General features: G+C 52.0%; 5 protein-coding genes across 7 annotated transcripts in view; 3 read left to right on the top strand and 2 right to left on the bottom strand.

Annotated features, from left to right (window-relative positions):
* The first annotated feature begins 4,478 nt into the window (after nt 1-4,478).
* LOC121346861 (C-C motif chemokine 5-like) lies at nt 4,479-6,217 on the top strand. The gene is made up of 3 exons (XM_041425000.1): nt 4,479-4,592; nt 5,069-5,180; nt 5,685-6,217. Exons 1-3 carry the CDS (start codon nt 4,520-4,522, stop codon nt 5,770-5,772), a joined length of 273 nt encoding a protein of 90 aa, XP_041280934.1. The 5' UTR covers nt 4,479-4,519; the 3' UTR covers nt 5,773-6,217.
* Nucleotides 6,218-10,543: 4,326 nt separating this feature from the next.
* Nucleotides 10,544-11,766, bottom strand: LOC121346862 (C-C motif chemokine 4 homolog). The gene is made up of 3 exons (XM_041425001.1): nt 11,657-11,766; nt 11,052-11,163; nt 10,544-10,699 (listed from the first exon to the last, which is right to left on the bottom strand). Exons 1-3 carry the CDS (start codon nt 11,727-11,729, stop codon nt 10,612-10,614), a joined length of 273 nt encoding a protein of 90 aa, XP_041280935.1. The 5' UTR covers nt 11,730-11,766; the 3' UTR covers nt 10,544-10,611.
* A 9,190-nt stretch (nt 11,767-20,956) lies between these two features.
* Nucleotides 20,957-22,576, top strand: LOC121346860 (C-C motif chemokine 4 homolog). Of its 2 annotated transcripts, none has more exons than XM_041424999.1 (3): nt 20,957-21,069; nt 21,566-21,680; nt 22,501-22,576. In XM_041424999.1, exons 1-3 carry the CDS (start codon nt 21,000-21,002, stop codon nt 22,574-22,576), a joined length of 261 nt encoding a protein of 86 aa, XP_041280933.1. In that variant the 5' UTR covers nt 20,957-20,999. The 2 variants fall into 2 exon arrangements, with proteins under 2 accessions (XP_041280933.1, XP_041280932.1); XM_041424998.1 differs by having other exon boundaries at nt 22,489-22,576.
* A 6,633-nt stretch (nt 22,577-29,209) lies between these two features.
* Nucleotides 29,210-34,839, bottom strand: LOC121346894 (E3 ubiquitin-protein ligase TRIM39-like). Its single transcript, XM_041425051.1, has 6 exons — nt 34,198-34,839; nt 33,478-33,573; nt 31,439-31,669; nt 31,312-31,334; nt 30,637-30,749; nt 29,210-30,136 (listed from the first exon to the last, which is right to left on the bottom strand). The coding sequence occupies exons 1-6, from the start codon at nt 34,633-34,635 to the stop codon at nt 29,565-29,567; spliced, it is 1,473 nt and encodes a 490-aa protein (XP_041280985.1). The 5' UTR covers nt 34,636-34,839; the 3' UTR covers nt 29,210-29,564.
* An 11,895-nt stretch (nt 34,840-46,734) lies between these two features.
* HIP1 (huntingtin interacting protein 1) overlaps nt 46,735-64,204 on the top strand; it is a 43,923-nt gene continuing 26,453 nt past the window's right edge. For both annotated transcript variants that reach the window (XM_041424971.1, XM_041424968.1), the window contains exon 1: nt 46,735-46,924. In XM_041424971.1, coding sequence (XP_041280905.1) covers nt 46,808-46,924 — 117 coding nt within the window. In that variant the 5' untranslated portion in view covers nt 46,735-46,807. The remainder of the gene's footprint in view (nt 46,925-64,204) is intronic.

The raw sequence follows: 64,204 nt of genomic DNA, 5'->3' as shown, positions 1-64,204 counted from the left end.
CTTCTGAACCCTGAACTGAACCCCAGGAGCTGCTCCAGGACAGCACAGCCACACAGGAAAAGACTGGGACCTGTGGTGGCTGCAGGAACCCCTTCCCTGGCTGGGAATTGAGCCCAGGCCACAGCAGTGAGAGTGCCAAAACCTGACCTCTAGAGCACCAGGGATGAGTAGTGACCACCACAGATGAGTAGTGACCACCAGCGAGGAGTGGTGAGCACCAGTGTAGAGTGGCCAACACCAGAATGAGCTGCTGCTGGCATCAACCAAGCCCTGAAGGGACAGGGATGCTTGCTCCCCGCAGTTCAAGGAGAGGACCAGAGAGGATGGATGCCACAGCCTTTCTGGGGGAATTGGCAGGGATGCCTGTGGCACTGGGAAATCCCTCTGTGCACGGACACCCCACCTCTGTAGGTCAGGGAAGCAGGAGATGGTAGTGCCATGACTCTGACCACCACTGAAGGCTGGTTTGGGGAAGGCAGTGAAAGCAAATGGTTCAGGAAAAGGTGTAGTATCCTCTGGAGGTTCACCAGGGAAGTTTTCCTGCTGCTGCTGGATCATGCTCCCTTTGGGGCTGCTGTGCACTGCCAGGCTCGTGTGACACACACCACACTGGGCACAGTGTCATGGACACAACACTGACCCCAGCGCACAGCCCGAGCTGCCCCAGAGTCACCTGGGGAGAACAACAGAAGTGCAGGTACAGGCTGACTGTCAGCAGAGCCTTTCCTGGGCAAGAGAAATTGAACTCAGCCCTGGTGCTGGGCAGGAAGTGTGTCTGGAACCCCATTCCTGCTAGTTTTATAGTAACCTGGTCATCTTGTTTGTCTATGAGAAAACAGCTGGCTGGGGCCAGCTTTTGGAACCTAATCTGGAGCTGTGAAGAGCAGGTAACCAGTAGGTGATTCTCTTTTACAGAGAGTCCCTAGGGGGAGTAGACACTTCTGTCTCCCTTTGCCTCACAGAAGAGGAACAAAAAGTGGCTTCCTGATGAACAGGGAGATGGAGAGGGGATGGAAATGGTCCCCCCACTCCCCAAGGATTTGCTACCAGCATGGGCAGCAAGACAGGGCAATGCAGAGCTGCAGACCCCTGCCCAGGACAGAAAGCACATGGTCTCAAGGGGTCAGTACAAGTGTCACCTATGCCTGCAGCTCCCAGCACAGGGAGCTTCTGATTCAAGGAGAAGGAGCACTGACACAGAGGATGGAGCTCCTGTGCAGGGAGGAGACCCCAAGAGGGGAGCACGGGGCTGTCTCCAGGGCTCCTCAGCAGATGGATGACCCGTGGCTGAGGTGGAGGTGGGTGGAAGGGCTCCAGGAACACTTCCCGTAGAGAACGGCAGAGGGGCCAGTGCTCCTTGGATGATTGCATGTGGTTGGAAGGAGAAGTAAATGGACAGAGAGAAAACCTCCCTGGTTTCAGGGATTGAGGCACACAGATGGCAGAAACCTCTCTGTGCTTTGTCTTGTCCCATGCAGCTTCTAAAAGCGGTCAGAGCAGCTCCCGTCTCCATTTGGCGATTGCCCATAGAGCCAAACCCCACCACGGTCCCCCTCTGCAGCCCCTCCATGACCTGGTCGGGTCCCAGTGGGACTTTGGGCATCCCCCACCCCCCGGGTCCCTGTGGTGCCACCATCTCTTCCCAGGTTCCTCTGCAGTGGAATCCTGGTGGATCCCAGCTGCTGCCTTTGCCAACACCTTTCCTTGGGGAGCTGCCGGAGAAGGCAAAGGAAGGCAGGTTTGGGGAATGTGGCCTGGAGAAAGGATGGAGCTACAACAAATGATCTGGCATCTTTCCAAACCTCTGGCATCTCTGCTGTGAGGGCCAGGGCTGCAGAATGCACCTTCAAAAACCCTGAAAAGGGCAAAGCCCCCAAGCGAGGGGCAAGGCTGGGCCGTGTGATGATCCTACAGGATTGTGCCAGTCCTTGGGCATGTCTGGGACAGGGAAGGGGGAGGCTATGCAGGGCTGAGAAGTCACCCTGTGCTGTGAGAGCAATAATCAGATGTCATGGTTTCGGTTGCCTTTACCAGCCATGACAGAGCGTGAGCTCTGGCTGCCTTGCGGTTGGGGGAGCATCAGAATCTTTCTGTGGTTTCTGAGATCTTAATCTGGCCCTGTCACATATTATGTCACAGGCAGTAACAGTTCCTTCATCTGCCAGCAGATCTGGGAACACCAAACAGGTTCATTTGTATGTCCCAAGGCAGGACAGTCTCCATCTCTGCCACTCACCACAGGCGACTGGGAGGTGACACAGCACGGCAGCCGCTTTTTGGAGCTCTTTGTAGGGCCAGTGACAAGGCAGGTGGGGGACATAAAAATAGACTTTTTCTACAGGCACTGCTCCTTGGAAAGAGAAATCCCAGTGCCAGGATCAGCCTTGGGGCAGTGGGGATGAGGCTCAGCACAAAACGCCATTGTTGCTGTTGTGCTGAGAAGATGAGGGTGAGTCCCACTGCCTTACTTTACACCCTGCATGGATCTGGGGCATAACCAATGCTCACATCAATTAGCCACACCAACAGACTAATCACAATTCTGGAGTACAATATGGCAATAGCAGTAAATAATCCGTCTCCCCATCTCTGACAGGGAGTGTCCCTTGGCAAATTCCAGCTGAGGTTTTGTCCTTTGCAAAGCCTGAATACCTGCAGCACATTGCTGTGCTGCTCCAAAATGCCACCACTATGTGTCTGTGACAACCCCATTCTATCAGCCACTTGGTTCAGCTCCAGCTCCTGCTCATGAAGAGTCCTCAGGGTCCTCAGGACACCACCTGGATGCCTCCTGGGAGGATGATTTGGAAAAACCATGGGCTCCTGCCCACCCCAGCAATGTCCCTGGCACAGCCCTGGAGACCCTCCTGCAGCCTTGGTCCCCACGGATGGGGACATCGTAGTGGAGGGTACACTGGGAAGGTTCTGAGTGCCCCCACAAACCCATGAGGCCAGTGGGGGAGAAGGAGAGTGGCAGCAGAGCAGCTCTTCTCTGTAGCAGCCCTGCCACAGCACTGGGCCGAGGGTCAGTGAGGAAATCTGGGAAACACGAACTCGTGGTACCTTGTGAGCAGCAGCTGGGCTGGAAAACACCCAGAGGAACCACAGGGTGTGAGCTGGCAAAACAGGGGCCGGTCACTGAAGAATCGTGTTTCCTGGGCTGTCGGGGTCCATTCCTGCTAGAACAGACCTTTGCCCACACGATACTTCATAGACAAAGGTAAAAGATTGGGAAGCGCTCTCCTCCACGTGGGAAATGTTGTCCTTTATTCCAGGACACACATCAGGAGGACAAACCCATGGGAGAAAGAGAGCGTTCCCTGGCAGCAGGGGGCTTTTATACCCCCGGGATGGGGACAGAGGGAGAGGTCCACAGCCAGTGGGACACCATGGAGGAGTGGCTGGGGGAGGGGGGACCCAGGGGAGAGACCACCAGGGGAGAGACCACCAGGGGTACCTGGACAGGTGAGGGACAGACCATGTGATGGGGAATGGGGTAACAAACCACATGATGCAACATAAGCTATACAGTGCAATACAAAACTATTCTGTGCAAATTCCCAATCACCCAGTGCAAGATAACAACTAAACTGGTGCACCATAACAGGTCACAAAGTAGAGAGGTGGAAAAAGGGGAAATGCTCCCTGGCACCGTGACTGTCTGTGACTGCAGAGGGGCACCAGGGATTGGAGTCTCTTGGCCCCTCTCAGCTCCCTGGGCTGGGGAGGCTCCTGCTCTGCCCACTGCATCCCACCTTGAACCAAACCCACTTGCACTTGGAGAAGATGCTCTTTGTAGAGTTAGCCCATCCAGGCAGGATTCCCAGTCAAGCCCAGCCCCTACTGGGATTGTTGGGAGGGGTTTTGAGGGCACAACCCCACACTGGAAGCACAGCACTGAGAATTTTTTGCTTGATGGTGCCAAGGCTGCCAGCCTGGATCTACAGCCAGTCTCCAGACTGAGTGTTCCTGCTGCCCGTGCTGCCCTCACTGAGCCCCTGTATCCACCCTGGACATTTCCCAGACCCACCACTGGAGAAGGGACCCCTTAGCAGGACCTGCACCTTCCATTTGAGGTTCTGAGCACCGCTGACCCCCAGAACTGGTTCCTTGAAGACGAGACTGAGCTGGGTCCTCCTGGTGCTTTGGTGGGGATGCTGAGGTGACTCTGATAAGCAGAATTGTTTTGGATGATGCAAATGTGAACCTGCTGCTCAAGGATGGTTTCATATCCTCTCTTGGTCACTGGAGGCTGATTTGCTCATGCTACCTCCCTTCACACAAAGGCTATTCTGCTACTTCCTCAACCAGCTGTTTCTTTTTTTTTTTTTTATTTTTCAGTATTTCTGAGGCAAAGGTGCCATGACATCAGCTCAATTGTGTTTTGGAAATTCCAGATTTGCTTTCAAATCTGACTGACTGGCCACTGTCCCTATAAAAAGCAAGGACTGAGCCAGCACCTCACAAAAGGCACAGGAGAAACCTGCTCTGATCCTGCCTCTGCTTATCCCTGTCCAGGATGAACATCTCCACACTCTGCCTCTCCATCATCCTGGTTGCTGACCTTTTTTCTCAGGCCCTTCCTGCTCCATGTGAGTACAGCATCCCTCTGTTCTCCTAGGTTGGACTTTTGTTCTGACTGCCTGTAATTTGGAGCAGAACTCACAAAAGTTATCTGCCAATGCCGGAAATCTGTTTGAATAACTCCTTCTGATTTATTTGGACTGGTCTTCTTTTCTAATATCCTTTTATCTTAGGGATAAATTTTACTGGTATCAAAGTTTTCAGGTTTCCTCTCCCCTCATTTTCTTGCTGGCCCTTAGGAGTGGACATAGGGTAACAATAGAGATTTTTACCCCAGACGTTAGTGTAAAACATTTAACAAACAATCCTAGCAATATTTTTAATCAAGCTTCTGTGTTCACAGCAATTTCTTGCCAATTTTTAGTGAAAACAGGAGGAGAAGGGATGGTTCAGCTGATTAAGGAGGTGGTTGCCTGTGCTCTCAGACAGGAATGTACAATTTATTGAGTAATGGTCTCAGGCTGGGTTTTCTGATCTCTTCCAGTGGGGTCTGACATGGCTTTATGCTGCTTCAGCTACATCTCACGAAAGCTGCCTCAGAGTCATGTGCAGGAGTATTTCTACACCAGCAGCAAGTGCTCCCAGCCAGCAGTTGTGTAAGTACCAGCTCTGGGCCCTGAGGGAACACTCTGCCAGCCTTTGGGCTCCTGGCTTCACATCTAACAGAGCCAGGAGCAGGATGCTGTGAGGCATCATACCTGGGGGAAGGGAGCAGCCACGCAGGTTCCATGTGCAGTGTGTAAGCCCTTACCCTCCTCAGGTGAGAAATAAGTGGTCCCTTGGTCTCCTTGGACTGTCCTGATGCCGGGAATAAGGCATGGGAAGGAGGTCAGGAGGCAGCAGGGCCTTCCAGAGCTTGATGAACTTAATCCGCACAACATTCCACACTGCACCCAGGCTCACCTCTGCCATAGGACAAGGAGACAAACATCTGAGCATGGCAGGCTCTCCCAAGGAACCCTAATCTCCCCCTGGGCTTTAGCACACTCTGCAGCTCCAGGGTGCTTGAGGGTTTGTGGGAGGTGACCCAATAACATGACCCCAGTCCCTCATGCCCCTTTTCCCCCTGGGAACTGTAACCCTGAACTCAAACTTGCCAGGTTTGTGACCAGGAAGAAGCGGGAGGTCTGTGCTAACCCTGCTGCCAGGTGGGTGAAGGAATATGTGAACAGCCTGGAGCTGCAGTGAACACTGGAAGCTGAGAAGTTCTGCCAGACCACCTGTGAGAGCTTGGCACAGACCTAGAAATGCTACTGCCAAGCACCAGGACCTGCTGAGCCACCTTGGGACCCTGGAAGTTTGTTTTGCCTTGCAAAGGTGTCATTTATCCACAATAATTCAGCTACACTTAGGGCAGCTGTGATGCTGAAGACCTCCTGGCCTTGCAGACCCATCTTGGGGTACCCTGCTATGTGATGTGGCTAAATTGAGCCCCACCTTGTGCCTCCACTGCTAGAATGGGAGGGGGATTTCAGCCCAGAGCTATCTGTGGGTTGGAATTAGGTCTGAGTGCTGTTTTATAAGCCCAGGATGAGTTTTCCCCCTGAATTTTGTAACGGTGCAGTAGATGCTGTGAGTAAGATCTGTCCCTAGAGAAGAAGTGGTACCCTAGTTACTTACAGGATGCTTGTTGGAGAGCCACAGTGTTCAGCCTTATTCTCAAACTGCTGTTTTGTGCTGGTGCCAATGAATAAAGCTGTTTTCTCTCTGTGTCATCACTGGTTGTTCCCTTCCTGTTTGGAAAATGGGGATCCCACTACAACTATTTTCAGAGATGTAGGGGAAAACCCCAACTTCTCAGCTGGAAATGCCCCAGCCTTCTTAGGTCTAAAAGCCTTCCCTTCTGCTTGGCCTCCCTGATCTCAGCACCACAGCAGCCCCAGCACCTCCCAGTCCCTGTGCTGATGGGGAGCCAGGACTTTTTCCTAGCCCTTTCTCCCATCATATCATAGCCAAGGCTGGGAGCTAGTGGGGCTTTGCCACTGCAGATTTGGCAAAGGAATGCCTGGAAATCTCAGGGTGGGGATTCAGGGGTGTCCCTGTGGTGAGAGAAAAGGGGGATGGCCAGGACTACATCCCTGGCGCAGGCTCCTCTGGAATGCAGCCTGAGCCAGGCTTAGCTCTTGGGATGCTCTGTTAGTGTTTATTGCAAGACAAGCACCAATTCACTGTTGTTCTGCAGCTTCCTGGGGCAGGAAACAAGACTTCTGTTTAAAAAAGCACAAAGTAAAACCAACAAAGCACTTTATCACCCTGTGGTTGACATTTAAAACTGGCTGATAACTTTGTGGGTAGAAAACGAGACTGCTGGTCCCACCTCCCTGCTGTAGCTCTACAGGGGATGCGAACAATTCAGGCTGTGTCTGTCAGAGCTGGTTATTAGGGCCAAGAAAACCAGTGTGAGACAAACTGCCCCAAGGCCCATTGGTGCCACAGAGGTCTGCAGAGGCTCAGGTTGTCTCCTGACCTCCCCTTGCTCATCATCACCTCTTCCCAGGGCAGGGGTGGAGTGTCCCTCCCTAGAGACATTTAACAGATGCTTGGATGTGGCACTTGGGGACATGGGTTAGGGGTGGTCTTGGCAGTGCTGGGGGAATGGTTGGAGCCACCATCCCAGAGGTCTTTTCCACCTCAGTGATTCTATGGTTCTGGGCGGGTGGACTCACCTGGAGGAGAGCAGGATTGGGAAAGAAAAGCAGAAACAAGGAAAGAAACAAGGCTCAAGCAGAGAGACCTTCAAGTTGCCATCAGGGCTTAGGCAGATATACAGACCATGTTTGTGCTTAGCCTGATCCATCCAGCCTCCACTTTCCACAGGGTAGCACCAGTGATGGGATGTATAAATGGGTGGATTTAGGAGAAAGGATTCTTGGATGAAGTGGCCAGTGCAAGTTGAAAAGAGAGAAATTGAAGAGGCTGAGGTGTGAGGCCAAGATCAAACCTTCAGTTCTCCAGGAGTGGCAGCCAGAGGCCATGCCAGGATGTTCATTATGGGGTTAGGAGCAGTGACCAGCAGGGAGAAAATGTGGACACTGGGACTGAGGGTCTCCATGGCGCCTCTCTCCTCCCAGGGCTTCTTCAAGTGAAGCTGGGAGAGAGGGAACAGCCACAGAGTTCATATTCTCAAAATGACCAGAGAAAACCAGGCTATCCAGTGTTTTGCCCACGGAACCATAAAGGTCTTCTGATCTCCTGACACCTTCTGCCACTGCAGGCAGGGAAGGAAACGTTCCTTATGTCCAGCAACTGGAAACTGAAACCAGAAAGGCTTGAGAGGGAAATTCCCACAAGTGCCTGGGCACACAGCCAGGGACTGTCCTGAGGGGAGGCAGCTGCAGCACTGGATGATCCAGTTTCACCAGACTGTCCCTGCATCCTGGGCATGGGATAAACCACAGTATTCCCCTCACTTCCTTTCCCCCGAAACATCCAACCTCCATCACCTCTCAGCTCGGAGTCCCAGAGCAGGGAAAATGTGGGGCTCCCGTAGTTCCTCTGCAGTGCCAAACTTAGGGTTGGGATGTCCTCGGGGTAGAGGAGACATCCAGCACCCCATTCTTGGGATCTTCACCTGCTCCTGCACATCCACCGACCACTCTGCTTCACGGTTTCACAGCACAGTGAGGTGGCCACACTCAGGATACACCCCCTGCAGATTTTCATCTCTCCATGTATGGCCCCAGCACCATCTCCTGGGACACAGAATGGTGCTGGGCTGGGCTGCTCTTGGCTGGGATGCTGCTCCTTGGTGTTTATGACCTTTTTGACTACAGTCAGCTTTCCTGCCCAGAAAACACAAGACTAGAGAGAAATCACAAAACAGTACAGAAATTCTTTCCCAGCCTCAGAGTTGCCAAATCTGACCTATAGCTGCCGGAGGAAAAAAAAATAAACACTAAGAGAAAGCTTTTTTTTTTTTTGCTTTAGGAAGAACAGGACATGGACAAGGCTAGGCCAGCTCTGGACTGTGGTGAGGGGGCACTTGAAGGGGGTATGTAAGTGTCTTGGTTTGGAAAGACAGGTGTCTGCTAAGGAAGGCAGGAGCCCCCCCTAAAATGGAAAATGCAAACCCCCTCCCTCTGAATTGGTATAAATTTGAAATTAAGGGGTCTCTCAGGCAAAAAAAAAAAAAAAAAAAAAAAAAAAAAAAAAAGAAAAAAAAAAAGGAACAGGAATAACAGTTCTTTACTAGGGAAGAAAATAAAAAGATAAAGTAAACAATGCAGTAAATCAAAACAACACTGACAGAGTCAGAACACAACCTGACAACCTGTTGGTCAGGATGCTGGCAGCATCCAATTGGAATGGTGGCTGCAGCCCTCCTGCAGTATCAGGGGTGGTTCTGCTGGAGCAGGGGTCCTGGAGAAAGGGTGGAGTCTTCCTCTGAAGATCCAGTGGAAGAAGCAGCTGCTGTTCCTCGGGGAAATCCAGTGGAGAAGCAGTGCTGGTGTTCCAGAATCTCAGATTATATCCTCGAAGGAATGTTTGGCTCCTCCCTCTGGGCAGGGCATCACCCAGTGGATGCTGTAGTTCTTATCAGTCATGCAGTGACATTCCATAGCTTGTTATCAGCAGATGTCCCCTGGAGGGAGGAGTGGCTGTGGAAGAGATAAGGAAAACTGCCCACTGAACAGAAGATGACAGCCATACAGATGGCAAATAGAATACAATTTGCTTGACAATCCAGGACAGCTAGAAAGATGGGAACAAAAGTTTTAGCAGGGCCTGTTGCTGTAGGTCAAAAGGGAATGGTATTACACTGAAGGAGGTCAGTTTAGAATTGACATTGGGAAGAAATTCTTCCTGTGAGGGTGGTGAGGCCCTGGCACAGGTTGCCCAAAGATGCTGTGGCTGCCCCAGCCCTGGAAGTGTCCAAGGCCAGGACAGGGGTCCAGTAGAAGGTGTCCCTGCCCACAACAGGGGTGGAATGAGATGAGCTTTAAGTTCCTTTACAATCCAAATCCTTTTGGGATTTCTTCACAGAGTGCAGATGTCAAAGAACCTTGAGCATGATCTCCATGGACAAGGTGTGCCCAGCACTGTGCCTTTGGGACCTGCTCCTTCCTATTCATGTTCCCATGGAAAGCTGCATCCTGAGAACAACTGCAGCAGGTTTTCTGCTGGTCGTTTTACCCCTACAGCAAGAGCTGGACCTCTCCCCTTGTTCTACAGGTGGGAAAGTGAGGAACAACCCCCATTGGGGTGGTCAGAATGAAAGATGGGGTCGCTGTCCCTCTCCAGCACTGCTGGATTCAACATGGCATCGCACACCCAAGGATCAGTTTGATGTGGGGTGTGTGGGACTGCGAGCAGCAAATGTGTGGGACGTGCCTGGGAGTGTGGAGAGCAGAGTCATGAATGTAAAAGTCCCCCATGTGGGTAGAAACACTTCTAATTCTGTAGAGGATGTGGGGACTGAGGGGTGTGTGCTGTGGGGGAATGAGGTTTTGGAGGATGTTTCTGAGTCTGCAGTATGGAAACTTTATGGGTTTGCCTGAAACCATTTTCCATCTTCATGTGTCCTACAGAGGCTCAGATGGCTCAGAGGGATGTTCTGTGTGTGGTGAGCACCACAAAGAGGCACGTGAATGGGAAAAAGCAAAGGTTTTCTCCAAATTCTTTATTCTCCAGAATGAAGAGCTGACGTGTATAAACCAGAGTCTCCTGTCATCCAACATTGGGTCACCCCCCCCATAAATAATATCATCATCCACCAAAAAAAAAGGACTGACTGCCCCATATGATCATTTCTTAAATAACTTCAAATAATACAAGAGCCAAGGTGCAGTCCCATGGGCCTGCACCTATGGGACAGAGGGATGGGGCAGAGGGATGAGGCTGAAGCCTGGTCTGTGCAAGTCAAGGATGAGCAGCAGCCCTGAGCACAAGGTGCCCTTCCAGCAGTCCCTTGGGGACACCTGCAGATGCTCCTGTGGCTCCTGTTGTCCCAGGGTCCCACTCCACGGAGGGAGCTCAGGATAACGTGACTTGTCCATGACAGCAGCTACTCCTGCCACACTGCATGGCTCAGTTCTGCTCCAAAATTTTCAGGTAGCTTTGGACCCAAGTGTTTTCAGGATTGGCACAGACCTGGCGGCCTTCCTTTGTGACAAACCTGTGGAACGGGGAGGGGACCTGTTAGATCTCTGCTCACACCTGCTTCCCAGGAGAGCCTGGATCCCAGCTCTGAGCATTGCAAGAAGTTTTCCCCTGTGCAGATGTGGAAAGCAGCAGCCAGCTGTGATGCTCCCCACTCCCATCCCTTCCCCTACACTCTTCCTCCACTCCTGCAGGAGCATCCCTGGGAATCCCCACACGAGCATCCCCAGCAATCCCTGTGCGAGCCCTTTCTCCTCGGTATTCCCCTCTCCCTGCTCTGTTACTACAGCCCCCCTTGCTGTGTAGAGCTGGTCACTCACCCACCCCCCCATGGCTGTCCCTGCCCTGTCCCATGCGCTGGCACTCACACGACGGCCGGCCGAGGACAGCTGCTGCTGGTTATGTAATGATGCTGGATGAGCTTCCACGGGAGTTTGTGCCGGCTGTATGTGACACAGCAGATTGGGATGTCGAGTCCAGCTAGAACAGGAAAAGGAAGACAATGTGAGCACCGGGACCTGTGCTGGCAGGGAAGGTAGTGAGAAAGTAGAGAATAATTAAGGTTGAAATGGACATTGGGGACCATCTGGTCCAATGCCCCAAGCAGTATCAAGGTACTGTGAGATTCTCACTCTGCCATTGCTCCGAGCTTCACCTCCCCAACTCCTCCAGCCCCAGAGCAGAGGTGGAAGTCTCTCAGCTCTAACCAGGAATAAGTACTTTGAGCCCAGGTTGGATGGGTGGGTGGATGGATGCATGGAGGATGATGGATGGATGGATGGATGGATGGATGGATGGATGGATGGATGATTTTCTGATTCCAGGGCTCCTACATGCCGCTGATCTCTGGGCAGAGTGGAGAATGGCACAAATGCTGATAAATTCCCAGTTATCTGTCATGGAAGCTCAATGGAGAAACAATATGGAAGGTTCAGCTCTGTTCTCCCTTCACAAATGAAAAAGCAGGACTCACCTGGGCCACAGAAAGTTTGGGAGAAGGAGGCTGAAATGAGGAGAAGAGCCAATCCAGCTGCAGAGACCTTCATCTTTCCGTCAGGTGAGGCTGTCAGAGCAGGAGCCAAAGCTCTGGAAGATGCAGCTCAGTGTGCAACAGCTGGATTCAGCCCTCTTTTAAAAGGGAGTCCTAGAGACAGCTGGGAGTAGCCGAAATGGAAATTCCAAGATGATGATAAAGGATGACATGAAAGTGAAGTAGCTGAAGGGAATTAGAGGGAATAGAAAAAACTGAGGTAGAATGGAATATGGTCCCTCACAATGCCAAGTGACTCAGCACTCATTTTTGCTTTATTCAAATCAAAAGGAAACTAAAATGTGCCAAGTGGCCAGGCCACAGAAAGGACAATGCTCCCGCTGGACTCCAGAGGGGGATTTCCCTATGAGACTGTGTAGGGAAAGGCAATGTTTGTGTAGGATTATGCAGCTCTGGAAAAAACCCCAACAGGGAGCACAGAAGTGCTCTCGTGCTGTTGTGTGCTGGATGTTTGCCAGAGACTGCTCAGCTGCTGCCCCGAGCTCAGGGCTAGCTGCACTGAGGGCTCTGTGCCACCCAAAACACCCAGCCTGCCCTCCCCACACCCACAGGGCTGGCAAGGAGCTGAGGCTGGAATTCATCCAGCCCAGTCCCTGGAGATGCTGCCCAGGACCATGTCCAGGTGGGCTGTGAGACTCTCACAGCCTATCTGGACAGCCTGTTTCAGAGTGCAATAAAGTTTTATCTGGTGTTTAAATAGAACTTCTTGTTGCCTCTTGTCCTGTTAGTGGTCACCACTGAGAGTTGGGCTGCATCTACTTTGCTCCACAAACGTTGGTAAGAATCCTCTGAGCCCTCTCCACCCTGAACTCTACCAGCATCTCCTCCCTGGAGAAATGTTCTTATCTCTTCATCATCTCTACGGCCCTTTGTGGGACTGTCTCAGTATGCCCATACATCTCTAATCCTGGGGAGCTCAGAACTGAACCCAGCACTTGAGGAACAGCTTCACCAATGCTGAGCAGAGGGGAAGGGTCCCCTCCTTCAACCTGCTGTCAGTGTTCCTTCTCATGCAGCCCAAGAGCCTGATGGAATTTTGGTGGCAAGGGTCTGGTGTCCACCAGGAGCTCCAGGTCCTTTTTTGTCAAACTGCTTTCCAGCTGGTCAGCACTGCCATATACTGGTGCCTGGGGATGTTCCTTCACAGGGTCAGGACTTTGCACTTCTTTTTGAGCTTCATGAGGTTCTCCATCCTGATGAGGTCTCCATGGATTTCACACAGGCCAAAAGTGATAAGACGAGGGGGAACAGCTTTAAACTAAAAAAAAGGCAAATTAAATATCAGCAAGAAATTCTTCTCTGTGAGCGCAGTCAGGCCCTGGAGCACCTTGCTTTCAGGGGGAAGCTGTGGCTGCCCCCTCCCTGGAAGTGTCCAAGGCCAAGTTGAACAGGGCTTGGAGCAGCCTGGGGTAGTGGAAGGTGCCCTTGCCCATGGCAGGGGGGACAGACCTGGGGGTGTTTTAAGGTCTCTTTGATCCCAGTACATTCCATTATTCTATAATGGCAGCATGTCCCCCTAATGTGACAAGCCATCCTCCCAACTTTGTGTCACCTGCCAGCTCGCTGAGGGTGACCTTTGTCCCATCAGCGAGGACATCAACATATTAAGGACTACCCAGTATCGATCCCTGGTTTCCCCGTTGCTGACTGGCCTCTAGCTGGACTTTGTGCAAGAGATCACAACCCTCCAAGCACAGTGTCCAGCCCATTCTCAGCCTCTCTCACTGCTGTTTCACTAATCCACCTTCACCACTTTACCCTCAGCAGTCACGGGCATTGCAAAGGGCAGGACTTCACCTGGGAGCAGGCAGTTCACTAGTAGAAGGGGTTTGCCACACCTGAGACATTTTGCCAGCCTCAGCCACTCCTTCCAAGAGATGCCTTGGGTAGAAGATGGGTTTTCTGGCTAAAGAGGTGAGATGAAAGTGGGGGACACCCTGCCTGACGTGGGAGACACCAAGCCTCAGCAGGCCAACTGAGGGCAGCTCCTTGGGGAGCAGGAAGAGGGATGACCTGGGCTTCCTGATGTCCTCTCACATTCTGGGCACGCAGTCAAAGATCCCTCCACTGCAGAGAGGCTGCTCAGGCCCCCTGGTTGTGTTCCTGAGCCTGGATTTTCTCTCTCAGAATCCTAAACCCCCTGTTTGGCTACCCTGGAGATGCACATGAGAGCAATGTCAATGACAGCAATGGCACTGTACTTCAGCTGCTGGCTTGTCCCTGGCAGGGACTGAAAGGAGAAGTTTGGAGGCTCCTTAGACTGGTCTGCCCCTTCCTACACTTATCCCATGGGGAGGGTTTGTTTTGCATTCCTTCTTTCCCTCATAGTCTTGTCCTGACTTACATCCCTGGCTGTGGCACATCCTCATCTGGGCAGAGACCTCACCAGAGTGTCCAAGGGTGTGCTTTTACAGGGAGCAAAGTCTCTGTAAGTCCTGACAAGGGAAGGTGGTGGATTTTGCCAGAAGCAAGTCTGGCAGGATCAGCTCTTTGTTCCCTTGGTAAGTCTGATCAGCTCAGCCCAGAACAAGAAGTGGCTCCAGCTTGTGGCTGAATTGCTGCTGAAAAAAAAACCAAATTATGGCTTTTTGCCACGGAAATAATTCATTCAGAAACCAACAGTGGGAGTTTTATGTTCCTCTGTTCTGGTAACTCACATTCAAGTGTGACAAATGCCAGCGCTGAATGCAGCAGTGACAAAAGGCACCCTGTGGCTGGCACCAGCAGGTGACAGCTTTGCTCATGGGAACTTCGCACCTTCTGCTCCCCAGCTGCTGCCTGCAAGGCACAAACCATGAGGCTGATCATGTGCATGGGGCACAGGGGATGTGGGGAGGTGTGGTGGCTGTGATGGGATCTGCAGCTCTGTCTTTCACCTGGAAGCTCTGAGATGGTCAGTGTGAGGAAAGAAAGCATAACTGAATGTGAGGAGGTGAAGGAGGAGGAGGAGGTGCTGCAAAAAGCTGCTGCAGCTGCAGCCCCTTGGTTATGTCACCAGTGGGTGCCCTCAGAGCTGCTTTGTCAGCTGGAACGCTGCTTCCCCCAGAATGCCGGGAAGCCTCCTGGACAAGGGGGACAAGGGGGACAGCTCCTCCCTGCCCGCAGGGCTCTCGCTTTGAGTCACCGGCGGCCGCTCCTGGAGCTCTGCACGGCGATCCCAAACGAGTCGCCCTGCGGACCTCTGGTTCCAGTTTCTGGTTTCGGTTTTCTACTTCTGTCCACTGGTTTTCGCTTCTCTGGCAAATCCCAAAGCCCTCTGCTATTGCAGTTCCTGCAGTTTAAGTGTTTATTAGCTGACCCCTCCCAAGGTTCCTTTATTATTCCTGGAAAAAAGCCATTCTTTACCACTTTAGCCTCACTCGACTGGGGTATGAGGTTTGTTTTGGGGCAGGCAGGGTAGAAATAGAAAGCTAAAGTTATTCAAAGGAGAAGCATGTAGGAAATGTTGTTATGGGGCTGCTGAGTCTTCACCCCTGGGACATAAACAGTGACAAGGATTAGCCCAGAAGCTTTCAAACGCCTCTGAGTTCCCCTGAAATCCTGCCCTTGCCTGGAGACACAGGTCACAAAGCCAAGAACCCAGGGCAGGGGAACTTTGCCCATGGGTTGCTGGTGGGGGACTTTGTCAGCGTTCCCCTGGGGCACAGCTCACCCGTGGGGGCTACACTATCCCAGCCCTGGCACTGAAGGACCTTGGAGCACAGGAAGGATTATTATTCCTTCCCTGTTACTTCCTGTAGCTTTTTCTCCTCTTTCTGTAGGTCCACAAGTGAATGCAAGCTCTGGGGGCTGGGATGATCCATTTGGGACATGCTGGTGACTTCTCCTGGGGTACAGGTGAGGTGCTCTGGGGGTCAAAGGACTGTCCCTCAGGTGATCCCTGACTGAGCCCAGGTCCCTCTATCTCACTCACAAACTGACCCCACCAAGTCCCAGCGTGTGGCTGCACACCCCTGCATGGTTCCCATGGGATGCAGGAAGCCTGGGGCTATGGAGGGATGGGGATGCTGTGGCTGTGGAGATGGTGAGGGGATGCAGGAGAAGCCATGGAGGTTGTGGAAAGATGCAGGGTCCCACAGGGGGAGGCTGCAGGGCCATGAAGGGATGCAGGAGAGGCTGTGGAGCTGCGGCACAATCAGTGAGCAGCGCCAAAGCTCCCCGAGCCCTCCCCTCTCTCCCAGGGGATGAGGGTGCCAGGCACAGCCCGTGCTAGCTGGGGCAGCCAGACAATATCCCCTTTGAAGGACACAAACCCATCTGGGGTGGAAAAACCCTCAGCGTTATGGGGGACAGGACCTGCACTTCAGAGAAACACTGCTGAGCACCCAACCTCCAAACAGCCCCACACAGAGGAAGTGGTTTCACAGCTTTGAATAACTCAAGAGGCCAGTAAACAGCAGTGCATGAGCATGGCTGCTCACGGGCAGCTGCAGAGTCACACCTCACCGTGGGACTGGGGCTCACACCTCCCGTGGGGCCCCCACCTCCCCACGGTGACACAGCCCTGCCAGGACCCTGCAGAGGGTGGCCAGCACTTGGCAGGGAGTCCAGGGGGCCATCAGTCCCCATCCCTAAAGGGGTTTAACAGATGTGTGGATGTGGCACTTGGGGACTTGCATTAGTGGTGGCTCTGGTAATGCTTGGAGGATGGTTGGACTCAATGACCTCAGAGGGCTTTTCCAGCTTAAATGATTCCATGATTATATGATTAGGGATGTCCTCCAGCTGTGGCAATAGCCCTGACACAAGTTTGAAGGTTATCCCTGCTCTCGGGGAGGTTGTGGTTCTAACCTGTGGAGATCAGCCAGACATCCCGTGCTCCCTGAGGCCATCTCCACCCAAAAAAAGCCTAGAACACTGCACAGCAGGGGCACCAATGAAACTGAAAACTATTTGTGTCTTGTTTATTTTTACTTGACTATAACAAGCAGGAAAGGCCCACTGAGTTCATTAAAAGTGGGTTTGGTATTCATAGAATCGTAGAATCAAAGAGTGGTTTGAGTTGGAAGGGACCTTAAAAAGCACCTTGTTCCACCCCCCCCCACCATCGACAGGGACACCTCCCACTGTCCCAGGCTGCTCCAAGCCCCATCCAGCCTGGCCTTGGGCACTGCCAGGGATCCAGGGGCAGCGGCAGCTGCTCTGGGCACCCTGTGCCAGGGCCTGCCCACCCTCACAAAGAAGAATTCCTTCCTCATATCTACTCTACCATCTTCTAGTTTCCATCCCAGCAGAGCTCTGCATTTTCAGGCTGGTCCTCCCTGCTTCTTTCTGGGGGACTCAACAACGATCTGAGCAAGGAGGGCAGAGGATGCAGCCCCAGCAGAGACACTTCTTCTGGTCCTCCCAGACATTTGGGGTTTGAGGGTTGCTGAAGGGGGTTGGGTATGTCCCAGACCCTGGAGCCAGCAGTCAGGGTGAACCAGGGACACAGCCCCACAGTCACCTCCCTAAGGCTCAAAAATTGCAAAAACTCAGGTTTTCCCTGTTTCTATCTTTTCTTTTCATGCCAAGAATGGAGAAGGGTGTGGAGCAAAGAGGCTTTTTTATTTCACCTTAATTTGCTTTAAAATACTGTACAGTTCATCCTCTTTGGTTTGCTCTGCTTCAAAGGAAAGGCCAGGAAAAATCAGAGGCATATGCCATTAGAAAGAAGAGTATTCCCTAGAATATTTTATTTTGTAAAATGCCTTTGCTGGAGAAGGATGGGACATTTAGCGAGATACACATTTCTTATCAGCTATGACCAACTTCCTGTCCTGACATCACTTGGAGGAAACACAAATTGTTTTCTGTGAGCCAGTCAGAGGTGACCAGCCAAGGTGGCTGTGCTCTCCCCCGGACCCACCACTCTGGAGACAGATGGTCCCCAGTCACTCCGACAGGCACAGCTTCTTACTGGAGTCAGTTCCAGGATGTGACATCATCTAAAAAATTCCAACATTTCTCCAGCAATGTCAAGAATGGTGGGGGTGAAATTCCTGGACACTGGTGGAATGTCATCAGTGCTGGAGCTGGAGCTGGGCAGGATGGAGCTGCTGCTTAGGGATCTTGGCTTAGGGGCAATTTCTGAACTCAAGACACCTTTAATTACTTCCTTTTCTGAATGAATCCCAATTCCTCAGCATTAAACCCTGATATAAATAGCAACTTACATCAGCCAGTCTCACCAGTTTTTTCCAGGTTCTCCTTTCATTCAAGACAGAGAATTTCCCTGTTTCTGACAGAACTTATTTTGGGCACTTGCTTTACTTAGCACTTTCTCCTGGGATTTTTTAGGGGACTTGTAGAAAACCTCAATCATATCCCTCTATGTAAAACAGGGCAACATCAACCAGACTCCTTCAGATAGCGAATCTCACTAACTCTAAGCACTGCCTGCTGGGTCAGGAGTTCTCAAACCACCTGATGGGAAAACTTCCTTCTTACACCACCACTTTGCTGTGTAATTAAATTAATCCCCCTAGAGACGCTCCAGTCCACTTTTCCCACTCTTCCATGGCCATCTTCATGTCTCAAGGCAACTCCCAGGGAAGATGGTTCGTCATCTGAGACACACTCAACCTCCCTTCCTAAAAGGGGGAAGAGCTGGAAGAGATTACTTTCTCTTTTCATCATCATTGGAATGGGGGAAATGGGTAAGAAAACATTTTTTTAGGAGCATGTTGCATCCCAGGACATCACTGGCATGACTGTAACCTCCCACCTCCATCCAGCTGGCCATGAGCTGGCAGAGCAGGATCTTTTATCAGATTTCTAAGGAAGAATTAGATTCCTGGAAACCAAGCTACTTGGCTTTGGGGTTTTTTTTGGCTCTCAGCAATAGAAAAGTTTCAGCTTTTACCAGTCCCTGTAAGACACATTACCTAAACTAAACTGATCCTAAACTGACTCAGGAAATTTTTGCTTTTAATAATTTCAAAATAGCCCCTGTGAGTCTAAAATAATTTGGTATGTGCTTGCTGACAAAGGGATTAAGGCACAGAGGTGTCCAGCTGCCTGGAAGGAAAATCTCTCATTGAAAACATTTGAATAATCAAAGCAGATCCCAAACTAATTCTTCTGTTTTCATGAAACTCATCTTTTAGCAGAACATTCTCCACATTTTGGCACTGTGCGCCTCGGGAGCAGGACAGGGACAGGAGCACTTGGCTGGAGGTGCCGGATCTTCAGACATAACCCACTGTGTTTGAAGGCACAGTCAGAGGGGACAGCTCAGAGGCAAACCACACTCCTACATCCACATACAAGTTATATTCCCTGAGCAACCAGACAGGATCCAAGGGAGCTGATGTTCACTCCTTCCCAGCCCAGCTGGCCTCCGTTGGAACACCAGATTCCCACCTCCTGCCTGGCTGGGTGCCCTGCATGTGGAGGCAGGCTCTCTCCTCATCTTCCCAGGATATTTGGAGACAAGCAAGATGACAAACAGAGTGAGGCAATGGGATATAGACTGATGAGTGACCCTGCAAGGTGCCTCTCTGCAAAGGGAAAGATGGAGATGGGCCAAATCAGCTATGGAAGGGGATGCTCAGCATGGCAAGAGCCGTGTTTGCTCCATGGGGTAGATCTACCCTTTTCCCAGCCTGAGTGACAGACACCACCACAGCTCCCAGCCGGAGCCTCCCTGAGGGTGGGACAAGTCTAGGGCATCTCCTGTGCCTTGTCCTCTGGAGCCCCTGCTGCATACCTGGAGCATGGAGCTAACCCAGCACGGCTGGTGGAAGGCTGACGGATATTGGGAAAACACCAGATTATTTACAGAAGGTTCCTGGGGCAGTAACTGGAACCTTTAATAGAAATAGGATGAGTCACTGCCCAGTGCTGCCGGGGGGAGTGCAGAGGGGCCAGGGTGAGGTTGGGTTGCTCCATTTACATTATAAACCTTCCACTGGTATTTAGGAAGTGTCTATCAAGACATCACCACTCCAAATAACAAAATGGAGACATTCCCCAGGAATGTCTGCTTTCCTGTAGAGAACAAATATCCTTCTAAGAACATCTCACTACAGCTGGACAGCCCTCAGCTCTTCCCAGAGCACTCATCACCTCCCTGCCTGGCCTTCCCTCTCTTCCTCAGGAAGTCTGTCAGACCTCCATGGCTCTCTGCGCGAAGGGTGGTAGCTTCTTCCCAGTGACCCATCCCTGCCTCAGCCTTTGCCCAGCCTTCACAGAGCTCTTACTCTCTCCTACACATTGTACTGCTTCCCCAGTCTGAGGTCATTTTCTCTCATCAGCTGAGACAGGATACTCTTTTCTTCCCAGCATCCCATTTTCTGCCCATGCTCTCACCATGCAGTTAATCTGCTCCTCATTTTCAGAATCACTGTTTCCTTCCTCACCCTGCTCCTGGAACTCCTTCTGCCTCATCTTCAGGGTTACAAATATCTACACTTCTTTCAGCTCTCTGCATCCTCATGCCCAGGCTACCAGTAGCTCTTGAAATGTAACTGTATAATCTCTATTTAAAAAACAAACAACTGTATAATTAAATTGGAATTTAATGTCTCCTTATAGGACCTGGGGTGCATCAGGCAGCTCCAGGAGATAACAAGTAGCCCATCTCAGCACTCCTTTCCTTTAAACTGAGGAGGAAACTTGAGTGTTTCAGCTTCTCAGTTTCCTCTTTCATGCCCACCACTACCTATGCCAGTGCCTGCAGTGCTGTCACAGCTGCAGGACATGCCCTGAGGCACCTCCAACCATGGGGAACACATGCAGGACACTGGTGACAGCTCCCAACTCCTGCTCCTGGGGCACCAAGAGCTTTGCAAATATGGGAGAAGTCCTTGGTAAAGGAGAAGGCTTCAGTCTCTTTTTCCCTAACCAGCCTCACGCCACTGATGCTTCTGGGCCCTCCAGCACAGCTCTTTCATGGATACACTGCACCCTCCAAGCTGCCAGGAAGGTTGGGTAACAGGGGACTTAACAAACGCAGGAACCTCCACAGAGGAACTTCTTACTAAGGGACGGGCACGAGAGAAGCAGAAATAGCCACAGTGATTGTTTCATATCCTGTGTCACTGGGGAGGCACTGAATCGAGCAGGGAGCTTCACTCCTTCCGGAGCTGGGGCTGCTCTGTTCCATCACGGGACTGCACCACAAGTGGACTCTGGTGGAAATTCCACCATGCCTACGCAAGCCTCTGCCCAGACCTCTCGCTCCATAAATTGAGGGGCTGCTGATGGTCTCAGCACCAGTCAGCAAAGAGGCTTCCAAGCTACCCTTGCCTGCTCCAGCTCCAGACACCACTTCTCCAGCGACATGAAGGTGTTTGTGGTTGCCCTCACCATCCTCATTGCTGCCTTCTACTACCAGACCTCTGCTGCTCCACGTAAGTCCAGGGTCTCCCCACCCTCCCTAAGCGGGGACAGGAGAGATGTCGCTGCTGGCACAGCCCCTTCCAGCAGCAATTCCACTCTGGGTCCCTCCCTGTGTCCCACCATCTTCTGGCAGGTGCTCCAGGGTTGTGGGACAAGAAGAGCTCAAAGACCATTAGCATAAAAGCTAAGGTTTGCTACCCTTTTTAGGGTAAAAGCACAACCATGCCCCCCACCCTTGCTACAGGGGTCAAATGTGGGCACCAAATGAGGAAGGCTAGGGCTGGCCAGGTTTGGGCTGGGAGATGTTGCCTGGTGGCACAGGCTATATCAATGCCAGCCCAGGGTGAACCCAACAGGGAAACAACTAAAAAGAAGAAGAAAAGACCCCATCTTCTCTCTTGCTTGTCCACATAATCCCTGCTCCCCAGACCCAGAGATGGGTAATCCCAGTTCCCTGCCCTGTCCCCATCCCTTTCCACTGCTCATGACTGTCTTTGCCCTTCACAGTTGGCTCCGACCCCCCAACGTCCTGCTGCTTCTCCTACATCTCCCGGCAGCTGCCCCGCAGCTTTGTGAAGGATTACTACGAAACCAACAGCCAGTGCTCCCAGCCGGCCGTTGTGTAAGTGCCTCCTCAGGGGCAGGGGGTGGCTTTGGGCTGAGGGCTCAAAGATACCAACATGTCATGAGCACACTGGGCTCGCCCTCCCACACACTGTTCCCACCACCCATGGAACAGGAAAAATCCCACTCACCTCCAAACTCCCCTTTTTATAACACCCCGATGTCCAGGATTGGTGGGATTTTGATCCGCGCACTGATTGGTGGAGTCTCAGTGCTCCGATTGGCCCTTAGCGATGTTCATTCTGGGCCAATCATTTCTACAGGGCGTCGAATGATTGGTTGGTGTCTTGGTCCAATCACCCTTCGCCTGTCTGTCCATTGCCTCCGCCAAATCCTGGACCCCCTCCCCCCTCACGACAAACAGCTCCCTGTTTTTCCCAAAACCAATTGAACAGAATTCATAACAGAGGGAAAGGCCCTTTTCCAAAGACAGGGAAGGAAGGCTGGGATGGACAAGAAGTACAAGGTGATGCTTGGAGCACAAAAGCCATGTGCTGCTCCTGCTCTACCCCTTTGCGGATGAAACTGGTGGCTGCTGGGCAGGATGGGCAAGGCATGGAGCTGCTCATTTTTGGGAGAGGCAGAGCTTGGGCAGAGCTCTTGTCCCAGCCCTGGAAGTATCCAAGGTTGGGTTGGATGGGGCTTGAAACAACTTGGTCTAGTGGAAGATGTCCCAGCCCACGGCAGGGGGTGGAACTGAATAAGCTTTAAGGTGTTTTCCAACTCAAACCATTCCATAATTCTATGATTCTGTGATTCTCCATTCAGTGCTCTCCCACCAAAAACTGACCTCCTTGCCCCCACAGGTTCATCACCAGGAAGGGCCGGGAGGTCTGTGCCAACCCCATGGAGGACTGGGTCCAGCAGTACGTGAATGAGCTGGAGCTGGACTGAGGTCCTGGACAGATCCAGCTACTCCATGTCCCCAGCTGCCGGGATGGACCAGCGTGACCAGCTGGGGTCCATTGGAGGTGCTTCAATGTCATTTAGAGCTAGCTGAGAAACTGAAAACATTCCAAAACCCAATTTCATGTTGTGCTATTTAATTTTTTATAGGGGAGGGATCAGGTGCAATAACTCTGAGATAAAAATAATTTAATATGTGTATATATATACATTTATTTTTTTTACATGTATACTCAGGTTATATTTTCTGTATTTAAGTAACTGTATTTTTGACATAAAATTGAATTCAGATGTCAATAAATAAATATTTTTGTAAGCATCTGTGTTTGCCTCTGTTACAATCCTTTGGGATGACAATAGCTGAAATTATAATCGTGATAGCAGGTTCTTTATTTCCTTTTCCGCACTGTCAAAACTCCTACAAGCTTTCTGTGTCTGAACATCCTGTTTTGCAAAATAATAACAAGAAAGGCCATGAAGGAGGAGTTGTGAGAAGGGCAGGGATTACATTCAGGTAACTTGTCTCAAGCTTTTTAAAAGGTATTTAATCTCCATTCATTATGACAACTGGAATCTCATTAAATTCCATTCCTGGCCCCGTTACAGTCAATGAAAATGTTACCTTTTGAGGCTGAAATTTAACATATTGGCTGATTTAGGGAAAGCTTTCTGAGAGCTACAGATAAAATGGATCAGGTATTTCCATCCAAGGATGGAAAAAATATGTTTCACTGCAAGAATTTTAGAATTATTTCATTAAGCTCTCATTTAGCTGGGACATGAAGCCTGGCAGATATTCTCTCTCAGTAATAGTTTGACTCCAAAACCTGCTCATCTCTGGAGATGCGTATCCAGAGATGACCATGCCAGACCCCAGCCCAGGGCAGGACCTGCCCCTGCAAGGAAACATCTCCCGTGGTCCCCCCTGGAGCTAAAGGAAATGGAGCCCACCTTAGTGAAGGTATTTCCCACATCCCTGATGGCATTCCCACACCACTGATGGTATTTGGGATGCTCTGATCAGCTCTGGACAGGCTGCTGGATCAGCAAGGAGTATTTGGGTTCCTCCTGCCTGGATCTCTGGTGCACTCCATGGAAGGATGCCCGGTTTAGCACACTGCATTTCCATGCTGGATTTGGGATTTCAGACAAAACCACCAGTGGGACACAGGCCAGCAGGGCAGGAGGTGCCCTGGGGAGGGGTGACCTTGAGCAGACACAGAGGGTGGGTGGTGGGCAGGGAGAGGAGGCTGGGAAGGACCAGGGGGACGGGGTGTGTCTGAGGGAGGAAGGAACACATCGCTCCTTACTCGGGGAGCTGCAGCCCCCGGCTCCGCAGCCCCTGGGGCCCTGTGGATCCCCTCAGTCATCCCACCCCAGTGCCGACTGCATCCAGCTTAAAATAGCACCCTGAGAGGAGGGAGGGGAGATGGAGTGCAGGACCAGAGCCCCCTTCCCTGAGCTGCTGCTGGGAGGAGAGCGAGCCCACGGCTGGGAGGGTCAGAGGGACATCGCCGCGGGCATGTGAAGGGGCTGGCTTTGGTGAAAGCCTGGACTCTCCAGACCCTGCACACCCCAGGGCCAGCTCCAGAAGGCAAACTCATCTTGGGCACTGAGTACCAGCCACCCTGGGCGCTGCTGGATAGATTCACCCTGAGGACTGAGATTGGCACAGAGCCTGGTGCCCAGAGCTGCCCTCACTCCAGGGAACAGCAGGAGCAGGAGACAGGAGGGGGAAGACCTGTGACAGTATTATCCCAAAATCACTTGAGCCTCCACAGTCCTTCTCGGATACAAGCCCTGCCTGCCTCTATGCCACTGGGAGCAGTCTCACAGCCTCAGGTTTCTTGTGGAAGGGCACAGGGTCATCCAGTGAGTATCGTCCACGCTGGGCACTGCTGGAGCCTGAGCAGACAACCTCTTGTGCAGTGTCCTAAAGCACCCAGGCTGCATTCCAGCCTCCCACCTCCGCGCCCTCCCCCTCGACTCCAGGGCACCTTAGCTAGCTCCTCACCGCTATTCTGGGAGCCTCAGGAGCCCAGGATTACTCATGTCTTTCTGGATCTTGCACCCGCCTGTGTGTGACAACTCAGAAGAGCCAGCAAAGAGCTGTAACTCCACACGCCACAGAGAGGTGAGAACGGAGCGCCTTCTGCAGAGGATGGGGGTGGCTCAGAGCAGGCAGGGGCTGCAGTACCCACGGCACCTTCAGCTCAGGCCCTCACCCCGGGATCACCCTGCCATGTGCACCAGATGTATTTGTGGTTGGTGCAGCTGTTTGAGGCTGATTTTGCTGATAGAGCTGAAGCATGCGAGGAGACCCTCATACCGTGCAATCCTTGGGTCACAGAATCATGGCATCATAAAATCATGGAATGGCTTCAGTTCGAAGGGACCTCAAAGCTCATCCTGTTCCACCCCCTGCCATGGGCAGGGACACCTTCTGTCATCTCAGGCCCCCAGCTGGGTAATAATTAGCACTGACTCCATGATTCACAGAAGGCTGATCAATCACTTTATTAAAATATACTTATTAAGAAACCCACTGCTTTTATAGACAGTTATGATACAGGTGGACCCAGTTGGTCCTTCAATCCGAATACCATCACCATGGCCAATCAAGAAATCACTCTCTGGTAAACAAATCTCCGTAACACATTCCACAGGTTCACAACAACAGGGACAGCAAGTGAAGGTAAGAATTTATCATTCTTTTCTCTGATCTCACAGCCTTTCCCAGCACAATGGCTGGGAAAGTTGTGCTGCTCTCTGTAGCCACAGAGCTGCTGCCACAACCTTCCGCTATCCAGGCTGCTTCAAGCCCCATTCAGCCTGGCCTTGGGCACTGCCAGGGCTGGGGGAGCAACAGCTGCTCTGGGCAGCCTGTGCCAGGGCCTCACCACCCTCATGGTGAAGAGTTTTTTTCTCCCCAGGAAGTTCATGCCCGGAGCTCAGGGCTAATTGTGGTGCTCATCCCTCCTATAAATGGTCTCAAGGGGTGCTCAAGCAGGTGGACACCAGAATCACTGAACATGCTGAACTAGAAAGGGTCCTTAAGCTCGAGGCAACAGATGAGAAAAGTGAAGCTGGGACCAAGAGGAGGGTGGTTTTCAGGGGAATTTTCTCTGGATTCAGATCAAAACAAGAACAATGCTGTTAGGGGTTTTGGAATTTGTAAACTACTCATCCTGAAATCAGAGTGTGGAATTTTCTGAATGTTTTGCACAATATATATATATTTTCTTTTGGGGGGGTTGCTTTGTTTGGTTAAGTTTTTTTTGGTTTTTTGGTGTTTTGTTTGTTTGTTTGTTTGTTGGGGTTTTTTTTGTTTTGTTTTGTTTTGGTTGTTTTTTTGTTTTTTTGTTTTTTTAATTTTGACAAAAGTCCTGGGCAAGCGTAGATGTGAACAAAAATTCAATCATTGCTATGATAAGAATATCATTATTATAATATATGTGCACGTCTCCATATTTGCTGTTTACATCACTCTAGTGTGTCTGTAGGCATTTTGAGGCACATCTCATACCAGAGGAATTGGAGGCTGGAGTCCAGCATCTCACAGGAGGAGGAGCTGGGCTGTGCTGATGGGGATGTGGATTGAAGCCAGTCAGTGTTCATGGTCTGAGCTTTTACATCTCCACTTTTCAGAGAGGAATTAGACACACTGAAGGCAAAATGTTTGTGCACCCCAAAAAAGTGTCAATTCCATGCCTTCCTCCCCATCCCAGGGCCTGGTTTGCCACAGGGAGGGGAGGTTCAGTCCTGCATCCAGAACAGCTTTTCCCAGAGACACCATGAGCAGGGGGTGTGTCACTTCTGAGGGACCAGAATCCAAAAATATAATAAAAAGGGGATGGGTTTGTATGCTGCATACAAAAGTAGTGTTTTCCTAAAGTGGTGAAATATCCCAGACTTCCAGGGCTAAGGAAGACACATAAGTATTACAGAAGAAGCTGTGCCTGGCTGTTGCCTTCCCTGTGATGGCAAACAAAAGGCAGAAGTGGCCATGAGGACCCAAAAGAACATTTCTGCTGAGTTCTTAGAAAGACGCAGATGATGACTCACATCCCCCTGAGATGACGAAGCATTTCTTCTAGAAGAGAAGGATGCCACATTTTTGAGAAAGCACATTTCTGAAGCTGCAGGTCTGTTAACTGTGCTGAATCCTAACAGGGGACACCGCCAGTGCCTGGGGGCGAGCAAACTGCCCCACGAGCCAATGCCTGAAGTGTTACTTTAATCTAGTGATTGCTCAGAAAAACAGTAACACCCAATCCATGATCCCTCTGCTGGATCTGGCATCTCAAGGGATTCCTGCATTCAGCCAAACCACAGCCCTTGAGCAGAACAGTCCTTGGCTGGGGTAATAGATGGAGTCTATGACCTTAGAGGTGTTTTCCAACCTGAACAATTCCATGATTCTATGATTCTCTGCTGTGCTGTGAGCCATTCCCTCTGGATGAGGCTGAGCAGGAATCTGGTCCTTGCAGGACAGGGTCTGTGTGGAGGCTATAGCCAGACATCAATGCACTGCCACCAAGGACAGGGACGAACTCTACTTGCCGTGGCTTAGAGAGAAATCCTGCTTGCAAATCACCCCAGGATTAGTTTCAGGGCAGCAGGGAGCTCCCAAAGCCAGGTCCCAGTGCTCCCCGCTGCTCTGGGAGCTGGGAGCTGGCCATTGCCAACTAGTCTGGGCATCAGAGGGCAGACTGGTATCTGCTCCAAGCAGTTTCTTAGAAGCACATGATGCAGAGTCCACCAGATGGAAAGTCTGGGAGCCTACTCAGAACTATCTCATACCTTTGACCTCCACTGTCCTTGGGGGAGGCAGATTCATGATTGCTATAAACACTTTGGATGCTGCATTGGGGTGAGCTCACATCCTTTCTACTCATTCATTTCTTCCCTTCCTTGCAAGATCTCTGAATTGTTGCACTTCCTTCTGCTTCTTCTGGAAACACTTTACCCCCCCAGCACTGCAACCAGTGCCACTTGTCTGTCACCTGCCAGGATCGGGTTGCTTTGCACAGTTTCTATTCCATCAGCTCCTCCCACTCCGGGTTCAGTGACATTTACCCTGGTTCCTTCCCTGCACAACAGGTTTCTGTGGCTGTCCTCACCACTCCCTCCACCAACTGCCTCTGCTTTCAGCTCTTTCTTAAGGCCTTGAAGTTTATGTCCTTTCTTATCTCCTCAGGCTCCGTAAACTCCTTCTCCATTGAGTGAGTGTAAGATCACAATCTCCATGTAATATCTCCAGGGTGTCAATGCACTGCTGGACCCACTGAGACCTATCATCCTTCTCCTTCCAGGATATGGCAAAGCTGTGACTGAGCTTGTCTCACTAGTCTGTTCTCTCTGTTGTGCAGCCTTCAAAAGAAAGGTCCTGAAGGAGTGTGGGACTCCCCAAAACACAGCAAAACTCAGTCAAGAGGAACTGCTCTCCCAGTACAGCTAATTTATTCACTAGAAGCCTCCTAAAGCATCATCCATGACATCCCCAGAGAATTGGAGAGAGACAATTTACAAGTGACAGGGCAAGGGGAAATGGCTGCCCACTGCCAGAGGGCAGGGCTGGATGGGATATGGGAAAGAATTCTTCCCTCTGAGGGTGGGGAGGCCCTGGCACAGGTTGCCCAGTGAAGCTGGGGCTGCCCCAGATCTGGAAGTATCCAAGGCCAGGTTGGGTAGGGCTTGGAGCAACCTGGAACAGTGGAAGGTGTCCCTGCCCATGGCAGGGGGTGGAACAACATGAGCTTTAAAGTCCTTTCCAACCCAAACCAGTCCAGGACTCTATGATAAATTGTGCTGAGCATTTCAGACTATGTTTTACCAAATCTCATTTTGTTTGCATTGAATCAGAGTTCAGATTGAGCAGCTTCTTGATTTCTGTCTGAAGGACACACTGCATATCCACTCCAGCAGGTGGTCCAGGGCTGGTGGCACTGCATGCACCCCGTGTGCCATGGGGCAGTGTTTTGTGCACCCAGGGCAGTGTCTCCTGCCTCCTGGCCCTGTGCAGAGACCACAGCCCCACTCAGGCTTAGATGAGCTTTCCCTCCAGTGACACACTGGCAGCCTGTTCAAGGCAAGAGCCTTGAGGCAGCAAGACAGCCTGGAGAAGGGATGTCCTAGGGGATGGACAGACCAAAGGTGAACACTGGAGACAGAGTTTGGGCTATTTTTCTTTCCCTGGATCTTGCAGCCCTGAAGTACCCCTGCCTTGTGATGGGCAGCTCCCCACACTTGGAGCTTTCCCACCCATGGGGTTTTGAGTGGGGGTGGAAGGGCTGGAGCTGACAGACCTGGAAGAGATCTCCTGACCAGAGACAGTCTCCAGAGACAGCAGCCCAGGGACCACCCACAACCAAACAAATGTCCTCTCTCTTCACCCCAGGCCCCAGTCCACAAGGCTGGGGTGAAACCACCCACAGGCAGCTGCCACTCCCAAATCCCTGTCTGGAGAGTGCTGCTGTGTCCCACAGATGCCACAGTGGGATCTCTCAAGGACACTCTGGGCTGGAGAGGATGAGGTCCAGCAGCACCCTTCGCCTTCTGAGATATTTCGGAGTAGCAGCACTACAAACCCAAACCATTAACCACACAAGGTTCCCCAAATCAAGCCTTTATTGCTTTATTCCAATACAATTCACATCAAAGTCAGCACTACATGGCAGGCTGGGCACATACCCTGCTCCAGCAGCCTGTGAGATGAGTATCAAGGCATCAGTGATCAGGGGACTCCCCTGTCCCCAGTGGTGGCACAGAGGGTTATGGCACATTCCTGCTGCAAAGTGCCTTCCCAACACATGGCACACAGTGGGTGTCACACATGGCAGGTCACCCCAGCAACCAGAACCTGCCAGGACACTCACCAGGGCACTGAGGTTTTCTCCTAGCGCTGCCCCACTCACCAGAAGCTGGTTGGGCTCGCAGGTCTCTGCCCACCAGTGACAAACCAGGGCAGCCATTCTCACAAGATGATGCATCCAGTCCCCTGTGGGTCCCTGACCCAGGAGATCACCAAGGGTTCTGCATTTCTGCCCCCCAAAAAGGCACCCAAGAAAAAGAGAGGCCGGAGATTGCCTGAGAACTTGTCGGTGAAGGTGTAAATGTGGGAGCGGTCGCTTACGTTGTAGAAGGAGATCTCTCCCGCCTCATAGTCCAGGAAGATCCCAACGCGCCGGGGTCTCACGCTCAGGGTCACGGGGGAGACAGGTACGGTCAGGGCCTCGTAGGTGCCCCCATTTTGCAGCCGCAGCACCCAGTAACCATTGTTGGGGGAGAAGAGGACAGAGCCTTTCCGACCGGCAGCCTCTCGGCACAGCCCCAGGCCCCACTCGGGCTTGTCTCCCACCTGCACCTCCCAGTAGTGGCGGCCCGAGAAGAAGCCCGGACTGCCCAGCACAACTGGGGCGGTGCCGAACCTCTTGGGGTTGTCGAAGAGGGACAGAAGCAGCTTCTTGCTCCCTCGCCGGACGCTCTTGCGGTCCTCAGACACACTGAGGTCTGGGTGTGCCGTCTCTGGGTCCAGAATCACGTCCACTGGACAGAGAGAAGGATGGAAGGATGGACAAGGCTTCAGGCATCTGCAGGCACAGACACAAACAGGTGCCTGTGACCTGAATGCTGGGCTCTCCCAAACCGCCCCACATCCCACAAGTATTTGCTTGTGGTTTTGCACAGCTCCCAGCACTGCCTGGCAGCGGGGAAATGTAACACAGAAAATCAGCCACATCAAAATATTTGGAGTCAGGCTGCAGAGCCAAGCCAAGGAGGGCAGTTCCACAGCTTCAGAAAGAGGTCTGAAAGCAAGAGGTCATGGGCAACATGGTGCTTGAAACCCCCGAGGGACATCCTGGGCTTCAGGGTCCCCTCACAATCCATCCAAGACCACAACAAAGGTCTTCCCACCATGAAACCAGCCTGAACTCATCAGTACACAAATTTAGAGCAACTGGACAAAGCTTATTGGAAAAACGTCCCTGTGCCCCAGGGTACTGAGGAAAACCAGAGCCCAAATGTGCCAGGAGCTGCCCCCTCACCTTTGAACTTCTTCAGCATGTCCCTCATGCCCAGGCAGCGCTCAGGAATGCTGTAGTTTTCCTTCAGGGTCACAGACACAGCCCTGGGAGATTGGAACTTTACCGCTTCACACCTGAGAAGGGAAGGATGCCCTTGAGCTGTACCCAGAGCCTGCACCATGGCCCCTCTCCAGCTGGGAGGGGGGTCAATGCCCTTTTGTTGCCCATCGCCTCCCTGGAGCTCTGGCTGGGAAGAGCACTAGGGATAACTACTTGCATACTGGCAATCCAAATGAGATCAGAGTTAAACGATACAGGGAGCAGCAGTGGCAGGCCTGGGGAAGGAAGGGACAAAGCCACTGGGCAGCACATCCCTTAGGAGGGGATGCAGCTCACATGTCACAAGCCAGGCAAGACCTTGGCTCTGAGCCCCTGGAAAAAGAGGATGGAACCTCCGAGGGATTGTCTCAGTCCCTCCTGTGTCTACCCCGGAAGGACCAAAGCAGATGCTGGGCAGGGAGGATGGGGTGGCCGTTGTGGAACAGATGCAAACATCTGCCTCAAAGCCTGGAGGCATCCAGGACAGTAGGAGGAACAAGCCTGGTGCCTGCCAGGAATAACCATGGGTACCTGCCAGTAATAATCATGGGTACCTACCAGGAATAATCACGGCACCTACCAGGAAAAATCACCCACCTACTCAGGATGCTTTTCATGTCCTAGAAGAAGACAAAAACGACTCTGGGTTTGTCTGGGCCAAGCCACCCACCCAGGTGACAAAGGCACTGGGGCTGAGTTAGTGGTGCTGGTGACAAAGCCTAACCTTGAGCAGCCCATCAGCTGGCTGCTGGCTCTTCCCCTTTATCTCCACGATCAGCTCCTCCAGCAAGCACTTCTCCTCCACCAGCCGGGCCAGGTTTTCATTGATCAGCAGCAGAATCTGCTTCTCTTCCTCCTCCAGCTTCTGGAGCAGTAGCTTCTCCTCATCAGCCAGCAGCCGATGCAGCTTCCCAAACTCACTTACAATCCTCTCCCGCTTTTTCTTTACTGTCTCCTTGGGATAAGAAGATTCATGGGGTGAACGTTATCCAGGCAGCCAAGACAGAGCCAGATGCTCCGGCATCCATGCCCGGCATCAGGCCCTGGGAAAACACTGCATTTTTGTGATAAGTGCATGAATTTAAAAACCAGCCAGAGGCAAACTTGTGCTGCCACCTCACTGTAGTTCCCACTCCACATCCTCAGTTTGCCAGCAGCAGGACTTTGCCTGGGGCATTTCTGCTCAGCGGGACTCCAGAGGTCTGGGGTGTGTTGGGCTGCAAGGAGATGCCCTCAGGTGTCGGGGTAGGTTTTTATTACAACTCATACCTCCAGCCAAATCCAGGATAATAAACTGTTTGGGCAGGTGGACAATGCTGGGAAAATCCCCAGTTAAGAGCAAGAGGTAGAAAAGTCATGAAATCATGGAATGGTTTCAAGGGATCTTAAAGACCATCTGCTTCTACCCCCTGCCATGGGCAGGGACACCTTCCACTAGACCAGGTTGCTTCAAGCCCAATCTAGCCTGGCCTTTGACACTTTCAGGGATGGGGCAGCCAAAGCCTCTTTGGGCAACCTATGCCATGGCCTCAGCACCCTCAAATGGAGGAATTTCTTCCTTATATCTAATTTAAATCTCTCCTCTCTTAGTTTAAGACGGTTCCCTCATGTCCTGTCTCTATCTGCCATGTAAAGGAAGCCGTGGGGCTGTGGAGGGATGGAAAGACAGAGCCCAGGAGGCTCCCCGGGTTTCACTACAAGGTGAAGAGCCAGCAATTGGCAGGGTCTCCCAGTGCATTGGGGCTTTTCACCTCATCCCTAAAATCTGGCTGGAAACCTGGAGCTGCAGAAAGACACTCTGCAGTGAGCTTGGGCCAGGAAACCACAGAATGAAAAAGATAAAGGAAAGGAAATTGAACTCCTTTTTTTTCCCCATCCAAGTACTTGGACCTGAGTCATGAAGACCTGATAAGCCAGGGCAGCCTCTTCCCCCCCACCATTCACATGGGACTTTTTGTTCTTTTTAGTGTAAAAGCACTACCAGAGGAAACTGGAGGCAGTTGAGCCGCGATCCTGAGCCTTGACTCAGGCAGATGGGAGGACAGTGACACAGCTCTCACATTCTCTGTCCCTCTCCCCCAGTGGGGACAGAGGGCTCATAGGGACATCCTTAAAACCCACCACCACTTGTCTGGACTGCCACAGGCAAGGGAGCTGAGCGAAAAACTAGGGGAGTTCAGAGAAACCTGTCTTCCCTGCCAGAGCTGATTAACCATCTGCTCCAATTCATGGCTGGATAACTCATCCAGGAGTTTCATTTCCTTTTCTGCAGTTACTTTTACTTTCCAGCTTTCACCCCAAGAGACTTGAAATGCAGCTGTTTTCTGGCGTCTGCTCTTCCCAGAACTGTCTGGAGTGAGACAGAGTTGCAGTAATTCAGCTTTTTTTTTCTTTCTTATGACAACACTTCTGGTTCCTGTTGCTGTGGAGCGGAGCTCATCACAAGCCTGGCTTGGAACTCAAGCACATGTTGTAAAACAAAAGGCAATAAAAAATAGCCCATGTCTACTTGTTTAAACCAGCATAAAGTCCTCATGATTCCAGGGAATCTGGCATGCTGCTCCTTGCAAATCTTTTTATAGAGCCCCACATGGTTACAGAGCCTGGCTTCCAGCATTGCTCATACAGGTGACAGCAGAACACAGGGACACAGCCTGAAGACAATGATAAATCTGTGTCCCAGACAAGATCCTTCAGGGTGGCTTTTTTAAAAATCCTGATATCTCTTAAGCTCATTTTTAAAGAATTAAGACAGGCACCTGCCTTGCACTCCTGGGTTTTCATCCTTTCTGCTGACTCACGCTTCTTCACCTCCTCCACTTCCTTTGAAAGACTCTCCAGGGATTTCTGGAGTTTGACCTGGAAAGAGGAAAAATGGGCTCAATTCACCCCAACAGCACCCGCTGAGCACTGCAGGTTGGCTGGGTCCCCTCTGCCTGGGGGGAGACACTGACCCAGTGCCAGGCAGTGCCAAGCACTGGCACCCGAACAAAGCAGCTGTGCTTTTCACTCTGCTCACAGCATTAACCCTCTCCATGCTCCGCAGATTTCCCCTATGTTTTCCCTCACTGGAGACCAAAGCAACAGCCCTCTTTCAACACGGGGGTGAAGGGTGGATGGTGGCACTGCCAGGATCATAGCTGGGATGTGGGATTTGGGTGCCAGCATCTCTCCACCGGGGCAAAATGTCCTCTGGAACCCACCAGCTCAGCTTCTCCAGGGGTTGTGAATGGGCAGGGAGCCAGGCTGCGCTCCCGAGCCGGACGGACAGGGTGAGCCTGGATCCACCAGCAGTGTGGAAGATAAGGCGGGTCCAGCCTTATCCCCGCAGCGAGGACGGCTGCGGGGGTGGGGGGGAGGTCACCGTCCCTCCTGCTGCTTTCCCAGCGATGCCACTGAGTGTGTTGGGGTCCCGGTGGTCGCACACCCCCGTGCCAGAGTGCCTGGGGCAGGACAGGGACCCGGTGCCTCAGCCTCCCCTACCTTGTAGATGTGCGCCGCCTCCTCGATGGGGTAGACGGTGTGCGGGCGGTGCTGCAGCGACTCCCGACACACCACGCAGATGGGCTCCTCGTCCTCCTCGCAGAACAGCTTCAGCCGTTCGTCGTGCTGGGGGCACAGGGGGGTCCCCGGCTCCGGCTCGGGCCCCAGGCCGCCCCGCAGCCCCAGCTGGCGGATGCTCTCCACGATGTTGGCCAGCTGCCGGTTGGGTCGGAAGCCGCTGCGGTGGCAGGAGGCCCGGCACTGCGGGCAGGAGAATGGCCCGTCGGCCCACAGCCCCTTGTCCTGGCAGTGCTTGGCGATGCAGCCTCGGCAGAAGTTGTGGCCGCAGTCGATGCTGACCGGCTCGCTCATGTACTCCAGGCAGATGGGGCAAATGGCCTCCTCCTGCAGCCGCTCCAGGGCGCCTGCCAGCGCCATGGTGGCCCTGGTCTCGACGGGCACGTCCCTCGCCCCTCGTCAACCAGCAAAGGCGGGCTCGCAGGCAGGCATGGCTGGCACAGCCCCACGGAGAGGAAGAACCAGCGGTGCCATGAAAGGCTGGAGGACGAGCCGGCCTCGCCACCGTGAAGCACCGGCCACGGAGCCTCCGTGCTGCTGGGGGGAGGAGCTGGCACCGGCCGGGACAGCTGCAGCCAGCCCCGAGGGCTGGGACTGCCTCCAGCCCGGCGGGGCAAAGCCGCAGAAAAACCCCGCGGGGAGAGCGGGACACGTTAGGAAGCAGCAGAAATAACCCGCGGCCGGAGAGAGCCCCGGGCCGGGACGGTGGTGGAGATGGGGTCGGGTCTGGTGATGGCTGAGCTCAGCAGCCCGCGGAACCCCTGAGGCTCCTGCCCGCTGCCCAGAGATGTTGGCTGAGGTAAAGGACCCCTCGCCACACCAACAATTGTGCCAAAACATCCCCGTGACACGCACCCACTGCATGGAGTCGGGAGTTTGGGAACGTGCCGCGGCAGGAGGCAGGCGGGACAGGCAGGATGAGAAGTGCTCTCCCTTGCATGCACAGAGGGGTTGGGGGACAGCCAGCTGTCACCCCATCACCCACAAACCCTCGAGTGTCAGCCCTGACCCCCTTCCAGCCATTGCTACACACCCCAGTCTCTGAATCCCAAGAACCACTGGGAGAAGTTGCAAGTTTTGCTCATTTTTATTATACAAAAATAACATCTTCAGTACAAAGGAGAATGAGAAGTTTTACTGAAAATGTCAAATAAATTAAGACTGCATTTGCACAACCTTCCATAAAAGAGCTAAAGACTGAGTTGAATACCCTGCCAAATTCCCAGGTAATGAGAAAATAGAATATGTCTTGGAGGTGTCCATGAGAGCACATCTTTGCTGAAATGGTGCTTGGAGAGAGCAGGGTATTGCTCATCCACTGTGCTTATTGTCCTTTAATTGATTCATTATGTCCTGGACCCACTTGTCATTAGGGTTGGCACAGACCAGCTTGTCCTTGATGGTGGTAAATCTGGAAAAGGAAATCCAGTGAGGAGAGGAGAAGGAAAGGAAGACAGGGAGGAGAGTGGGACTACCTGCTCCACGCCAACAGTGACAGATACTCACAGATATCCCACCAGATACCTCTACAGGCTGCAAAACAACCCTAGGGAAATGAGGTGGGGGTGGCTCCATGTCCTTACAGGTGTCCTGCTCTCTGCACTTAAACCACCTTGTCCCAGCATCTCATCATCCTGGCCGGGTCCCACTATCTGGGGTGAGGGAGGTGACCAGCAAAAGTGCTTTTGGCTCAGATCTAATAAGGAGGTCCACAAACTGGCTGCCTGGAATGTGGGATTGCCCTCTGATACGTTCCCAGGCTGTTCTCCTCACATGGGAGAGCCCTGCCCAGTACTTTTCCATGTCAGGATGAGGTATGATGTGGGTTCCCTCACACTCTCAGGACAAGCAGGGCTTGAGATCTACTTACATCACAGCTGGTGGAGAGCAGTGGCTGCCCGTATGCTCATACTTTACCACACGGCCCAAGGACAATGGTCTGGTGATGTACGCAACACAGCAGGGACCAAAGTTGAGAGAAACTGGAAGAGAAGTTTTCTGTTACATCAGACCAGGAAAAGTGCCAATGGGGAGAAGTAGGGTCAGATGATGAGAAGATTCCCACTGGAGGAAGTGCTGCTCCCACAGTGGGCTCCCACCACAGCCATCTTCCCTGAGACAGGCATCTCCTTTCCTAAAGCAGATGCTAGTAAGAGAGAGCTGCCAAGAATTACTAGACCTCATACAGCAGACAGAAAGAGGAGACAGCTCCTTGGAGAGGAGAGATTGGACTCACTTGGCGAAGAGGTGGCCTGGTAGCAGAAGACAAACACAAAAAGTACAGAAAGGGCTGCTGTGGAGGTTTTCATGGTCCTGTTGGGTGGAGGTGAATTGTAGGAGTGAGGCTGGACTGTTGCAGTGTCCCTCACTGTGCCTGGTGTGGGATCCCCAGGTTCAGCCCTCTTTATATAGGGAGACAGGAACTAAGGATGGAAACATTGCTGAAAGCCATGAGACAATGGAAAAAGTGCAGTGTCAAGGATACCACACAGCCCTGCAGAGGAAACTGTCCAGAACCCTGATGACACCAGCGTCCTGACATGGCACAGGGTATGATACCAAGGGTGATAAGATACTATGAGAGGACAGAGAACAGGATATGACCTGTCATTTCATTTCCCCTGACCTAAGGGCTCTGCAGAAAATGCAGAATTAAAAATTCAGAAGATCAGTAGGTGGACCTCTTGCCTAGAAGTCACAGCAGTGGATGAAGGCCAACCATGGTTTCACGCACTTGTGTTTCCCAGAACATCTACATCATGGACAAACAGGAGATCTCACCTCTGCCACAGCAACTAGAGCAGGGAAAGTCTGAGAGTCAGGCTGACCACCCATGTGCCCACCCAGCCATGCTGGGTCCCACTTGCAATGGGGGACTCTGAAGGCCATTGGTGCATAAATGTGAAGAGCAGAGGGCAGAGCATGGTGCAGTTCCAGACCTGGGCTCCTCTTATGCCCTTGAGCATCCCTTGCAACAAGTATTTAGGGAACTGGTTCTGCTACATCACAACTTCTCAAATACTAGTGACAGCTAAAATAGTATTCAGCTCTTCATGGACATGGGAATCGGCCACTGATGCCCACAGAGAACTTTAGGAGCTGATGACCATGTTAGCAGAGCAAAGCTGACAAAGATGATTATTTGGTTTTAGCAGGGTAGCACTAGCACCCTCCTGACACTGCTCTGTCATTGTCCCAGCTGCCAAACACACACAGAGATAAGATTGGCTGATTTAGCACATATTTCTTGGGATAGGAAAGGTGTCTCTGCACTGTCAGAAAAACTGTTGGAAATGTTACATCCCTCCAGAAGGGCTCTGCTGTTTTCCAGGCAAAGGTTTGTGGACAAAGCCTCAGGAGAGTGGAGGAAGAGAGAAGTCTCCATGGTGCTAGGAAACGTGTCTGGGTGCTGGGCAACCACAGCCACAATGGGAAAGCCACAGGAGCAGGCTGCCTTTCCTGATGGTCCAGTCACAAAAGGGGTGTTGCTCCTCTATGGAGGAGGATGATCACAAAACAGAATCCCCCACCTAAAGTGGGCTTCCTTGTAGGAAACCAGAAGAAGAAATCAAAGGGAAATTGAGATATTGCCTGGAAAAGTGGATTACAGGCCTGGGGCTCTGAAGTGCTCCAGGGCATGCGATAGGTAATCAGCACATCTCAGGAGACTGAACTCCTTGGAAAAGTGAGGCAGACTCATTGGAGGGTGCAGGGTGCTGCCATGGTGGAGTTTGTTTTACACAAAGCTTTTTCTCTCACTACAACACTCTGTTACTAAGCATGAATAAAACTGAGCCTGGGTGAGACCACACATGATGCCTTGGTGCTAGGGAGGTGCAGCTGCAAGCCTGGGGAGTGGGCAGCTGAGGAGGACCGGCCCACAGAGCCCTGGCAGCACACGGCATGTTGCTGGGTTTCTGGAAAGACATTTCCTTAGCAGAGACACACCTGCCCCTTCCCACAGCAGGAAGGCAGGCTCCATACAGCCCATGGATTCTCTGCTGCCTTTACAGCCCAGTCCCCAGCTTAGCCTTGGCACATCCATTCCCTTCTCTGAAGCTCTTTCTCCATGGATTGGCTCGCTTTCATCCCAGCTCCTGCTAAGGAGTTAAACTCCCGAAGTAAGAGTCAGTTGAGACAGTCAGAATCAAGGCTGAGGCTTTACTTGTGAAGAAGACTCAGAATATCCTGCTCCAAACAGCCGACGAGCTCAGGATTCCTCTGGGATCCTTCCTGCTCCATGACTTGCCTTGTTCTCTGTTCCAGAGCTCATTCAGATACTGGGATGAAACCTGGTACCTCCAAGAGCACGAAGTCCTACCACCATCATGGATCCACTCCCCCCCCACACTGCACAGAGTGGGACAAGAAAGGTGTGAGGAGACTGAAATCCAGAGCTCAGCAAGAAGGAGTGCAAGGACAGGGACAAACTGCCTGCACGCCTTAGGAGCAGGAATGCTGATGGAGCTTGGTGTGCCACTCCAAGGGGGACATGGAACAAAGGATGGAGCAACATGGAGGCACTGCAGTAATTCTCTGTTGAAGTCAAAGCAAATATAAAACAAAAGATGGAGTGACACAGCAGTGTTGTGGATAGACTCCATGGAAAACAATGCAGCTAATGGAAAGTAAGTCAAAGGAATGATCTAGATGGAAATCAAAAGCTGAACTTTGCTTAACTCAGAAATACATATGACTTTTCTCACCTCTATTTATACTACTAACTAAAGTCAATCAAACTCCACCTAATCTGTAAATGACATCAACTGTAACTTTATCTTTTCCCAAGAAAATAATATAAATATGGCTGAAGTGAGGAGGGAGGTCAGGAGACTCCAACATTTTTGTGGCCAGTTATCATCAGTGGCAGCCTCTAAACCTGTCACAGTCTTCTCTGAGCAGTGATAATAAACTGCTCAGTGTGAGTCACAGAATCACAGAACCATAGAATAATTAATGTTGGAAAAGTCCTCCAAGATCAGGTGTCACCAACATCTACTCCTTCCATCCCCTGCTCCTTCCATTTCTACCAACACATTCAGAAACAAACTTGCACAAATTCCCATTGAGACCAAGCCTACACTGTTCTGACACATCTCCACACAGGGATCAGAATAAAACTGAGAGGAGGAGAACAGACTGAGGAATGAGCTGGAGCCTCCTCTCTGATGGCTCACATAAACACAGCCCAGCTCAGAGCAGCTTTAGTTGAATGTTCTGGATGTTCCACAACATTCAACTACAGGTTTGATCAAAATGTCAAAATTTGTTTTGAAAAATCAGTATTTTATAGCAGGAATATAAATGTGCCTCAACATTGTCAATGAATTCTCTCTCCTTTCAGATACACCGCGCTGTATTTCCTGCTTCCATTCAACCAAAAGGAATTCTTGGAGGTTTTGACACCTCTGTTATTTCCCTTATTCACTGTTTTTCTCAACTTTGTTCCTTCTTTAAAGATTCTGTATTCTTGCTCATTCCTACCAAGACAAATAATGCAAACCTTTAAATATTTTGATTTCTAAAACCTCCTCCATATTATACATCCTAAATAGTAGCTATTTGTGGAGTCTGTAAAACCTTTGCCTTATGGTGTGCTTCAGCTATAGATAGAAACCAAACACAGTATCTTTGGATCCATCACCAGGGCAGGCTGGGGATGTGGGAGGAAACGTCTGCTCAGCCGTGAGGGTAGCCTGCTCCACCACACCTCCTCCTGGGCTGGAGTCATGTCTGGGGGATCACTTTGTCACAGTGCTCCTGGGAGCTGTCAGATCACTAATGTGGGAAACTGGGTTTAACTGTGGGCAAACCAGTTGGAAACAGAAAGAAAATGACAGGGGCCAGAGATCCCAGGGTGGTGCAGCTCCAAGCAAGGTCTCAGATGAGAAGAAGTATTTTCAAGAAGAATTGCAACTTTCCACATGAGAATTGAAGTCTGCAAGATGATAAGTGGCCTAGAAAGAGGGACAAAGCGAATAGTCACTGTCTGCCCCAGAGCAGGAACCACGGATTATTCAATGGAGTGGGCAAGAGGAAGGTTCAAAAGGAACAGAGGGAGGCTGCTCTTCACGTGAGGAGCCAAGGGACATGGTGAGCACAGGAAATTTTCTTGAGTCTGAGCTTGGATTTCAAGGTGATAAGCTTGAGAAGATCTGGAAAATGAGAATGGTTGGAGGCTGGGAGCACACTCCAGGTGCAGTACAAACATTGAACTGTCTCTTCAAAGGGTCTGCTGTGGCCACATCTAGAGGTATCAAGGCTGATGTAGATGGATCCTTAGTCTACATCCTCTGCAACTGTTCATCTTTGATTCTCCAGGACAACTAGTCCAACAGAACCATCAGGGCTACGGAGCAGCTTGTGAAATTGCATTGAAATCCCTGGACTGAAATCTACAGGCACACTAGGATGTGCTTCCAGATAAATATTTTTGGTAAATATCAGCAGAAGGACTCCAACAGTTTCTAAGCACACAGCAAGGCAGAAATAAATTGATGCAGTCCATGCAATTTTCCAAGACAAATTTGGGGCACCTATGAAAGCCTCACTTTGTGACCAGGAGTCTAAAAGAGCAGGATGTGGCTGGATGCCATGTTGAATGTGGCCCTCACAGAAATGTGGTGGTACTTCCCAGGACAGCCAAATTATGCCTCTGCCATGACTCCTTTGTTTCCCCAACAATGTCCTCAGTACTGAGCAGCAGCTGGCCTGGAGCTGAGCAGGGCTTGTCCAGCAGCTGCAGCACAGCATGACAGGTTTAGCCACAGTTCAGAGAAAGGAAAACAAAACCATTTGGTGCTGGGTTTGAGATGGGCAGGACCTGAGGCTGCCGAGCACCAGAGTGATGGCTGCATTGTCCTTGCACACTCTGCCGCCTGTTGTCATCAGCTGGAGGTACAGGGGACATCTGCAAGTTAGGCCATGGAGTTGCAGGAATCCTGAAAACAACATTTGACAAGAGTACTTGTGGATGGATGTTGGATCATAAAAAACATAGAAATCATGGAGTCATTCAGGTTGGAAAAGACCTCTAACATCATTGAGTACAGCACTGCCAAGGCCACCACTAACTGCAGCCCGAAGCATCACATCTCTATTTCTGTTAATCCCTTCAGGGATGGTGACTCCACCACTGCCCTGGGCAGCCCATTCCAATGCTTGACCACTCTTTCAATGAAGTTTTCCTTAATATCCAATCTGAACCTCACTTGGTTCAACTTGAGGCGGTTTCCCCTTGTCCTATCACTTGTTCCCTAAGAGCAGAGCCTGACCCCCAACTGGCTCCACCATCCTGCCAGGGAGTTGTAAAGAGCTAGAACGTTTCCTGTATCATAAAGGGAAGACAGGGATATACTGGCTCTCCAGATCCATTCCCGTGCCCTGCTGCAGCTCGTGCCTTGTCTCCCAAGACTGCTCTGCAACGAGCACACAGCCCCCACACTCAACTCTGCCCGCCCCAAGTTTTACACAGAAATCCTTTCCTCAGTAATCCAACTCTGGCAGCCAAAGCTCCCAACACAGAAATAAAGGAATAATAAGGAAGAATTTATTCACAGAAAGGGTAATCGGACATTGGAATGGGCTGCCCAGGGAGGTGGTGGAGTCACCATCTCTGGAGATGACTGGATGTGACACTTAGTGCCATGGTCTAATTGACATGGTGGTGATCAGTCATAGGTTGGACTTGATGATCTCAGAGGTCTTTTCCAACCAACTGATTCTGTGAAATCAGGCTTGCCATGTCCTGCCTTGGAAGAGAGCTGGGCTTGGTGGGGTGCTCCAGCTGGACCTGCTGGCCATGCCAAGGGGACACGCTCCAGCAAAAACACTTCCCACCTCCAGGTCCTGCTCGTGAGCTGGTTTCTCACCTAGGCTTCTGCCCCTGCAGCCCAGCGTCCCTGTGGAGTTCAAGTCTTCTCCTGCAGATCCATCTGGAAACCTCTTCAGCTTTGCTTTTGAATTCTTGGGCAAGCAGAGGCAGTCGCTGAGGCTTCCGTGCAGAAAACACAGCAGATGATGTTTGGGTTACAGCCCTCCTTGTAACACCTGGGCAAGTAGGAGACCTAGACAGGACAGAGGTGAGGGCCCCATTGGACCTCAAGCACCTTAGCCAAGCAGTACTCTCCAAGACCCTCTCCCAGTCCCAGGCTGTTCTGCCTCCAATGCTCTCCCGAGACTCCAGTGCTCTCCAGTGCTCTCCTAGATCCTGCACCAAGACTGTCCCCGCCCCACACAGCAGCCCAGGGTCCCTTTGGAAGCACAAGCAAAGACTCACCAGCAACATCTGTTTGCCCAAAGCATTCAAAACATGGGATCAAAAGATGAAAATTCTCCCCATACTCCCATGCCTGCTCCTCCTGGCACAATCTTTGCTCCCCAAGGACCCTCCTGCTGTGTCTGGACCACTACCCTGCCCTTTCCAGCTGGGTATTTTGGCTCAGAAGTTGTTTTTATCCCAGAGTCTGAGCAAATTACCCAATCACCAGGGCAGGGCTGCATCTGGGACTGCAGGATTTGGTTTATGGAAGGCCTGATATAGCCACTGCCCTTCCAAGACACGGCCCCAGGAATAGTTCATCTGCTTGGGCGGGATCAGGGTGGTGTGCATTGGAATGTGTAAAGGGACTACTGAAGGGGATCCATTTGGGATCCATTTTTCCCACCTCCAAGGAGGAAAGAGCAGGATCTCAGCACAGCCCACGCTGGCACAGCCAGCAGGATAACAGAAGAAGGACTGTGGAGCTCTGTGATTCTGTTTTCCTGTTGAAACAAGGGGGGATCTGTGCTCTCCCTGAGCCCAGGCCAGGCCACGGGAGGGTGATGAGTGTTGCAGAAGCATCCTGGGACTCACCAGCTCTGGCTGGGGAGGGAATTGTAAAAACAGACTCTACCTCCCAGCCCCTGCGAAAAGCGCATCCCTGAGCCCTGGACGGGTCCATAGCCCCTGCAGTCCCTGCTGGTCCCTGTCCTGCCACTTGTCCTTCCCCTTTGCATTAAGGGTGTCCTGACAGAATGGGAGCAGACCCACTTTAGGGTCCTGTGGACCGGAGCCTCTGGGTGTGGAGCAGGAAGAGGGAACTGCCATACGGAGCCCTGCAACAGGGGGAGAATGAGCTCCAGTCACACCTGCCTGGCCTGAGCAGCACTTGATGGGTGCCACATACTGCTGAGCAGGAAAAAAGAGAGGGCACAAATTGTCCTCTCCATGTCCAGACAATGTCTGTCCCCACACAGGCCAGACACCCCCAGGAGGGGCTCTGCCATCACCCTTCAGTCCAGCCTCTTGGACAGGAGTGAGGACAGAGCACTCAGAGAGGGTGAACCCCAGCCACGGCTTCCAAAAAGGACCTGCTGGGGAGGAAAAGCAATGCCCAACCTGCTCTGCCTCCACCCTGCTCAGTTTCAGCCCTTCCTCATCATCTCCCCATGGAACCTGAGACAGAGGAACAGACGCTCCACAGGAACAGCTCTGTGCCTTCCCCTCTCAACTACCAGAAAACAAGGCACCCTCTCCCACTGGAAAGGAGCCTCTCAGATCCCTGCAAAGCCCTACAGCACATTCCAGCAGAGATGCTGTGTGGAATGGGCCAGCCCAGGGTGGTCTGACCTGATCCATGGGCTGGATCCCAGTTCCATCCTGTTACAGCCCCTTCCTGGGGGAGGCAGGAGCAGCCAGTAGAAACAGCCTGTTCTGTCCCCTATCCAAGCACCTTCCTCTGCTCCTGCCCAGGTCCCAGAGTGAGCTCTGGCTAGGGAAGAAGAGGATGTCGCTCTGCTCTTCAGTAGGAGGGAGCAGCTACACCAGGCCTCAGCCTAGTGGTCCCTTGCCATGGGCTCCAGAAGCAGAATGTTCCGAGCGAGGTGGAGGGTGAGAGAGGTCCAGATCACAAGGATACCACTATCCTTTGTCCAGTGCCCTCCTTTGCTCTTCCTTTCCTCCACCTTTATTCAGGAATGACATAATTTCTTCAATTATTAATCATCTCGCTGCAACAGTGGATGAATCAAACCCATTAAACCTCCCCTGGGAGCAGCCCCAAGGAAGGAGGCAGGTTTCCAGAAAGTATATTAAGGACAATGCAGACAGGCAGTTGAGACAAGCCACGGTGGGAGGAATGGCCTTGCTGCTCTGTGCAGGGCATTTCCCATCAGCTGGGAATTGATATCCAATGCTCAGGGACTGGGAAGGCCTGTGATGCACAAAGCCTGTCAGTCACACAACCTGCTGGGCAGCTCCAAAGTGGCAATGATTTCAGCTGAAAAGCCATGAAAGAGATATGCTGGGAGAATTGCTTATACAAGAGCTCCTGACAGCCCACATGCTAAACAGCTGTTTCCAGATTGCCCCATCACCCCAGCAGTGTTTGGCACAGATCCTCCCCGTCTGGAGCAAAGTCATTGATTTGTTATGGTCTGCTTTTAAGGATGCAGGAACCCAGCTGGCACAAACCCAGCATGGCCCATTTGCCATATCTGGGGATTCAGTTTTCAGTTCCTTCACCAAAAAAAAAAAAAAAAAGTAATTTCTCCCAGTATTGCAGAAATGTTCCAAGTGAGAAATTTGCCTCTGGAATAGGATGGTAGTCCTGGTCAAAATAACAGGAGTCAGCAATTCACCAGGCTGAGAGAATTCCAGAATGGTTTGGGTTGGAAGAAACCTTAAAGTTCATCCTGTCACTGAAACAGCAGGAAAAACAAAACTTTTCCAACAAATTTTAGTGTTAGAGAACTCAAGCGTTATTTTATTCTAGCCAGGATGATGTTCTGGCCAGGATGTGCAACAGAAGTAATTCATCCACTCATTGGGTTGTGCAAAGAAAATAATTCCATCATACGTGTCTCTTTTCTAGATTTTTCACATACTTATACAGTCAAAACTCAGAGAGATTAATTGGTTCAATGTTTATTGGTCCAAAGTTACCCAGTTCTTAGAATTTGGTTTCCTATTGGTTATTGATCCCTTCCCCTTAGATGCTAATCAGGTCCTCTTTCTTCTCTTGTGATCTTTTCCCGAGTGTTTCCAACACACCAGGAATGATGTTCAGGCATTGATGTTCATTAATAGTTGCTTAACTCTTGTGCATCCTCCGGCAGCTCCCAGTCCCTTGAGATGTTAAGCTCATCAGGTCTTGCCCAGGGAACAGTCTCTTGAAAAGAAAATTCCATTCCCTTCCTGGGCAAAGATGAACAAAATGCCTGACTAAAGTCAGTTTAAAAATTCAGAAGATGTATCATTTGCAACAATCCTGTTCCACCCCAGCCATGGGCACACCTTCTACTAGACCAGGTTGCTCCAAGCCCCATGCAGTGTGGCCTGGACAATTTCCAGGGACGGGGCAGCCACAGCTTCTCTGGGCAACCTGTGCCAGGGCTTCAACCACCCTTACAGCCCAGCATTCCGTCCCGATATCCAGTCTAATTTTACAAAAATCTCTGATCAGAGCGACAGGACCAGAGCCACGGGCTCAGATCAGGTTATAATAAAACACAGTCCAGCTGTTCAGGAGAAGTAAAATCCTTCTCTCACCTCTCCTCTCTTCTTTTTCAGACACCTGTAACCACATTTTGCCCCTCTGCCAATGCTACACCCTGCGTGCCGGGCTCTGCCAGCTGTGCCTGCAGCACCCCCCTCCAGAGCTCCCAGCCACAGCCTGGATCCCACAAAGGAAAAGCCTCACTCAACCCTTCCGCAGGCTGCCGGGCTCTGCTCGCGCTGACAGACCATGGAGCCGCCTCCCCACCGCCGGCCCCAGGCAGGGCTGGGAAGCCATGGACACCCCCGCCACGGGAGCTCAGCCCCGAGAGGGGCCGGGCTGGGCCGCACACACGGGGCAGTGGTGCCGTGTCACCCCGTGGCCACACTCTGGCCTCGGCTGAGGGGCCGCAGCCTCGCAGGTCGCACGGACGACCTGTAAGGACCCCCGCGGCCTGCAGACCCGGATGGCTCAGCCGCGCTCGGAGCCGCTGGACCCCGCGGCGGCGCCCCGTACACGGCGGCGCCCCGTACACCGCCGAGCCCGTCCCGGCGAGCCCCGAGCGCGGCCCCATCCGCGCCACTGCCCGGCATCAGCGACATCGCCGCCGCCGCCAGGGAGCGCCACGCCCCGCACCCGTGAGGAGAGGGGCGGGGCACTGAAGTGCGAGCGGCAGCGTCGTGGGCCAATTACAGCTGGGAACTGCGCGAAGGCGTGGCCGCAGCACTTGGGTGGGCGGTGCTAAGGGCGCGGCCGATGGAGGCGGAGCAATAGGCAGGGGACGCTTGGGGGCGGGAGCTAGCGTTGACTGGCGTCCAGCTGAACCAATAAACTTAGCGGTTGTCACGCAGGGGTAGCTCCTTCCTAGGGGCGACGCCGGGAACCAATGGGAGAGAGAAGCCGGGCCGGCGGGCGGAGCTGCGGGTGGGAGAATGGTGCCAGCGGGGCGTGCCCCGCCGTGAGTGGCAGGTGGGCGGGCCAATGGCGCGGGGCCCGCGCGGCGGCGGTGCTGCGCGGGACGGCGGGGCCGGGGCGGTGGCGGGCCCGGGGCGGCCATGGACCGCGTGAGCAGCACTATGAAGCAGGTGTCCAACCCGCTGCCCAAGGTGCTGAGCCGGCGGGCGGGCGGCGGCGGCCTGGAGGCGGAGCGGGAGAGCTTCGAGCGCGCCCAGGTGCGGGCGGGACAGGGCGGGGCGGGGGATGCGAAGGGCGAGGAAGGGAAGGTGGCAGCTGAGGGGGCGCGGCCAGGCTGGGCGCCGTGCGATGGGAACGGCCCGCCGACAGCGGGGCGCGGCTGTGCCGAGCGGGCGGGGTCAGCCAAAGTAGGCGAAGGTTATTTGGGTGGGCGCGGTCAGCCAGGTGAGCCGGGGCCGGGCCAGCTCGAGCTGCCCAGCAGGTTGGTGTTGGCACAAGGGCCGGAGCTTGGAAGGGTGGGCACGGCCGGCCCAGGCGAGCTGGGTTGGCGCCGTGGGCAGGGCTGGCCAGGTGGGTGGAGATTGACGGGGCGGGGCTGGCCCCACCCACCCGGGAGGGCAGTGGGTCCCCATGGGGGGACAGCGATGGGGACCCTCCGGGCCCCGTGGCTGGGGCTGAGCCCTCGCCTTGGAGTAACACCTGGGACATCAGGGTGCAGTGGCACCCGGGGTGCCCCAGCCCAGCAGTGTCTGCTCAGCCTGGCCTCCCCGCCAGTGCGGCTAGGCAACATTCCCCCGCTGGCCTGAGCTGCCGGGTCTCCAAGCCCAGCCACAGCCGGGCATCGTGCCCAGGACAGTGCCACCCTGTCCTTGGAACCGTCCTGAGCACACATAGCCTGTGTCTTCACTGGGTGGAGGGGGCATGGAGTGGCTCTTTGGCCAGTGGAGTCAGTCACCCCACTGACTCTGCTCTGGTGTCACTCAGGGACACCAGGTGTGGACAGGGTCTGTCCCTGCAGGTGGCTCCTGGGAAGAGGCAGGAAAAAAAAGCAGACAGAATACTCCTCAGCAGCATCTAGAGTATCTGGATGGGGCCCTTCACTCAGGTTTTAGGTGATGGATTGATGTCCGGCACAGAGGAAAGGTGACAGCCAAGCTGGAAGCTGGAAGGGCAGCAGGGGAGCTTTGGTGGAAAAAGCTGATGATTTGGGGAAAGGATGTGCTTGGAGCAGCTGGGGATATGCCTGGACAAGGCATGGAGGGAGTGAAGAGAGAGGGATGGCAGCAGAGGGAGCTTGGCCCTGCTCCATGTCCAGGGATGGAAAGTACCAGTGAAGCAGAGCTGTCCAGACCTACTGCAGGAGAGGAAGGGAAACTGAGGCAGAAGCAAGGATAGAAGTGAAACCAGTGGGAGCACACTTGGATGAGCCCAGAGTGGGAACAACATGTGGGAGATGGCTTAGGGATGGAAATAAACACCAAGGATCATGTCTGAGGGGGTTTTGTGCGAAGAAAACCCACCAGGCTGTGAAGTTGGATGCAGGATCATGTGCAGGGCTCTGCTCACCTTCCTGCTCAGGTTACCTCAGACATCAATTATTTACTCATACTGCTAAAGGTAGGAATGGAACTGGTTTGCTCCTGGAACCTTCTGGCTCCTTGTGTCAGCAGCAGCCCCATGGGCCTGGAGCTCTCTCAGGCTCCCCCTGAACTCATGGTTTCCTGGGAAGGGCTGAGTGGAGAGGGCGGTGGAGCAGCGCTACTCCCCACATCGCTACAAGCTGAATTTCATCTTCCTCATCTGATTTCCACACTAATGACACAGCATGGTGTTGTCTGGCTTTTCCTTCTTCTGTGCTTCAGCTCCATGCAATTCCCTTTCTAACTCATTTTCCCCCTGCCCTTCTTTTTTTTTTTTTTCATAATTCTCTCCAGTTTAGAGAACTTGCCAGGCACCCCTTAGGTATTGGTCATACGGTTTTTGTCCAACTTCTTCTTTCTGAGTTTTTTTTTTTACAGAAACTTTGTGGGTTTGGGGTTTTTTCTTTTCGAAAGTGACTTCTTTTAAGAAAGCTTTCATCTGTTAAATGGCTTTAAAATTAAAAATTTCCCTGTGTTTTCAGCATGTACATTCCCTCCCCTCCAATCCTGGCTGTCTCAGGGCAGCAGCACATGCATCACAAAGCCTATTTTGGGCTAAAAGAGCCCAAACAGGCAGAAAGTGTGTCCAAATGGGTCTTTGGGGAGCCTGAGGAACACCTGCTTGGGTTGGCAGCACCCAGTTTCTGTGGTCTGAGCTCAGTCTGGAAGAACAAGAGCACGCTATGAAGCTGTGGTGGTGGTAGGACACCCTAGTAGTGGGGAGGTCTGGTGGTGGGATGTTCCTGTGGTGGTAGGATATTTCCGTGGTGGTGGCCAGCTGGTGCTGGAACGGTTCCATGGTGGTGGGATGCTTCCATGGTGCATTACCTTGCACAACAACTCTGCCCTGACAACCTCCATCTGTTGGCTTGCAGACAAACATGAATAAATTTCCTGGTGGCCTCTCTTCTGCTCCTATAGTTGTTCAAGTATCTTGATTTTCCTGGGGATGCAAATGTGGGACACCTGAGGACACCTTTCATGCTGTCCTTGCTGCCTGCTGGGCAAGAGCATCTCAGGGAGAGCAAGACACAGCCAAGGACTTTTCCTTTTCTGTTAATGCTGATAGTTTCCATAGGAAGTTGTGCAACAGGGACACCAAATCCTGCAGTTCTGCTGCCATCAGGATGAGCTGTGTGCAGCCCTGCCATGGGAGTATGAGTGCTGCAATGACTGTTCCCCCTTTGCTGATGTTTCACGTGGTGATTCACCATTCATCGCCTCAACCTCGGCACAAATCTCTGGGCACAGCAAAGGTCACCAACAGAAGAGAAAAAACACCGAAAGTGAAAATTCTGACATGTTTTAAGATAAATGTTTGTATTTCACATGGTGTCTGATGTTTGCATCCCCTCCAAGTTCTCCTGGTTGGATTAAGGGGTATGTCCTGGTGCTGGAGCTCTGCAGGGAAGGTCTTGTTTGTTTAGGATAGTGCTTGGGGTCTTCCCTTCTTGGGACTTTCCCTCTTTCTTCCTCTTTCTGTGCTGTAATTGTCCACAGCAGACATGCCATGATGGAGCCAAGGACTGAAATTCCTTTGGTGCTTGGCTAGTTGGCAAAGACTGGATGTTCAACAATTGGATGAGCCAAAGTGTTGAGTGTGAAATCAGAGCTGGAAGGACACAGGACTGCAGCAGGGCGGGGATGATGGTCCAGGGGTGATGTCCCAGGCTCTCCTGCTCCTTCACTCATGTTTTGGACTGCCATGGGATATTTCCCTTCATTCCCAGCAGGGATATGGCCAGCAGGGCATCCGTGCAGGTGCAACTGCAGACTCCTAGAAGTGGTACATCACATTCCTAAGCAAAGGAGCAGCTGACCCCTGGAAGGCTGGAGGTGTGGAAAGATCCTTACACAGCTCAGCTGTTTCTGCACCAACCTGTTCCTTCTTTTTGTAAACCCGTCACTGGATGGGGCAAAAATGCTCAGACATCAAAACTGAGGGAAGTGCCCTGGAAGCTGCAGCAAGACATGCCCTGATCTTTAGTCCTTGTTCCTGCCCTGTGGGTTCTGGGGGCAAGGGAGGCAGCATATTGGGGTGGTGTGTTGTCGTCTCCTGGGCTGCAAAGTCACCAAATAATTGTCTTGTGTCTCCCATCCTGAACACTGCTCCAGTGCCCAGCTGTGCTCCATCGGGAGCCATCATGTCCCACACTACTGCAGGCTGCCCTGTCCTGAGTCCATGCTGTGCCCCAGGGATGAGGACATGAGGTGGAGACAGTGCGTGGGGCTGTGGAGGAGCTACAGAAATTCCATGTTTGTTTCCCAGAGCTCCTGGCTGCTGGGGCTTTATACCAGCCAATGAGGCTGCATGCCCAGCATGGTCCCTGCCATAGGGACAATTCCAAGGGTGGTCCATCCTGAGAAGGGTGAGGGTTGGGAGGAGACGCTTCTTTACAATTCCTGCAGAAAAGCTAAACATCTTACATTTTAGGTTCTTTGGCTGCAGTTTTTTTCTGGGAAATTCAGGGAGTAGCAAAAGGGAACAGGGACCACTTGGACTGCCCACGGCTGCCACTACCTCTGGCACATTTACACACTGGCTTCTTAGGACTGTGTGCAATAAAAGCAGTTTATGACTCAGAAATTACCCTGCAAAGACATATTTGCAGCAGAAGGTGATTGCTGGCTACATCTCCACTCCTGCCACCAGAGTCCCCAGGGTGGTGCTGGGGATATCAGACCCACCTGCTAAGGATTTCCCAGTAGGAAGGTGTGGCATTTTCATGTCAGGGAGATGCAGAACTCTGAATGCAGCTGATGCCACATCTCCTCAGGGAGGTTTTAGTGTCCTTAGTATCCATGAGCCTTCCCTCAGGGGCTGCAAAGCTGTTTTGCTTCCTACCTTGCTGCTGGAGGAGCCTTCTCTAAAACCAGGTGCAGAGAGATGGTGCAAAAGAAAAAGTATCAGGTGCAAATGAAATGGATTTTTTTTTTCTCCCTCAGTGTCAGTTAATAAATCCTTTTGATATGTGAACCCAACTTTTTCACAGCCCAATGCAGGTTAAAAGCAACTTTGTGCCCATCCTGTCCCTACCATGGGCTGTGCCACCCCTGAGCCACCATCACAGCATTAATTCATGCAATTAATCCTTTTCTCCCATCATTCTTATAAGTGGGAATATGGTCCTGCGTTTTCCAGACACAGCAACCCAGCTGATTTCAGATCAGACCCCGCTTGGTCCAACTCACAGTTGCAAAGGAAATACCATTTACTACTGAAAAAAACCCCAATTTTTGTGGTTCAGATGCTGCAACCACCAGCAGCTTTGCCAAGAAATTCAGTTCTTACACAGGAAATGAGGCTCCTTTCAAAGCACCAGAGTGGGGCTATATATATACAGCCTCTCTAAAAAGATATTTAAAGAAACATATTGACACTAGCAAGAACAGGAAAAAATAGCTCCTGGCGAGGAGTGGGGAGCGAGGGCTGACGGCAGCTGAGCCCATCCTGGGGGAGTGGGTGGCACAGGGGATTCATTCATGGTCCTTTCATCTCCAGGAAAAGAAGCTCCTGGGTTTAGTGCTGTGTGAACCCCCATGCTTTTGGTCTCCTGGCTTTTACTAGGAACTAGAGGTGCTGGGGATTGAATGCAGCTTCAGCAGTGAGGTAATGAGTCATCTCATCTCTTTTCAGAGAGTCCCTCTTAGAAACTTATTTCCATCCCCAGGGAAAGAAAATAGTTTGCCTTTTACCAGATATGGGGCTGCTTTTCTCATTAGTGCATGCAGGGATGGAGGGGTTTAGGATTTTTTTTTTTTTTTTTTTAGATACAGAAGTATCTATTTTAGGTGCAGAAATATCTGGGTTTTTTAATGTGATGATGGACTCCAGAAGCAGCTAAGCCTCAGGAGAATTAATAGATTTGGTGCTGAAAGTACTGCCACTGAGTCCAGGAGCTTCTGTAGCTGGGAAAACAGGATGGTTTTGGACCACCAAGTGGCAAGGGGAAACCTTGCCCTGAATTACACCAGAGGCTGAGTGGGAAGACAGGGATGCTGGGGGATGTTGCTGCCCCAAAAATCCCTTTCCCTCTCACTCAACATGTACTTCCCCACCAAGGATGTCCTGTGCTAGGGGTGCAGGGGGGTTCTTGCCCTCTGAAATTTATCTAGTTTAACTCCATCCATCTGCAGATCTGAGGAGAAACAGCCAAGAAAGCAGAGTTTTCACTAAATTCCCCATCAGAGGACTCTAGACTGAGTGTGGTCCCCTCTGCTGCCCCTGGCTGTGACCCAAGTCCAGCGAAAACAGTTGGGAAGGGCATGTGGGATGTGGGCATCTGTCATGAGGAGGGGGTGACTTATCCCAGTTTTGCTCTCCCAGAAGAAAAAACCTCTGGACGAGGGCTGGAGCTGCAGGAGGGACAATTTTGGATGAAACGCTGAGAATGCAAGGATGGGGAGAAGGTGCACATTGCAGCCTATTGCATCAACCCATGTACATGACATGCAGCCAGGATGAGCATCACCTGCTCCAGCACTGTCTGGCACATGGCACTGCAGCACAAGCCCCAGCCCCTGGATTCTGTGCCCATCCTCATCCCATCACCCTCTGCTGGCTCTTTCCCTCTGAACCTGGGACAGAGGGTCAGCACTGGGGGTCGTACAGCAGCATGAGGGCTGGAGGAAGGGCTGGATCCTGGCCCTCATCATTGCCACCAGCTTGGCTGATTTATTTTGCAGTCACCAAATAAGAAAACTTCCTGGGGACAGCCTGTTCCCTGGGTGACAGCAGAAATAGGCAGCACAGCCAGTGTTTTAGCCCGGATGTGCAAGTCCAGCCCACGGCTGGACTAATTATACATTGTGTGCTGTTCCGGGCTAATCACAGGGCAAAGTAAATGATCCCAGTCCACAGCAGAAAGGTGAACTATTCTCTCAAAGGTGTACACAGACACTGAATAGTTTATTATGGACTCACCTAGAGGGTTGGCTTGGAAGGCACCTTTAAAGTTCAGCTTGTTCCACTTCTTGCTATGGGCAGGGACACCTTCCTAGACCAGGTGCTCCAAGAGGAAAGACCAGGTTGCTCCAAGCCCTGTCCAGCCTGGCTTTGGACAATTCCAGGAATTAAAGTCGAGCTGTTGGAGCGAGGCCAGAGGAGGCCACAAAGATGTGCTGGGGCCTGGAGCCCCTGTGCTCTGGAGAAAGGCTGAGACAGATGAGCATGTTCACCTGGAGAAAAGAAGGCTCTGGGGAGATGTTAGATCCCCTCCAGTGCCTAAAGGGGCTCCAGAAAAGCTGGAGAGAGACTTCGGAGAAGGGGCTGGAGTGACAGAACAAGGAGGAATGGCTTCAGACTGGCAGAAGTGGGTAGATATGGGATGCTGGGAAGAATTCCTGGCTATGAGGGTGGTGAGACATTGGCACAGGTTGCTCAAAGAAGCTGTGTCTGCCCCATCCCTGGAAGTGTCTAAGGCCAGGTTGGATGGGGCTTGGAGCACCCTGGTCTTCCTTCTAGTGGTAGGTGTCCCTGCCCATCGCAGGGGGTAGAACTACGGTCCTTTCCAACCCAAACCACTCCAGTATTCTGTGCTATGTGAGTTCAAGCTTTCCTTGTGCTCTTTAGGCCCAGTGGGCCATTACTGCTGAGGTAATACACTGATGCCATCCCCTGTTTTCTGGGCTCTTAAGAGGAGAGGGGACAATTCCCTGAGGTTCTGGAACAAGCACCTTGCAACACAGTTTGCACTTGCAAAACCCTGTGTTCTTGTTCACTTCAATGAGAACAAGGCGACTGGAAAAAACTGTTTTCCAACCAGCATCTACTAATTCAAATAAAGCATGATGCCACAGGCTCTCTTGAGAGTGCTGAGCTGCTCACATCTGTCTTTTATTCCAATAAAAGAGACAAATGGTAACAATAAGCAGCAAGTCCCCAGCCTGGCCCTGGCGAAAGAAGCCACTTCTCTCAAAGGATCCCTTTCTCTGATGGAAGTTTCCTCTTTCCTGCATGGCAAGCACTTGGCACAACAGGACTAAACACCTACTGGGGAAGGGCACAGGCTGATAGTGTTAAACTGGGATTTAGTGTCATCACAAAAACTGCCTACCAGTCAGACTAGGTAAAAATAGCATCTAAAATAATGGAAGTCTTGGAATAAAGTAGCCACAGCTCAGCAGGGTTTTATTAGTTTGCTCCACTGCCAAGCAACAAAGGATCTTCACCTCAAGACTCGAGTATGGCACATTGGGGCAACCCCAGGTTCCCTTGTACCTGAGTTTCATGGCCAAACCATCAAACCAGCCTGGCAACCTCTCTGTGAGTTGAGTACAGCTAGAGCAACTCTGGAGCTGCCTGATTCCTCAGTACACAATGTTCCCAGCCACTGGACTGGTCCTTTCTGCATCGGTGGGAACAAAGTGCCTTTTTGCTGGAGCACCAGACTGTCACAACCAAGGGGCAGGAGGGGATCGGTGAGTGGGTGCCAAGCACCGTGGAGGGCACAGGCTCCAGGACAAAATTGATGGACATTCCCAGCCCAGCCCCTGGTGGGCACTGTCACCCTGTGTCGGCCTGAAGATGTTGGAAGCCGAGGCCAGGGTCCAGTTCTGCAGCAGATACAGAGCTGATCCCCTTGTCATTGCACAACACCAACTACAACCACAACCAACCCTTAGGACACGCTCTGCATTGGTGTGAGGTTTGGCAAGGTGAAGTGTCCCACCAAAGAAGGGACTGAGATTCTGCAATTACAAAAGGCAGCTCCATGTGCTAAGAGACTGTTCTAAAACATTTGGGTTAGGCTGGAGGATCTTTAAAGATAGCTGGTCCCAATCCCCTGCCGTGGGCAGAGACATCTTTCTCCAGGATCAGGCACCTGGGCACAGGAGGGCTCTTTTTAACTGCTGAAAAGAGCAATCAGCATCTTCTGCACAAGCCAGATAAGACCCTCAGATCCCCAGCCTGATCCTGGTGGAGTCACAGTTCATCCACAACCTCTGCATCCCACCTCTAAATTAACTAAATGCAACCTCTTCATCCCACTGAATAAAGCATGGATCAGCACTCTGGCATCTCCATGGGCTTGGCAGCAGGTCACACTGGTGCTGGCCCTCACCTTGCTGATCCATGTGCACCACAGAATGCTTTAGATTGGGAAACACCTCCAAGGTCATTGAGTCCAGCCTGTGACTGATTCCCACTCTGTCACCCTACCCAGAGCTCTGTGTGCCATGTCCAGTCATTCCTTAGACACCTCCAGGGATGGGTACTCCACCACCTCTCTGGGAAGCCCTTTCCAATGCTGGACAATGCTTTTCATGAAGAAATTCCTTCTGATGTCCAACCTGAGCTTCCCCTGGTTCAGCTTGAGGTGATGCCCTGTTGTACCTCTCCTCCTGAACCGTGGTACCAAGTGTGCCATCTTTAGGTTGCTCCATATGGACTACCCAGTCCAGCTGTACAACCCATGGAGCTGCTCAGGAGGAAAGTCCCACAGTACCAGTTAGTGGTGTGAGGAGATCTTCTGAGGTCTTAAGGGAATGCTGAAGTAGGGGCAGAGGAAGACTTGACTTTCTGAGTGTTGAAGAGGTCAGTGTAGGCTGGGAATGGCTTGCCAGAGGAGATGCTTCTTCTGCACTAAGTCAGTGAAGCCATTGAAGAACTAATTTCTTCTGGTGGTGTTGTTCCCAGTCAGTGACCTTATGGTGTTTTTCCAGCCAGGAATATTTTGTGCACTTCACTGATGGGAATAAAATGTTCCAACAGTCTGCAAGGTTTGGCTGCTTCTGCAGAGGCAAATACTTGTCTGGAGAGGGCAAAGGTGGGTATTCCTGAATTTGCTGAATTTTATGGTCACCTGGAACTCACATAGTCCATCCTGTCCTGCTGGGATTCATGGAGCAGGTGGCAGGTGAGGCTGTTAACCCTTTCAGCAGCCTGGGGAAAGGGGAGCTGCATTTTGGTGGAGCTCCTTCCACCTTGTGGTTCCAGAGGACACTCTATGCTCTGTCCCTGATCACCATGGTACCTTTGATCCTCCCCAAGCACAAGGAACCCAGAACTGTGTTGGAGTGATGGATGGGGCCAGTGCTAGACCTTCTCCTCACACAGGAGGGGTGAGAGGTGGTGGGGTGCCTTGGGACATAGCACAGACAATACTTTGGTGGGTGGGATCCAGCCTGGAATTTCTGCCGTGCCCCACCACTTTCCTTCCTTGGTGGGTTGAGCAAGACCCTCTCCTGGCTTTACCCATGTCCTCAACAGGAGGTCAGACTGCTCCCTTGTTTGTCTTCCTGGCTCTTGCAGTCCCACTCCAGCTCTTTTTATAGCTCGGGAAGAAGTGCCTTGAGTTTCTGAGTCGTCTTGGAGGCCAAGCACACAGGGAGGAGTCACAGCTAGAAATAGGGCTGCTCTCTGCTCCTGCATTCCAGATTTTTTTTTTTTTTTAGCTGAAATGTCCAAATTTGAAGAGTCCCATTGCCACAGCCCAAAACTGGGAACGGTCCACATTTTTTCCATTCACATTGGATCCTCTTTCTCCTTTGCCTTATTTCCAGTGCCCTCATACCAACCACTCAGCTCCCTCGAGATGATTTTCCCAGCAAATGGGGTCTGTCATCCCTGCCTGTGTTTTCTGTAACCCCCAGATTTCACCCCTCAACACAGCTTGTTTGGCAGGAGAGCTCCCTGAGGAATTAGTAGTGTCTGGGGGGGTGGAGGACCAATCAGGTACCAGTCAAAGCTTCTGAGTGGTGAGCAAACAGCTCAGACTAAATATCCAGCCATTTCTGACTACGAGGAGGGAAGCAAAGCTTTGGCAGCAGCACAGATGCAAATAAACCAGAGAAAAGGAAAGAGGAGAAATTGTTGGACAAGACCTTTGGTTTCCAGCCCATTATTATCTGGGATTTTTGCTGTGGTGCTATGCTGGGGCAGGGGCATGTGGACAGAGCTGTCCTGGCACAGCATCCACAGCATCCTGGGGTCAGCACCTCTCTCCCATAGGAACAGGGTACAATTAACTGTGTCACGTCTAGACTTTTTCATTAATCCCTTAATACCTGGATACCACTGTGGGGCACATCTCCCCTCTGAGATTTTTTTAGCACAGAACCACTTTGGGTCCCCACTGCTCCTTGTCTATCAGCCTCCAGAGTGCCATGTGTGTGCACCAGCATCTCTGAGCTGGGAATGGGATATGCCAGGGAAAAATAGATCTGGGATCAAACCCGAACCAATCTTTTTTCTAATCAGCCATCACATGGAAATGACAACTAGCCAGTGTCCCTGTTAGATCTTTTATCTTTTTAACCCTTTTCCCTCCTTTTCTGCAGCATTCACTAACTCTGGGACTAGCTGCAATCCAGCTTCTCTTCCCATTAGCAGGAAAAAGAAATTTTTCACATGGTGGGAATGCTAAGAACTATGGATTCCTATCAGAGAAGTGAAGTCTGTCAGGCCCTTTCATTGGATAATAAGCAAATTTTGGGTACCCATTCCCAGCACCTCCAAGGGATTCGTTCTTTCCAGCAGCAGCAGGGAGTGCTGTGATTTCTGCCTGGGGAAATAGCAAGCATCTTATGAACAAGGTATGGAGCCATGGTTGAGGTCTTCTGCTGCTTCTTCTTCCCATGGGTATTTCCATCTTTCCCAGCCCTGGAGTGTAAGGATGGTGCTCAGCTCATTCCACAGCAATCCCCCGCTGGTCCCTCAGCCTGGGTGTTTCAGGACCTGGATGTTTGCTTCTCCCCTGCAGATGTTCCTGGTCCAGTGTTTAGGTTCAATATGCTCTTCCAGAAAGAAGCAGCATTTGGAAATTCCCACCGATTGTCCCCACATGGATTTGTTTCTCTGCCTCACCAGGGTACAGCAGAGGAACTGGTCGTGGTAGTTAAGCTGTGCTCAGGGCTCTCTGGGTTGTTTCTGATAATATCGTACAGCACATTCCTTGCACGTTTTTCTTTATTTATCCAGAAATGTGGAAAACAAAAAGTCCTGATTCCCTGAACATCATCGGAACATGAAGGATTTTCTCCGCAGAAGAAACTACTGCACCACTGGGTGCAGTTCCCACAGTCCTCGGGCTGGTGCCTGGCTTAGCCATCCATCACCTTCAGCCAGGCCACTTGGATTCCAGTGGCTTTGTGTCCCAGGAGCCTCGTCTCTGTGTCACTCCACCCAACCCTGTCACCTCCCAGTGCAATATGTCTCTAGCAGGAGGATGTGTCGGGGGCGGGGCGGGGGAGTGGGATGGGGGTATGAGAACCAGGGTGCTCTGTGCTGGGCTGACCTTGCAGTGGCTGACAGCTGCTGAATTCCTGGAAAAGAAGGAAATTGTGTCTGTTTAGTGTCTCTCAGAGCCAATTCCTTGTGTTTGGGTGTCCCATATGCCCCTCTGCAAGTGTCAATGGTATTGTGTGTGCTCCTGTGATTTGCATTCGAGAGCAGAGATTTCCCTCCCACATTGAACCCCCTGTTTTCCTGGAACAACATGGAAATCCTGGGGCTGCCCTTCCCTCTGCCCTGATGAACTCTAGCAGGAGCATCCCTGGGGTGCAGAGCCCTTCAGGCACCCCTCTTCCCACCTTCATCGTTGTGTGGAAGTTCCTAAACATAGAGCCAGAGGAGGCAGGAAACAGTGTGGCAGGCACAGCCATCCACGCCGGGCCCATTCCACTGTGGAATTACACATGGGGGTTGCCCCCCATGCCATGGGGAACCTGTGGCTCCCCAGTGCAGGGGGCATCCCCTGCTGCCAGAAAAGCTCTCCATGGAGCTGCTTCTTATCATCTCTGCTTATTCCAAGTGCCTCTCATCCAATGCTTTTTTTTCCCAATGCTTCCAGTAGGCATAGGCAAGTTTTCCACACCCAGAGCTGGGTTTCATACTCTTAGTGCCCCTCCAGCCTTGGTGCTGAGGCTGGCTGGAGCAGGATAGTGCAACCCTTCTCCTTGGGCTGGGTGAGTCTAAGGGTATGCTGGCAGTGCTCCAGCCAGTGGTATTTATTTCCACACAAGGAAAATCAAGAAAACAACATATTTATATGTCAGGAAGGGATTTTGCAGCCTTTTGCATGGAATCGTGCCCGCTATTCCCTCCTCAATCATCTCAGACAGACAGCAATAACACATGAAACAGAGTTTCCTTTATGCGCTGGGTTTTTTCCACCTCGTGCTCCACCCTGGTTGCAGCAGAGATCCCTGCTCCAGCCCTGCCGGCTGCTCAGGCCCTTCTGACCCTTCTGCCCAGGGGGCAGGCATCTTGCCAGGTGCTCAGCCAGACAAAGTTATGGGGCTATTGCAGGAGCATCACCAGTGCAGGAGCAGCCACAGGCACTGGAGAGGTGTTGGATGTGGGAGCAGGGAGTACTAAAAGAGCGCAAGGAACACTTGAACTTGCATAGCAGAGAATCTTGGAATGGTTTGGGTTGAAGGGAACCTTAAAGACCATCTCACTCCACTCATTGCCATGGGCAGGGACACCTTCCACTAGACCAGGCAGCTCCAAGCTCTACCCAGCCTGGCCTTGGTCACTTCCAGGAATGGGGCAGACGGCTTCTCTGGGCAACAAGTGGCCGGGCCTCACCACCATCAAAGGGAAGAATTTCTTCCTAATATCCCTTCTATCCCTGCCTTCTGGTAGTGGGAAGCCATTCCCCCTTGTTCTGTCACTCCAAGCCCATGTCCAAAGTCCTTCTCCAGCTCTCTTGGAGCCCCTTTAGGCAGAGTAAGGGGCTCTAAGGTCTGCCTAGAGCCTTCTCTTCTCCAGGTGAACATTCCAAGGTAATCCAGCCTGTCTCCAGAGCAGAGGGGCTCCAGCCCTCAAGGTTCACCCATGGGGTTTCATCTTGGCACTGGTGCATATGAAGGGATGGCAGGCAGGGAATTTACCATGTCATTTTTAGCTGTCATTTGGACACCTATTTGCTCCAACATTTTTCCCTTGGACTGAACTGGGCACCCCGATCCTGCTGGGTCTGCTGGGAGGGAGACCAGCTCTTGGCCCCTCTGCAAACCTGCAGCTCTCCAGAGGGCATGGCTCCACGGCCTTTCTGGGAAGCAGCTGTTCGGGACGTGGGGAGTTGGACGGGGTCTCGGTAGCTGGGGTGGGGGGAGAGAGCTGGGAAGTGGCCTCTGGTGCCAAAGCAAGCAGCCAAACCTGTGGGAGCACTAGGAGGAGGCAGCATTGCTGTGAGCCAGCATTGCCTGCTCTGCTCTGACCTCCCCCTGCAACCTCACAGCACTTAAATAGGAACAAGCTCAGGGCTGGAAACTGTCCCCAGGCTGGAAGTATGTTGCATATTTCCTATAAATACCTCAACTGCTGCCTATTAGCCAGAGGCAGGCACAGCACCCACATCTCCCCCACAGCCCCAGCACTGCTGAGGGGGCTGCAGGCAGGAGCTGGCCAGGGGCTGGCTTTGTAGGACGTGGTCTGGTGCAGGGAAAACGTGCTGTGGCATTTCCCAGCCTATTGCATCCAGGGCTTTCACTTCAGGTGAGTTTGTTCCCCCTTTGCTACACATCTGCAACAAAACTGCTCACATTTAGGGCTTGCGGGAGGTGCTGAGGTGTGTGTGCCTGTACTGGAGCATCCACACAGCCTCCTGCTCCCCTTGTCTGGGTTCACAGGGATATAAAGCTCAAGAAGGTGTGGGAAGCTCCTGGGAAGTGGTTATGGGCTGGGCACTGAGCTGAGCGCCACACTTGGCATTGCCAGGCTCTGCTGTCTCAATTCAAGGGGCAAGCAAAAGCAGATAATTAAAGTGATTCCACTGATGGGGCAATGGAAGGATCACCTAAGGCAAATGTTCAGAGATTCACTATGAACCTATAAGGCCTCACTATGCTTTGGGGGAGGGAGGAAGACACCCGAGGGCAGATGCTGTGTTTTGGCACTGTGCTTCATGTGAAGCCTCAGCTCCCCATTTTTGAAGTCTCCAGGGCAGAATTTGGCAACTTCAAAGGGAAATGAGTGGGAGATGTGTTTTGTGGCTTCAAACTAAAAGAGAGTAGGTTTGTATTGGGTGTTAGGGAGGAATTCTTCCCTGCAGTGGTGGTTGCCCAGAGAAGCTGTTGCTGCTCCATCCCTGGAAGTGTTCAAGACCAGGTTGGACACGGCTTAGAGCAGCCTGGGGATAGTGGAAAGTGTCCCTGCCCATGGCAGGGGTGGAATGAAAGGGGCTTTAAGGTCCCTTCCAACCCAAATTCTTCTGGGATTCTATGATTTATCAACCATACTCTGAGTCACTGGTGACACTGATCCAAGTATGGAAGGGCTGCAAGTAGAGAAAGGAGGACGAAGTTGGTTGTTGATGGGGGGCGGGGGGGGTGTCAGTGGACTCATGGCTGGGGTAAACATCCCTGTGGATGGGGAGAGCTGCTGGGGGCATTGACCCCTGTAAACTTTGGGGCTTGCAAGGTGGTGGGTGACATTGGAGCTCCAGTCCCTGTGAGCCCAGGGAGCCGCGAGGGTCAGACATGGCAGGATGAACCAGTTCCCACTGCAGCTGTCTTCTTTGCTGACCCTGTTTCCTTCTTCTGGGCGTTGGCTCATCTCAGTGGTGTCAGTGTGAGGCCAGAAGGAAGTGACACCACAGCAGAGCAATGTGTGTGTGCAAAGGAAGAGCCAGCCTGGGGATCTTAGGAGGGTTCCCAAGTAACTTGCATGTAGGGATGGGGCTGCAGGGGACCCAGGAGACACCTGCAATGATGTGCAAGTTGTCACATAGAGCTTAAGTGTACAGGTTTACATCCCACTGCCATGATTCACTTGTGCCAGCCCTTTACCTCCCTCATGGCTGAACATTTCTTCCCCATCTCTAACCTGACCCCACCCTTGTTCAGTTTAACATCATTGTCCTGTGCTGGGGCCCCAGAGGTGCAGGCAGCTCCAAGGGGGTCTCAGAAGACACTAGGCTTTTTGGGCTGTCAGCACACATATCTGGATCATGTCCCATTTATCACTCACCAGAATCCCCCAGTTCTCTACAGGGTCGTCTCCATCCATCCATCCATCCATCCATCCATCCATCCATCCATCCATCCATCCATTTATGAAATTAGTGATGGCAGAATACACTGAATCACTCTGGAATCAGCGGATCCAGGATATGGAAGGCCTGCAAGTAGAGACAAGAGGGCAACACTAGGGCCCATTGATGGGAGTAAATGGCCCCGTGGGTGGAGAGAGATGCTGAGGGTGTTTATCCTCACAGACCTCTGGGGTCCCTGCAGACCTCCCTAGTGTGTGCTGGCACTAGGGATTGCTCTGGCCCAGGTCCATGATCTTGGCATTGGCCTGACTGAACCTCATGAGGCTCCCATGGACCCACTGCTCCAGCCTGTCTAGCTCCCTCTGGATGCCCTCCCTTCCCTCCAGCCCATTGATGGCACCACTCAGCTCAATCTCACCCTTTCTATGGGCTCCCAGCCCTCCACACCAGGTAGGAAACAGGAGTTTCTGTCTCTGGTTTGGATGGGGCGGTCTATCCACCTGTCTCCTTGCAACATTGACAGGAGCTGGAAGCAGCAAGGCGGGAGGATGTTGCTTATCTCACCTCTGTCTTTCCCTCTTGCATTTTTAATCCTGTTGGCATTGTATTGCTGCTCTCTGAGCTCCTGCTTACCTTGTAGCAGCCCCACTGAGCCGTGTTCCAGAGGGCTGTGTGATTGCTGTAACACCAACAAGGGTGGATTGAACAGGGAGCTAAAAATACCAAATGATCAATAATGGCACCATGAACCCGGGTTTGTTTTTTTGTTTTTGTTTTGTTTTGTTTTGTTTTTTGGTTTTGTTTGTTTTTTTTTTTTTTTAATCTCTATATTGACAACTCAACCAAGTGGCTTCCTGTACAGGCAGGAGGAATAATGGAGCTCAGCTCCCTGCCAGGCTAGCAGTAGCTTCACCCACACCTCTGTCCATGGGCCCTGGGAGCCCTTCTGGATCTCTTGCCTGAGGTGAAGTGGAAGGACTGCTCTCCTCCCTGCTTTCCATGCTGGTCCAGTCGTGGTGAGCAGCTGGGGGAGCTTGGTGCTGAAATAACCCCTGGCACTCCATGCCAGCACAGCCCTAGGCATAGCCACCAGCCCTGGCCCTGTGCCTGATCTGCTTTTTCCTCTCACTTTCACATGTCCAGGGAACTGCGGCATTACATGGATTTGAAAGTGGCCTTGAGCTTTTTAAGCACTGCTCCCAAGCAGATATTTTTCCTAAATAAAGATTTGCAAAGGTATTTGGGCATTAGCCAGCCAGGGGGATTTCCAGAAGTGTTGGAGCAGCCAAATACCCTTTAAATCTGCCTCCATGCAGTGCAGGGTTGGGGCTGGAAGTAGCTGGTTCACCAGGACTGTGACCATTTGGGGACATTTTTTACATCAGCAATGTCAGCATGAGGGTTTTCCAAAGGTTGTTCATTGATGGATCTCTTTGGAAAATCACAGTGGGCTGAGCCCTGAAGGATTTGGCTGTACTGCAGTATCTGAGTCAAGAGAAACTCATCACACCTCCAGCTCCTGCCAGTACTGTTCCATCCCTGTATCCTGACTAATCCATGATGTGGTGCTGGCAGTAGGGAGCGAGCCTGGTGCAGGTCTTGGCTGTGTTTCCAAAAGACATGGAGCAGCACAGGAATGCCAATCCCTGTTACAGTGTTCTAATATCCCACTCAGAGGAAAAACTCACCTTGCTGTCACCACATTGGTGGCAATGGCTTTTTTCCCCACTAAGTCCCAGTATCCCAAACACCCCCAGTACCCAGCATTCACCCCCTGCTCCTAAAATGCAAGCTCCTTGCACAGCCAGTTCTGGTCATCCAGCTCCAAGGACCAGACACCAAACCTAGCCTACCCCAGCCTCCACAGCATATTCCCCAATGGAGTGCTCCAGGGCGGGAAAGCTGCTGGAAAAAAGCCTGAAACCTGAAAAAAACAGACAAAAAATACTTTTCC

This window comes from Onychostruthus taczanowskii, unplaced genomic scaffold, assembly GCF_017590055.1.
Source record: "Onychostruthus taczanowskii isolate IOZ18803 unplaced genomic scaffold, ASM1759005v1 scaffold86, whole genome shotgun sequence".
Classification (NCBI taxonomy): Eukaryota; Metazoa; Chordata; class Aves; order Passeriformes; family Passeridae; genus Onychostruthus; species Onychostruthus taczanowskii.
Note: the sequence above shows the minus strand (reverse complement) of the source record. Positions and strands in the feature narration are given on the sequence as shown.

Coding starts and splice junctions, on each gene's coding strand:
- LOC121346894 (XM_041425051.1), bottom strand. CDS start 34,635: ATGGCGCTGGCAGGCGCCCTGGAGCGGCTGCAGGAGGAGGCCATTTGC. Junction 31,670..33,477: donor TGAAAACCCAGGAGTGCAAG/GCAGGTGCCTGT, acceptor TCTTATCCCAAG/GAGACAGTAAAGAAAAAGCG. Junction 31,335..31,438: donor CAGCTGATGGGCTGCTCAAG/GTTAGGCTTTGT, acceptor GTCTTCTTCTAG/GACATGAAAAGCATCCTGAG.
- LOC121346861 (XM_041425000.1), top strand. CDS start 4,520: ATGAACATCTCCACACTCTGCCTCTCCATCATCCTGGTTGCTGACCTT. Junction 4,593..5,068: donor TCAGGCCCTTCCTGCTCCAT/GTGAGTACAGCA, acceptor GATCTCTTCCAG/TGGGGTCTGACATGGCTTTA. Junction 5,181..5,684: donor TGCTCCCAGCCAGCAGTTGT/GTAAGTACCAGC, acceptor CAAACTTGCCAG/GTTTGTGACCAGGAAGAAGC.
- LOC121346860 (XM_041424998.1), top strand. CDS start 21,000: ATGAAGGTGTTTGTGGTTGCCCTCACCATCCTCATTGCTGCCTTCTAC. Junction 21,070..21,565: donor CCAGACCTCTGCTGCTCCAC/GTAAGTCCAGGG, acceptor TGCCCTTCACAG/TTGGCTCCGACCCCCCAACG. Junction 21,681..22,488: donor TGCTCCCAGCCGGCCGTTGT/GTAAGTGCCTCC, acceptor TTGCCCCCACAG/GTTCATCACCAGGAAGGGCC.
- LOC121346862 (XM_041425001.1), bottom strand. CDS start 11,729: ATGAAGGTCTCTGCAGCTGGATTGGCTCTTCTCCTCATTTCAGCCTCC. Junction 11,164..11,656: donor CCAAACTTTCTGTGGCCCAG/GTGAGTCCTGCT, acceptor TTCCTGTTCTAG/CTGGACTCGACATCCCAATC. Junction 10,700..11,051: donor TGTCCTCGGCCGGCCGTCGT/GTGAGTGCCAGC, acceptor CCCGTTCCACAG/GTTTGTCACAAAGGAAGGCC.